Here is a 72089-nt window from a genome sequence, read left to right as displayed (position 1 = left end):
ATTTAATTAATGATAAAATATTAGGATGTTGGGTAGAGATTAAAGATTGAGTTGAGATTTAGTAAGCATATTAAGGGATTTTGGCATGAGTGTTAGTATATAAGGTAGTTAGTAACATTTAGTGGTTACTGGATGGGGGTTAGAGGCTTTATTACTAAGATAAAAGATAATTAGTCTATAGTTTTATAGAGTATAGGAGCATAAGATAGGTTAGGGAATAATTATTAGTTAGTAGAATTTTTTATTTAGTAATAATATAAATTAGATAGTAGACCATCAAAGAAAAAAAGAGGACATGGACTTATCTTTAATCATGTAGTAGTTAGTAACTTATTCACTACAAGGCATTTATAAATAACTAATAATTAAGATTATAAGTCTATCATAGACTTTTTGGTTTACTATTCCCTCAATATCCTTCAATTTCAGATTGTATGCTATAATATGTCACATAGTAGAGATATCAATTTGATCCTTCTCAAAATTATTATACAAATCATAAAACTTGTTCATTTGAACAAAGTTACCTTCAGCTTCCAATTTTTCAAGCTTTGCCTACTGATTTCTTTGATGGAGTCACTTTCTCTACTTTCTTGATCTCTTGTTCTTCTTCTTCATCATCACTGGACTCAACAATTGTTAACAATATTTTCTATCTTTTTCCTGGTCTGGTGGCTTGTTGTTTTACCCTCTTTGTTTTAGTAGTCACTACTTCCACCAATCTTTCAGATAATATTCTGGGTTCACCATGCTAAAAATCTAACAATGTTGCATATGGAATGCTCTATTCTAAGGATGCCTCTATAATAAATACTAAAAAAGGTTGAATGTTCAATATTCCTTGCGTCATATTTTTTCTTACAACCTCAAACTCACTTTCTATCATTCTGGCCTCTGATAGTGCCTTATTCCTAATAGATTCTACTTTCTTGTGTGATGCCTTCTACAAGTTGCTTGATGAGTTGACTATGTGATCTCATCATAAGTACCAAATACATATTCTACTTTGCCTTTATCTAAATTAAAAAATAAATCAATATAACCAACTACTATATCATCATTTAATTCATAACCCAAGGGATCAAGAAATGTTTCCTAAGGTTCCACTACTTGAATATAGGTATAATCTATATCAACCAAAATGAAAATGTCTTTCTTAAATTTGTCCACAATTGCAGGTAGAATTCTAAATTTTTGTTTCATTTCATTCTGAAATGTTCTCATTATTAGGTTTCCACTATGCAATATCTTATTTGTAGGGTACCTTCTGCATACCTCTATGATCTTTTCCATTGTACATTTTTCACTAGTCATTATCTCTATGACTAATAAGTGAGGAAATATTTTAAGTACATGAAAGAATATGTGATTGATCAATGACTAAAATTGAAACACACCATTCTTTGTCCTCTTGATCTTTTGTAGGTATTCTAACAGTTGCATTCTTAGAATTTCACTAAGATTCACTGGTTCTTTCTCTACACATTTCTTATATGCTGCATAGATGAATCCTACTAGAAGTTCATCAATCTTTGAACTTGCATGAATAGAATAGGAAATGATTCTACTCAAGAATCTCACATCATGTTGCTTAATGGTGTTGATCACCATGGCTTTTCCATTATACACTACTTTATTATAACTTTCCACTTTCTTCTTCACCATTTTCTCACCTATAGGTACAATGTCTTGTTTACTAAGACTAGTTACCTCATGGATTAGGTCAGCAAAAATATCAATTACATTATCTTGTATCCATAGTTTTCCCTCATGTATCCTACTCAATATAATCTATGTCCACTCATTTGTTTCTAACTCACAATAGAAATTATATTTAAATAGGTCTAGCTCCCTTAAGTGTTCAAATCCAGACTTTATAGTCATGTCATGATTGAAAACTAATTTCATATCCTTATTCATGAATTCACTACCAATTGACTCAACCTTACAATTCAGATAACTTCCTACATCTTCAAGATATATGACATTGTTTGAAGTGATAGACAACACTGAGTTAGTGTTTTCTTTAGTAGGTTTTATAGAAACAACCTTCAACTTAGGTCTATCCTCATTCTCAATACTATGCACTACCAAAACATCCATGATTCTATCAAACAAGAGCTTTTACCAAACAAATTTGTGAAAAAATGATAAAATACCTCTTTCCAAAAATAGGGTTTTCTTTGAAATCACATCAACAAGTCACTTCTGAGTGCTCTTTTCTTTGGATGAATTTGTAATTATGTGAAAATTTGTAATTATGTGAAAATCAATTATGTACTCTATTTATTCCATCAAATTGAACTTACATTAATTGCATACTTTGTAACAACAAGAAAGCTATCAATTTCATTCGGTACTCAACATTGCTTCACAAAATTCTCTACAAAAACATAGTTTTCATCTTTTACTATAGAATTAACCTTTTATGTAATAACAATAACTCTAAATTCCTTCATAACTTGTTTGGATAAGCTTCAAATTACAAGCGAGCTTAGGTACCATCTAAACATAATTGGATACACCTCTTCCCAAATTTGCTACCTCTAGTGTTGTCTCTAAATGATGTTTTCAAATTCTAATGCTACTGACAAGATTAATTAAACTTAGTTGAATCAAATTTAACAATTGACTTTGATCTTCTTGTCTCATCATCATCTAGCTTTTCTTTTGAGATATTTTGTCCTTTTACAAATGTCTCATTAAGCTCTTCTCAAAGTTCACTAACCACATTTCTTTGTTCCTCATTGTCTTTGTTAGTTTTGGAGTTCCTATCATGGTTCCTTCTATTATTTCTAGTGTTTTTTCCATCATTCCTTTTGTTATCAAAGTTTCTTCCATTTTTTCTTCTATCTCTAAAGCTTCTATTGATTCTACAATGCTTTGTTGTATGTCTAAAGTTGTTGCATAACTGACATGTTGGTGCTTTGCTTCTAGGATTCTTCTAATCATTAGGTACATGAAAATTCTAAGCAATGTGTCCAAAGTTGTTACACTTATAACACATAATTTTTCTTCTATATTTATCAGATCTTCCTTTTCTTGATGTCCTTTCATTAGATCTTCTTCTATCTACAGGGTTAGTATTTCTAGACATTCTACTATTTTTTCTATCATTATCATATTTAAGTTTCCTATAATCAATTTCATTACGACCCATACCATGACAATTATGACAATAAAAGTCCTTAACATGATTAAATGCCTAATCTGTACAATCTCTTTTCATATGACCTATTTCATTACATAAAAATCACTTACCTCTAAATTCATACTTGGTTTTCTTAGGAGATTCCACTTGCTTTGGTTCATCCTAAATTTTAACTTTCTTGTTGTGCTCAACTTCTTTAGATTTATCAGAAGATTGACTAGATTCAATATTATCATCAAAGATCTAATTTAATCTCAGGTTCTTTGTAGACATGTTAATTAGATAACCAAGACTAGTCTTATCATAAGTAGGTCTTTGTATTGATATTGAATCATCAAGCTTTTCTTTGTTAGAATAGAGCTTCTCAAGCTATCGATTGCACTAAGTTACTTTACCTTTCACAATAGTATTGTACTTATGAAGTTCTTCATGATCTTCTTCAATGTTTCAAACTTAGATGTTTTCTTTGCCAGACTTGCTCTCAGATCTATATTTTCAATCTTCAAATCAAACTCAATTTTTCTATGATCATTCCTCAAAGTCAACTTCAGATTTGTAATCTATTGGCTTCTGATTTATCAGTTTTGAAAATGACCAAGAAACTAGACCAATGCATCTAAGGCTAGAAAATTCCTATGATGGATACACTTGACTATAGTCTTGGGCCAACTTTAAAGCATAACTCCTTCTTCTACTTCAAGCCCTGCTAAACCTAGGCAGGTGGACCTGAGATTCAATTGATATCGTGTTGAGATAATGGGTGTTGCACACATTGCATAATATTGTTATTTTATTATTTTATTTTATTATGTGATGTTGTGCCTTGATGGACGTGCAACATGTAAAGATTCCCATGGAATATTCTTAATGAGTTGTATTGTAACATTGTGAAAATATTTAGTGTAATTATTTAATATTGGGGAAAAGAATTAAATGCTCAACATTAAATGTGAGGTCAGTGGGTTAGGTAGCACATGGTTTATGTAATACCACTTAGTGGTTTTGTGGGACTTGCTACTATATAAGCAGCCATAAGGGTAGTTGTTGTATAGAAAAAAAAGAGTGAGAAAGTCAAGAGTCAAGTGGGACAAGGCTTGATAGGTTAGCCAATGGAGCATTTGTGAAGGTTGGAAGCATGGCATGGGATGTGTGGATTCATGCTTATTCACATAGTTTGCTCGGTTGTGGCTATGGCCATGAAGGCTTCCATGGTTGTATGGCAATGGTAATTTTTGTTGAATAATACATGGTGATGGATGCTTTTGGAGGCTGAGTTTTTCCCTCAATGAGGGTTTTTCAGGGTATATCTTGTGTCACAATTTTGTGGGTATGTTGTCTATTCTCTTGCATGTGGATTTTAATTTCATATTTATTTCAGATCTATTATGGGTTATGTGGAAACGGTTATATTCTTTCTTGCCTAGTTTCTTTACAAGTGGTATCAAAGCTATGGTTTTATTATTTGTAACCCTAGATTGAATCCATGGGAATGCATGAGAGGATAAAAGAAAGGGCAAGATATATGAATGATTTATTGCAGGTCTGAGGGTTTTAGATTTGTTGTTATGATGGGATGTTAAAAGATTTGGGCATGTGAAATTGTTGGACAAAAGGATATTTTTGGATGTTTCATTTAAATGAGAGTTTTGGGGGGTAGCTTGCAGAAATGACCTCCTGGGTAAAAACAGACCTCACCATTGGATCCAGGTCAACATTTTCATAAATTTTGATATATAATATGCCTTAGTTTGGCCATGTTCAGAGGAAATGGAAGAGTTTTTTGGTTTCAACCCATGATGGCTATCAAATTTAATTCCGACGGAATTTTCATCACTGAAAAAATTAAAAAATTAAAAATCGTATTGAAAATGGTAAAAAGAATGTCTTAGTAAAATGGCCATAACTTTTTCTTAGAATATAAGATTTCAGAGTTCTTACAGGTGTTGGAAAGCTAATTCAGAGCACTACAACTTGGTGTAGGTTTGGTTCTATGATTTTGAGATTTTGTCAAGTTTTAAGAGCCCTAAAGATAGATGTTATTTATTTTGAGCACAGATTAGGGCATAACTTGGGCATACAGAGTCGGATTTTGGACTTTGAGTAGTCAATGGAAAGCTCTTGGAAAGCTCTACACATTGGTTTAGATTTGGTGTAGGTTTGACATGATTTATTTGGTGATATATTTATCTGAATAGTTTATAGATATATTTTGACTATGGTAACATTGTGAGTTTATGGCATTGGAGATTTAAGATTTGATGTCATTGTATACTCAGTTCATTATTCAGATTGGTCTCATGATGATATGGTTATCAGTGTTTGGTTTGGATATATATGATGACTTATTGGATCTACAAGGTGTGCAGTGTTGTAAGCAGTCTATACTTACAGGTTGCATTTATAGCTTGGTTATGGGTTGTCTTTGCCCATTGATCTTTCATTATTGATGTATATTCAGATTGGTGGCTTGGATTTGGGTTGTCTATGCCCTAAGTCGCATGATTTACTATTTTCTTCATGTAGAAGGGATGAGATGTTGTTACTAGGTATAGTCATGGTAGAGGATTGTGGTTGACTATTTTATGCTGACAGGTTGGACATATTGAGAGCTAGATGCTCAATTCACTGATGTGATCATGGTGTCATAGATTTTGGCATGACATGATTGGTTAAACAGGTACATCCTTGATGTTCTTTAGCTTGGATTTTTTGATTTGGTTATGGTGGTATATCTTTTTTGTTTGAGGATCATGGTTATTTGGTTTCTTTTGAGGAGCTCATGATGTGCATTTTGAGTTCTTTGATGGTTTGATGCCTTGGTTTATTCTCATGGTTTGATGCCTTGGTTTATTCTCATGGTTAGATGATGGTTTTTCATCAGTATGTCATGGATAGCTTGGATACATGGTTTAGTGGGAGCTTGTGACAGTGATGGGGTGATAGTGCAGGATTAGTTCCTAGTTTGGTTTGGATCTTCCAGTAGGAGATGGATTTTATGATGCCATAGGTGACTTGGTACCACAGTTGAGTGGAAGTTTTTTGACATTGATTTATTTATTGAGTGTTTGTAGATGTTGGAGGTTTGTCTTAGATCCTGTTGCTGGAGAAGTGTCTTTGACATTATCATGGTGCACTTGTTATCTTCATGGTGTATGAAGATGGTTAAATCTTGAGGACTCATCGAGTATTTGGTTATCTTCATGGTATGTGGAGATGGTTCTTCCTGGTATGTGGAGATGGTTTTCTTCATAGTGTATGGAGATGGTTGCATCTTGAGGACTCACAGGGTTCTTGGTAAAGGTACAGTTTATGCTTTTATTTGGCATGTTATCCTTGGTGTGAGGATGGTTTCATTATTATGTCATGGTATATTCTTGATACGCATTTAGAGTTGTGACATGTTATGGTGTGTTCATATGGAGCATGTTATCTCTTTTTGTTGAGATGGTTAGATCATGTTGTCATGTTTATGTTCCTGAGGCCATGGTTGGAACCTTGACATTGATCTTGATTTAGTTTCTTGGTATTGAGTACACTAATCATAAGCTAGATACTTCATGATATTGCTATGTTGCATTTGGAGTTGGCATGGATTGATTGGTTACGGGTGCTCATGGATACTTAGAGACAGTGGTGATGCTGATTTCTCTTGGATTAGAGAAGTATTTGTTGGGATGGTTGATGGTTTTAGCAAGTAGTTTGAGGGGCAGTCACCTGATATGGACTTGAGACGAGATTGTTCTTAGATGAGTCTTGGTTGGAGACTTGGGTATCTTGATGAGCATTCTCATTCCCCACTCTTGGTCTACTCGACAGTTTACTACTTGAGAGGTATAGCCCATTATTTTTGTCAGGTGCATTATATTTATGCTTGTCTTTCATGGATATGGATCTTGAACTATGGTACGTGAGTTAGTTCTAGAGGGTTTATTTGAGATATGGTTTAGCATTGGTTATCTCCATTTGCATATGTTGTTATGTTGGTTGAGTTTGGGAGATGGTTTTATATTGGGCATATTCCTTGGATTAGGAATGGTTATTCTTTGGTTTAGGAATGGTTTATGAGTTTGATCTTCTTGTGAGAGGCTTACATCCATGATTAGTTATATGGTATGTTTTGGGTGTTGTTGAGGCTTCTTGTTGGAGTTTTATGGAGGAGATCATACTTTCATAGTTTACATCTAGAGGTGTGTGTAGAAGGACATGATACAAGTTATGATTTGGATGGTTTCTCTCGTCTTGGTTATCTTCTTGGATGTTTAGTTTTGCCTACATCAGATTTGAGATTGGTTGGAGATTGTGATCATTGGTTTGTGCTCATGCATGTCATGTGAGAGATGACATGGTTATTTCTTTCTCTTTCCTCTATTGGTTGTGGAGAATTTGGGAGAGTATTGAAGAATTGTTATGAGAGTTGTTCTTGCAGGATATTAGTTTATGTATTGTGGATGTCCTTGATACTACATGGATTCACTTCTTTGAGATGTTGTGAGTGGATTAGTTATAGATTTGACATTATCTTTTGTAGTGGGAGCTTCTTGGTATATATGTGGCAGGTATTGCTCTTGAAGCTTGTGATTGCAAGTTATAGATTGGATATGTCGATGATATGAGATTCACTTGTTATACCTTTGAGGTATGGATAGTTGGATGGTTTTGGAACTTTGTTGTGGGTGCTATTTCACCTATGAATATTTTGACAACTACGGATACATGTAATTACCTTTGGCTCAAGTTTTTGTGCTTGGAATTTTAGTTGGTACAAGATTTTATGATCTTCTAATGCGACAGGTTGGGTGGCTTTCTCTTTGGATGGCTTCTATGTATGTCTAGAGGTAGTGGCATAATAGGAGGTGAGATCATTCATGTTTGAGATGCTGGATACTTTGATTTTTTTGTGGGTATGAGGATGGAGCACTTGGTATATTTTGATCCATGATGGTGGATGTGCTAGGAGAGATTGTTCCCTTGTTCATTTGTGTGGCTATGGATTGACCCTATGCAATGTATACAAGAAGTGGGAGATTGTTGAGATAATGAGTGTTGCACAAATTGCATAATATTGTTTTTTTATTATTTTATTTTATTATGTGATGTTGTGCCTTGATGGACGTGCAACATGTAAAGATTCCCATAAAATATTCTTGATGAGTTGTATTGTAACATTGTGAAAATATTTCATGTAATTATTTAATATTGGGGAAAAGAATTAAATGCCCAATATTAAATGTGAGGTCAGTGGGTTAGGTAGCACATGGTTTATGTAATACCACTTGGTGGTTTTGTGGGACTTGCTACTATATAAGTAGCCACAAGGGTAGTTGTTGTATAGAAAAAAAAGAGTGAGAAAGTCAAGAGTCAAGCGAGACAAGGCTTGACAGGTTAGCAAAGGGAGCATTTGCAAAGGTTGGAAGCATGACATGGGATGTGTGGATTCATGCTTGTTCACATAGTTTGCTCAGTTGTGGCTATGGCCATGAAGGCTTCCATGGTTGTATGGCAATTGTAATTTTTGCTGAATAATACATGGTGATGGATGCTTTTGGAGGCTAGGTTTTTCCCTCAATGAGGGTTTCCCAGGGTATATCTTGTGTCAAAATTTTGTGGGTATGTTGTCTATTCTCTTGCATGTGGATTTTAATTTCGTATTTATTTCAGATCTATTATGGGTTATGTGGAAATGGTTATATTCTTTCTTGCCTAGTTTCCTTACATACCATACCAGTGCAAAAACATATCCCTGAATCTATTAAGTAATTGAAAACCCCTTATATCTCCTAATAACTCATGAAATGACCCATATCTATAGTAGCTAGATGCAAATCTATGAAATTCACAAGTTGAGTGAGGGTTAATTCCTTTCAGCCGACTACAAAAATATGAAAAATTGAACTGATTTGATTAAAATATTTTGAATTCAATAAAACCCCTAATATGCAATAGCATGAACAAGTGATCCTATAAATGATTAGTGCCTTATCTATTGGGAAATTCCATGAATTAATCACATACATATAGATATCTAAGACATATTTGTATGTTTAGATATACGATCTATCCATTCACCTTGTAAATAGACATCCATGTTCAATTTGAATCTCATTCTTACATGATATCCTTCTCAATAAACTTGCAACCTAGTTGATTTCCTAAAGCATTTACATAACTCCTTGAGTCATGAGCAACATTAAAACAACATACAGCCTTAAGGGACTACAACTATGACCTAAGCTCTTTGTTCAAAGATCATAAAACATTGAAATTCACTGAGACTAGAGACAAGAATCAGAATAAAACTAATGAAATTCTTATGCTCTTCGTATTATTTCCTTGAAATTATACAGTCATATGCATGAAATGAAAAACATGAAACATACTAACAGATCTAAACTATCTATATTAACCTTCTTAATGCTATTCATACAAGAGAAATTTGCTAAAAGAAAATGTGGTATCATAGTATGGGAACACATCAAAATTTGATCCAAAACCTGGTATCATAGCAATGAGTGGTTTTTTCTACAAAAACTAGAACCCCTACAATGAATGAAAGGAAGAAAGATATAGGGGAGAACGAAGATGAATTCTTGGATTTGATTTTATGCCTGACATGTGTCCACTTGGAATTCAATCTTGTTCAGTTGCAAAACCTCTTTCCTCTTTCCACCCAATTCATCTGATTTGGCTTCTTCATTACTTTGTAATTGATTTGCAAATATCTTCTGTTCAATGATGAAAACTCTTTGAGTTACCAAAAATATCTAAAAGCTTCATGAAAATGCTGGTGAAATCCTGATTCAACTAACTTGAAAGTGGTTACATTCAACCTCAAATTGCATTTTCACCACTTTTACCCACATTTAGGTCATTTCTTCACTAGAAATCACAACTGAACTTTGATACCTGAATTTGGTTGCAAGTTGGGAACTTAAGAGAAAATCTTGAATAACTCCAACAAATGGCTTCTTGTGCAAAAATGAACTCCAAAATTAGAAAGTTCATCTTCTCCTGATTCTGATGATATATAGTACTGCTATGTTCTCATACCAGGAACCTCCAGAAAGCCATTTTGAAAAATACTCCCCTATTACAAACCTCAGGTCTGGAACTTTTTAATTCAAAAATTAAAAAAAAGGTCTAAATTTTAAACTTTAGAATAAAAGGCTCCTTTAAATTTAAAATTCTCAATGTGCAAACCCTATTTTGAGAAAATAATTTTAAAATGAGATTTTAAAGTAATTTACTTTTTTCCACCACCTTCAAATTTTGAGTCAACCCAATTTTGATCGGTCCCACATGTCGATCTATGATTGGCCCGTCTGACTACCACATCACCACCCTACTCCTGAGTGCCATGTCACCACATGGGACTCGCTAACACGTGTCAACATCCCGCAATCCTACATTATTTAATGACCTTGCAACTTTGAAATGTGGGATTACATCATTTGTCAGATCATGACATGTGTCACAATCTAAGTGCTTCCAGCCTAAGCTACTCCTGATGCCACCTCACCACACATAGGACCCGTTGCCATGTGGTAGCATCCTATGTTCCTATAATTCTTAACTACACTACAACTTTGTTTTGCAGGTATGCCCCTATCATTCAATCAGACACATAGCGTCATTTGAGCTTCCATTGCCACCTCACCATAGGAGCATCTTCATTTAAAAATTTTCTTTTGGGCTCAAAATTTGAGGTCTATTTGGTTAATTGCAGACCTCATGTCAAATGCTCGCACTTCACAAAAACCATTTTTCTTAAGACATTAAGCTTTTCCTGATGAGTTGTATTTAAAGACAAATAGTACCCCCCATGGCATGCATGTGGCCTAAATTGTCTTGATGCTCTTAATGAAAACTACTCATGTGGGTCCTCTAGTTCACCACAAATCCCTTCTTACACTAAAATCCTCTGAAATCTCACACCTAAAACAAATAATTAATCTTCTTCTGATGTTGAAAAACCTGAAATATCTATTGAAATATCATCAATATTTTTGGATGAAGATTTCGTGTCATCTATAGTTTCATCTACTGAATCCTCAGGGTCTGATACTTCTTCATTAATTCAAACTTCTTGCAAGTCTTATGTAGTCCATTTCTCCAGATCCTTAGGGAAGTTATATTCCTCAAAGCTTGGAGCCAGATTAAATCTTTCATCTAATGAGTTAGAGTCACTGTCCTCTCCTTCTTGTCGTAGGTTCTCATTCTATTCATGTTGCTTTAGAGTTTCCTTTAACTACACGCTTTTTTAACATGTTCACCTTTCATTTCAGCACTACACTCTCCTATCATGAGGCTCCCTTGCGTAAACTTTGTATCCCCTATGTAAGTATTGAGATTGCCGCTGACTGGTAACCCCTATGGCTTCATTCTTGATTCAATGTATCTAACTCCCCACCGCTCTGCATATTATGTATCTACACTAAGTGGGACCTCCTTTTGTCTATTGACATCTTCATTTGCATGGTTTCTCTATCGAGCATCAGAAAACTTCATAATAATCTGGCTTTTGTCTTATGTGCAGTGACTTCTTCACTTTTATAGCTTTAGGCTCCTTGCTTTATGACTGCAGCTTCCACCATTAAAACTACTTGGATGCCCCTTTTATTTGCCGGCTTCTTTCTATTTCTCATTGTGTGGGATGAGTTCTTAGCATGCTGTGGAAAATTTTTTCTGCCCAGCTCCTTTGTTCTACTTGTGGGTTGCCTTTTACACATGGGATCTATCTTCTTAGCCTACGTGGGATTTAGTAGGCTCCCCTACTCTTCAAATCAGAGTTCATCCTTTTATGAATCTTGATAAATGTGAATTACAATATCAATTTTTAGATAACTTCATACAATAGGGCTGCATTCTTTGCATGATTACGAGACCAAATAAAGATGATTAGAAAAACTAGGCTGCAATTTTTTGGTACAACAATATTCACCACAAGGAAACGTGACCACAGTACTTCCAACTTTTCCTCACTGTCCCCTTATCTTTTAAAATGCAACCCATGAACATATCATGTCTAGCCATCAAATATGACTTCTCTCAATACAAATTCTTCCTTTTAAAAACTAGCCGTGGACTTGCTAGTATGGTGGAATTTGTGTTATTATTAATACCATGGTTCCTTTGTTGACAAATACCTAGGAACTTGCAAGTCGGGTGTCTTTTTTTTTCACACCCCACCTTACCTTTTGGGTGGACTCATCCCTCATAAAAATAGGTTACTAGCTTCTACATAAAATCCATTCAATTGATCATTCATTTATGAGAAAAGAGGGACATTTTAATTCTGTAGGCTTTGAGAGAGCTAACTAGGCAATAACAAGTCAAAATGAAGATTGCCACCATGGCCACTTTTGCATTCAGTATCACCTTCATTAGGAGCTCATGCTAATGTCTTAATAGGAACTACATCCGCTATGAAGCAAATTAGAGGCTTTACATCTTGTGAAGACACAACATTTGGGTTGAATTTCCATATAGCAATAGTCCCATCATGGCAGCCAGCTAACAAAAGATCATATGGTGTTTGCAGTTGACCATTCCAAAGTATGAGGAATATTCTGGCAACTCCATCTTTTTTGAAACTTGGAGCATTTAAAAACAAGGTTCAGTTTATATAAATTGAGGATCCAAGCCATCTCTAGCATTAGTCAAAGTGAATGACACATTCACTATATGTGGAATAGAAGTCTCCCAATAGCACAGTTAGAAATCTAGATGATGTTGGTTCTGTAGGTCCTTCTCATTTAATGTTTCCAATTTGACTCCTCATTTTCTTTCACACCAACCATCTGCTCTTTATCAACCAAAACCCCATCATATCTTACCTATTCCAATGATGTGAAATACTATAAAATTTGTGTCTTCTCAACAAAATTTCAATCCATAATGTCTATTCTATATGCAAATATTAGTCGGGCCCAAAGTGGGTCCAGCTAAAAAAAAAATTGTTTCTAAACAATAGATATGTCAAACTAATCCATTGATCATCTCGAACTAATTAGAATCAGGTTTGATCACTAAACTAATAATTAAAGCTCATTTAATCACTTTCTACAAACTATCAAATTTGCATTAGGAGGTCTTTTGACTGGCCTTAAAAACTAATCAGAACACTTGATCGGGCTCTAAAATTTGACACACTGATTCTTTGTTCTGCACACTTGCACACTATCAAATCTCATCTCATGATAACATTAGGGTCAGAAGATATTCACTATCAAAGTTTCCTTCTCAGAATTACTTGCAAGTAAACATGTCAGAAAACAACAAAATGCATTCAGATTTGGCTTTAAAAACTGGGGCATTGGTTCACTGTCACAAGGAGAATATGGATCTGCAATTTGGGTCATGATGAATAATAGGATGCATACAAAGAGTGGTCAAATTGGGCTACTTAGAATTTTGGAGATTGAAAGCGCTGACAAAAAATATTTTTTGCAAATAGAATGGACCTGGAAAAGTGTGCAGACAGATTTGTCAAGATTTGAAATTGGCACACTTAAAGTATTTTTAGAGTACAACATAGTGGTACAATACATTCAATCTCACCTATCATATATTTCAAGTTATAACATCATGAACAAGGGTCCTGACAAATCTGCAAATGCTGACACTAGTAAAAAGATAGAAATTGCATTTGGAATCGCATTTGGAAAATGATCAAACGGATTAGTCATGAGTTGAAACTTGAAACATAACAAGTCTTTGACATCTACATTGAAACACAAAAGAAAATTTAGCATTTTGGTCAATTTGGTCAAAGTTATAACTCGTCAAACATGGCATTCCAAAATTATGTGCAAAGTGCATCAACATGAAAACATTAAATAACCAACTTTGAGAGATTCATAACCTAGCCAAACAGACTTGAAACAACTAAAAATTTGAAACATAGGTTCTTGGGTATGGACACTATATACTCCCAAAGTGGAAAATCATGAAACATTTCTGGGTTTGAGGTATTCACTTGCAAACAAGGCCTCCTATCACTGTTTGACACTTAGGTGAAAATGCAAAAATGACAATTCGGTCAAAATGGGACTTCATAGAATGGCTCGGAATGATAGTGGATGAAGGGTCTTAGAAACATAAAACACCACTTAGGCCTCAGAGGTACATTTAGGTACATATACATTTATGGGGTTTGATTTGACTCAAAATCACAAATGGATGCTCAAAATGAGGATGCAATTTTGAGTGCCAATAGTGGCTCTGTCTAAGGATGCATGCCCCTTGTGGGCATGACAAGATTTTAGATCTCTGGGAGAAACAGACCACACACCTAACTTCAAAAACTCTCTTGATCAGCTTTATTGAAAATAGGGAAACTACTCTACTTATGTACACACAATGGCCCTAGGCCACTGAAAAGTTTTGAAAACTTCTTAACTCTGTCATACACCTAATTTTTATCACCATTCTCTTGAGGAAAACTAAAAATCTCACTCTCCTTTATCTCACCTAGCATATCAACATTTGCAATCAGCTCATTAGGCAAAACAAAACTATCATCATCATCTTCATAGTGCGTATAAAATCAGACATACTTTCTTCATCTTTTCCACTATGGAAAAATGAATTAGCATGATCATAACAACTGATATCAAACTAAAACTGATCACTACTAACTGAATCATGGATTCTTTTAATTGGAAACACAAAGTACTCATATTCAACTTCATTCAACAAGTTACATGGATCAAATTGTAACTCACCTTGTGCATCCATATATGAAGAGTATGTAAACTCTGATTTCTCCTCATTTGCAACATCAGTACACCATACATCAAATTGAATATATGTTTCATTGTCTTCATATTCCAACAAATTATTAGATCCCAAACCACAAGAATTATCATGAAATTGCATTCTAACAATGTGCTGATCTGTATCAAATTCCTTTTCAAATAGCTCACTAGGATAAACCATTTTATTAGTATTAATTTTCTCATCACATGAGCTATCAGCATGTATCTCATCCTTATGAAAACAAGAAAACCATTAACCAACAATAGACCTTATCGCTACATTTTTATTCTCAACATAAAATTCATCATGTGAATTGATGTATTGATTACCATCACATACACCTCCCAAACTTGATAGAGCATATTTTGAAACTACATCTTCTTCAACATCAAATTTAGTGGAACTAACTTCACCATATTAAATTGAAGAATGTTGATAAGCATAAGCATCCTTAGATAGATTAGAATAACTTTCAAAATCATGAGCCAACAAATCAAAAATCTCATCAACACTTAACAAGACTTCATCCATAGTTTCTTCTCCTTAGCTATGATTATTATCTGGATAGCTTGATATAGTTGTAGTGGCAGACTTGTTAGTCATATATTCTAAAAAATTAGAACTTTGATCATCACATAGATCTTCTTCTTTAGAAAATACCTCAACAACTGGCATCATAACACATTTACATTCATCACTAGAAGAAAGACTATTACTACTATTACACATTTCCTCTTCTTGACAATCATTGTCATAAAAAGATAAATCCATATTATGCATGTTATCAAATTGCTGATCTCTATCCTCTGATTCATAAAACTAAGACTCTTCATCCTTGACATCATTTTCAATAAACTCATTGCATTCATTAACATTAGACTCATTAGCCTTCAAAACACTTTCAAAATGGTTTCAAATTACCCTGACAAGAATAAGAGAAATCTAGGGGTAGCTACTTCCCATCTTCAACATACCATTTTAGACACCAAGCCTACTATAAGGCTTGACCCTTCTTCTACTTTAGGCTCTACAAAATCTAGGTGGGTGGACCTATAGATTATTTATATGTTACCAATTGTCAAAGCATACATTGAACCTAAACAAAGTAGATAAAACCATGATTTCTCCTATACTCATTCAATGACAAAGATATGTAGTAGAAAATTACAACTCTATGAAATCCATAAGCTAAGTGAGGGAAATAATTTTTAGCTCTTCAAAATGAAAGTAAAAAACATTTGATTAATGATGTTGATTTCAACAAAACCCAAGATATGCAGTAGTAAGAAAAAATTGATCTTATAGCTGATCAGTGCCTTATCCATTAGATTTTTTCACAAATTAAATACATACATCTATGATACTAGTAACATATTCCATACATCAAGATACTAGATCTATCTTATCACTTCTTGAATAGGACATCAGTATTCATAAAGCTCTCATTCTTATGAAGTATCCTTTCCAAATAACTAGCAACCTTGTCAAACACATTAAGCATTTACTTGGCCCTTTGTTCCAACAGCAAAACATATCAGACATACAACCTTGAGGGGATACAAATGGTCTCAATTATTTGTCCTTAAAACAACATAAGATTATAGATTCAAGAGATATGAGATGAGAATTGGAATGAAACTAAAGAGATTCTTCTCATTTGTATTCATTTCCTTGAAACTATACATTCAGATGCATGAAATTAAAACATAAAAATGCTTAAATAGATCATAAATATCTATATTATCTTCACTATTGTTGTTCATACAAGATAAAATATGCTGAAAAATATGGTGTCACAGTAATGAGAATACATCAAACTGGAACCCTGGTTTCAAAATTTTAAGAAAACTCAAGATTGGAACACACATAGTATCACAACAATGAGTAATTATTTTTAAAAATTTCCAAATAGATAAGTCATTGATCGGCTATAGGATCATTTTTTTCTTATTGCCACATATATTAGGTTTTGTTGAAATCAACATTATTAATCAAATTTTTTTCCCTTTCATGTTGAAGAGCTAAAAAGTGTTGCCCTCACTCAGGTTGTGGATTTCATAGAGTCACAATTTGCTACTACATATCATTGTCATTGCATGAGTATAGGAGAAATAAAAGTTTTTTTTTCCTTTTTTAGATTCATTGTATTTTTTGACAATTGGTACCATATAAAGAATCTATAGGTCCACCCACCTAGCTTTTGTAGAGCCTGAAGTAGAAGAAGGGTCAAGACTTATAGTTGACTCAGTGTCTGAAATGATATGTTGAAGATGGGAAGTAGCTGCCCCTAGATGTATCTTATTCTCATCGAGGTAATTTGAAACTATTTTATTTTTAAAACACCAACAAAATGGTGACTCTACTAGGGAGTCTTTGAAGAAATTCATTTTTAAAAGTACTAGAATCTCTAGTATAAATAGCACTTTCAAAATCTATATGATAGACAAACCTTGAGAATTTGAAAAATATTCAATACAACAGGAAGAATTTTCTATAGCAGTAGGGTTATGAGGTGTTTTCCATTTCTGTACTAAAGATTCATGTCTCCCATTTATGCCTTATTCCTAATAGTAGTAGTTTTTAAAAGATTATAATGATTGTTACATTGAGGTTAGTTAAAAAAATTTCTAAGTTCTTATCAAAATTCAGAGTTAATGTTAAGTTCTTTCACTTCATCAAGAGTGTGAAATTCCCAAGTTGTTGTTTAAAGTTTTTCAAATACCTATTGTAAATTTTGCCTTGTTATGTTTTGCAATTTAGGCATTTCGTTTCTCACTAAGTGAGTGGTGACTCAAAGTTATATCTTTGTACTAGTGCATGGTGAATGTAAAGGAATTTTGAAGGATACAATAGTTGGAAACCAGATTTGAAGAATTCATCTCAAGTTCTTGACAATGGGTGAAAGAGTTATGTGAGATGTGGTGCAGAAGTTACTAAATCTAGATAAGAACTAAATCTACTATTATTTATAGCATTCAAGTAGTTTGCAAGAATCAACATTAAAAGGTATTTTGTTAGAGTTATTTACAATAACTAAGAGGGGGTGAATCAGTTATTCAAGGTCCAATATGTCCAATTCAATTTTTTTCTAAACTATAGTAGGCCCATACATGCTACTATTCATCTAAGCTTTTATCTTTATATTAGCAAATTACTATAAATCAATATGCAATAATGAAACACATAACACAAATATTTATGTGGAAACCCAATTTGGGAAAACCACCAGTAACATGCTACCTTCTTTCCTCACCCTTTTGAAGTGATGCCCTATTAAAGGCTACAACACACTCTTAAATGTGACCCTATCAAAGGATTTCAACACCCTATTAGAAGTGTGCCTTGTTAGAGGACTTAAGAACATTCAACTTGGAATGTCACCCTATTAAAGGATTTACAAAAGGTTGTTAGGCCCACCTAACTCCAAAGGACTTTCAATCACCTTCTCAAAGGCTTCACCACCTAGCTGTTAAGCTAACCTATTAATATAGGATTTCAATATTTATCATAATTGCTAGAAAGTATTAGAAAGCTTTGACTTGATACTATTTGCAACTTAAACCTTGCAGATCTTAGATCATACTTATGCTCTTCAATCTTACTTGGCTTTCCTTCCTTGCAATTTTGACAGTTCAAGATCTGTCTCCTTGAGTCTTCTTCTCAATATTCCAATGCATTCTTCTCCATGTGGTCACTTGATCAAATCAAAGTCTCTGTGTTCTATTCTATGTGTCTTTGCTTTGACACTTCTTACTGGCCTTCTCTTGGCTTCCTCTATTAACCACACTCTTCCCACCTTTTTTGATCTCCAACTTGTAACTCCTTATAAAGAAATTATGTTCTTCATTTCCTACTCAATTCTTACCACTCTTAACTTGAATTGGATTTGAGAGAAAACAATATTACTTTCCCTCCAAATTGTTTCTTCTAGAAGTATCAAGATAAATCCATCTATAATCACCTAGAATTAGTTGGCATGAAACTTTGTGACACCAACTCATCATCGTTATCACCCAACTAGTTCACAAAATTCAATGTAAACATCTTATCATTTTTGATCTAGTGATTCTTTGAATTTTCAAATAATACAACAAATTAGGACTATTGAAATACTAGTGCTCGACACATACTATGTTACTCGGCATCATCTATGTTTTTACTGATGCTCGACACCTGAAAAAATTTTCTCGGCATCCACTATATTTTTTTGATGCTCAAAACTTGAAGAATTTTTACTTGGCACCTGAAGGTTACTTGGAACACACTAGATTTTGCATTTACTCAATTCTAACTAAGAACTTGCTCAACTTGAACTAGCATGCTTGGCACTCACAGATGAACTTAGTTAAGCTTTGCAATTGTCCTTGTTACAACTTATACTTTTAATGTATTTAAGTGTGTCCATCCTCTATGTCTTAGAGTATGCCATCAATACACTATTTCATCAATATCTTAGTTGATCCTTATACATCATTACAACAACATAACTTCAACCTTTTCTCTAGGTGCTCTAGTTACCTCTTATTGATTAACTCCTCCTTGTTAATCAACTAAGTGATAGTACTTGGATCTTTTAAGAAAATGTCACTCTAGAAAATAGTGACTTTGACATCAATGATAAAAAAAATGATTCAAAACATTCTTTACCAATTCTATCATTCTTCTATCAATGATCTTTTCAATCATTTCAAACAATCTCCCTCTTTGGCATTGATAGAAAACCAAATAGATCAATTATTTAAGCTGATCAGCTTAGTTACTGCCAAACTTGCATGCCAAATAGAAAACTTCTTGTTATTTCATATCCATTCCATATCTCCCTCTTTTTTTGATACAAATTGAATCCTCTATCCCTCTTTTTTGTTGTTGGCCAGTTGCTTTATCTCTCCCTTCTAATCTACTATTGATTAGTTTCTCATAAATCACCCTCTTTTGACATTAATTACAAAGATGTAGCATCTTGAATATGCTTGATGTAAAAATTGCATCTCCAATTTTCTGCCTCTGTCACCATTCTTGTGACTAATTTGGAATTTTTGTATCTATTAACATCCTCTGCATCATTCTTCTAATATTTCAATGATCAACCCATTTTGATGCATGGTAACCTTTCTATTGCTCAAATCAGTTGGGTTAGGGATTTTAACCCTAACTTACCTCTAAGATAATCATAAGCATCATTGGGTAATGGTTTAGTGAAGATATCAGCTATCTATTCCTTTGTGTGAATGTATTCCATCTTCACTTGCTTGTCTTCTACTAATTCTCTGACATAGTGATACTTGATTGCAATGTGTTTGGTTTTTGCATGCATTACTGGATTCTTTGATATGTTTATAGCACTTGTTTTATCACAATATAGTATTACTAGCTTGGATATCTCTTCCTTCATTCCCTTAAATATATGCTTGAGCCATACAATGTTTGTGCAATTAATGGTTGCTGCTACATATTCTACTTTTTTCATGGACTGTGCTATTTATGTTTATTTCTTACTAGTCCAAGGAACTAGTTTTTTTCCCAAGAAGAGTGCTCCTCCACTGGTGCTTTTTCTATCATCAATGTTTCCTCCCCAATTGGCATCAGTGTAGGCATTCAACTCAAACTTGTCACTCATCTTGTAGTATAAACCAAAGTCATCTATCCCTTCAAGATATCTCATTATCTTTTCACTTCTGTGAGATGATTTTCTCTAAGGTTAACAAAGAATCTTTCCACTATTCCAACTGCTAATGATATGTTAGGTTTACTATGTACAACATATTGTAACTTTCCAATCATAGACCTGTACGTTGTCTGGTTGACTTTAGCAGATTCATCATTCTTGGATAGCTTGTGTCTAGTTACCATTGGTGTGTTGATAGGTTTGGAATCCTCTAGACCAAATTCCTTGAGTATCTCTTTGATGTACTTTGATTGGGTCACAAATATACCATGTTTTAGTTGATGTACTTGCAATCCAACAAAGAATTTTATTTCTCCAAACATAGACATCTCAAATTGATGTTTCATTTTATCAGCAAAATCTTTGCTTAGTACTTCTTTTCCTCCAAAGATTATATCATCTACAAAGATTTCTTATATAAGGATGTCCTTACCTTCTTTTGATTTGATGTACATATTGATGTTATTATTAGTTCTTTTAAAGTCAATTTGCACTAGATACTTATGAAGTCTCTCATACCAAGCTCTAAGAGCTTGCTTTGACCCATCTAGAGATTTATTTAGTTTGTAGACCTTATCTTTGTTGTTCTCATCAAAAAAGCCTTATGGCTGCTCTATGTAGACTTCCTCTTCTAGTATACCATTTCAAAGTGCAGACTTTACATCCATTTGGTAGACTTTTGAACCTTTATAAGCAGCATATGCAAGTAAGGTCCTTACTCCTTCCATTCTTGTAAGAGGGGCAACAGTTTCTCCATAATCTAGTCCTTCTTCTTGTGCATACCCTTTGTAGACTAATCTTTCCTTGTTCCTTGTGATATCACCATTTTCATTTAGCTTATTCCTAAACACCCACTTGGTTCCAATCACATTCTTATCTTCTAGTCTTGGAACTAAGGTTCATGTCTTGTTTTTCTCAATTTTCTCTATCTCTTCTTTCACTACATTGTACCAATCATCATCTTGTAGAGCTTTGCTCACTATCCTGGGTTCTACTTTGTTGAGTAAAAATGTCTCACTTCTAAGCTTATTCCTTGTCATTGGTCCAGCCTCTTTGTTTCCAATGATCTATTCTACAGGATGGTGTCTTCTCACATATTTTGCTAATCTTGGTTTTGTCCTAGTTTTCATGTTAGTCCTTTCATCATTAGAGTTACTATGCATATCTCTATCAGGTAACTCTTCATCTCTTTCATGTGTGTTGTTCTTAGAATTTGAATGTGTATTTTCTTCATTCTACAACTCAACATTTGAATGTAACTCAGCATTCAGTGTCTAAGACTTGGCAGATACTGAAGTTTGCTGCTGATTTCCATTTTGATTTGCAACTTCACCTTCATTAGGCATATCTTCATAGAAGTATACAAAGGACTTGTATTCTTCTATTTTCTTGGTACTTTCAACATTTTGGACTTCTGCAAGCTCATCAAATTTTACATTTGCACTTTTTACAACTTTGTTAGTGTTAACATTTAAGCATTTGTAAGCTTTGCTTCTAATGGAATAACCAAGAAATATGCCTTCATCACTTTTTACATCAAACTTTCCATTCCTAGACTCTTTAAGTATATAGCAATTGCATCCAAATACTTTGAAATGATTAACATTAGGTGAATGACCATACAATAGCTCAAAAGGTGTTGCATGAGTACCTTTCTTGATTTGAACTCTATTGAGTGTGTAGACTATAGTACTTACAACTTCTCTTCAGTACTTGAGTGCAACATTTTATTCCATCATCAAGGTTCTGGCATAGCAAATCACTGACCTGTTTCTTCATTTTGCTATACCATTTTGTGGCAGAGTCCTAGGTGCTAATGTCCGCCTTTTGATTCCTTTGTCATTGTAGAATTATTTAAATTCTCTTGATGTGAATTCACCTCCTCTATCAGATCTTAGACATTTCAAGCTCTTTTCTGTCTCCTTCTCAACTCTAGCCAAATACCATTTGAACATTTGGAATGCATCAGATTTTTGTTTTAGGAACATCATTGTCATCATTCTTGAGTAGTCATCCACAAATAGAATTATGTATCTATCACCTTTGTAGCTCTACACTTCAATTGGTCCACACAAGTTAGTATGAACTAACTTTAATAATTCATTGGAGGTATAGGTCTTGCTTTTGAAACTGGACTTTGTTATCTTCCCTACTTGACATTGTTTGCACATTGTGTTGTCAAGCTTCTTCAACTTTGGTAATCCTCTAACTTTCTTCATTTTGTTGATGTTGATCAAATTGTCAAAGTTTACATGGCATAGCCTCTTATGCCATAACCATACATCATCAATCTATACCATATGACAAGAAGTATCTTTCATATCTAGATAAAATAGATTACTCCTAGTCTGGTCACCTTTTCCTATTAAGCTTCCATGAGAATCATAGATCTTGGCAGTTCTATTTTCAAATTCTACCTTGCATCCTATGTTTCCTAACTATGATACACTTAGTAGATTATAATTTAGGCCTTCAAAATAGTATGCATCATCACATGATATCTTCTCTATAAGTTTAATGCTACCTTTTCCCTTGATTAGACATGGTGCATTGTTACCAACTCTAAAACTATTACCATCATATTGAGTGAAGCAAATAAACTTACTTTTATCTCCAATCATGTGATGAGAGCATCCACTATTTATGATCCAGTTTTAATTTTTGTTCATGCAAGTTACCAAGGTTGTTGCTTTGTCTTCATCTAATTCATCCTTCATAGCCACATAGACTATTTCATCATCATTCTTATCAGAATCTTCCTCAACAATATAACATCTCTTGCCTTTGTCTTTGTAGTCTTTATTACTATCTTCTTTCTTGTTCTTGTACTTGTTTCCTTCTTTGTAGTTCTTCTTTTGTGTGCACCTTGTTGTAATATGACCAACTTCATTGCAATTGAAACAAATGATAGGCAACTTACCTCTGAATTTGCCTCTTCCTCTATGAAATATTTTAGCTAGTAATGCCTCTAATTGGTCTACATTATCTTCATCAGTGCTGCTATTATTGGATACATGTTTTCCTTTTCCATTCTTCTTCTTTATTTGCACCTCTTCAATGTCCTTAACTATCTTGGCCTTGAAAGAAGATTCAAGATTATCTGGCTTGTAGTTGTCAAAGTTGGATAGCTCAAATGTAGTGAGTCTTTCAATTATTCCTTCAAAGGTCAATGTGCTCCTTTGTATGCACCTTAACTCTTGGATGATTGAAACTCTTATGGCATAGATAAGGAGTAAATTTCTCAAGTATTTGCTACTAACTATTTCTTCTTGTAGTTGACCACCCAAACTTCTTATTGCACTTACCACTTTTTTCATTCTTGCACCATACTAAGCAACATTTTCTTCTTCTTCTATCTACATGTCATCAAACTTTCCTCTGAGACTTTCTCTTTTGGCTCTCTAGACATTCTCATCTCCTCCATAGATGGTTGACAAGGTTGTCCACATTTTGTGTGTAGTATCACATCCTTTGATGTCATCATATTCATCATAACTGAGTGTTGAAGAAATCTCCAATATTTCTTGATTGTGCTCTTTCTTTTTGCTCAAATCATCTATAGTGAGGCATCTTGCAAGGTTTATATGATTAACTATGATTTAGGTCTTTGCATAGTCACCTACTGATCCAAGGTGAAATTTCATCAGACTTTTCCATATAGAAAGGTTGTCTCTATTGAGCTTGGGAACTTCTCTTTTGGACATCTTGATCCTCCTGCTGCAAGTACCTTGAAACAAATCAACAGTGGGCTCTGATACCAATTGTTAGATTTCTTTATACTAATTGAGAGGGGGCTAAATTAGTTATTTAACATCCAATATGTCCAATTCAAACTTTTTCTAAAATATAGTAGGCCCATACATGCTACTATTCATCCAAGCTTTTATCTTTATACTAGCAAGTTACTGTAAATCAATATGCAATAATGAAACACATAGAATCAACACATAACACAAAAATTTACATGAAAACCCAATTTGGGAAAACCACCAGTAACATGCTACCTTCTTTTCTCACCCATCTGAAGTGATGCCATGTTAAAGGCTTCCCTATTAAAGGCTACAACACACTATTAAATGTGACCTTGTCAAAGGATTTCAACACCCTTTTACGAGTGTGCCTTTTTAGAGGACTAAAGAAAATTCAACTTGGAATTTCACCCTGTTAAAGGATTTATAAAAGGCTGTTAGGCCCACCTAACTCCATAGGACTTTCAATCACCTTCTCAAAGGCTTCACCACCTAGCTGTTAAGCTAACCTATTAATATAGGATTTCAATATCTAATACAATTGCTAGAGAGTATTAGAAAGCTTTGACCTGATACTATTTGCATCTTAAACCTTATAGATCTTAGATCAAACTTCAACTCTTTAATCTTGTTTGGCTTTCCTTCTTTGTAGTTCTAATAGCTTGTTCACCCTTCAAGATCTATCTCCTTGAGTCTTTTGCTCATTATGCTAATGCATTCTTCTCCATGTGGTCACTTGATCAAATTAGATTCTTTGTGATCTATTCTCTGTGTCTTTGCTTTGACACTTCTCACTAGCCTTCTCTTGGCTTCCTCTATTAACTACACTCTTCTCACCTTTTTTAATCTCTGACCTATAACTCCTTATAAAGAAGTTATATTCTTCATTTCCTACTCAATTATTCATTCTCTTATCTTGAATTGGCTTTGAGAGTAAACAATATTACTTTCCCTCCAAATTGTTTCTTCTAGAAATATCAAGATAAATCCATTTTTAATCACCTAGAATTAGCTGGCATGAAACTTTATGACACCAGCTCATCATCCTTATCACCCAACTAGTTCACAAAATTCAATGTAACCATCTTATCATTTCTAATCTAGAAATTCTTTGACTTTTCAAATAATGCAGGAACTTGACACTATTGAAATACTAGTGCTCGACACATACTGTGTTACTCGACATCAACTATGTTTTTATTGATGCTCGGCACCTAAACTATTTTTCTCAGCATCTACTATATTTTTATGATACTTAGCACTTGAAGACTTTTTACTCAGGACTTGAAGGTTACTCGATAGACACTAGATTTTGCATTTTCTCGGTTCCAACTAAGAATTTTCTTGGCTTGAACTAGCATGCTCAGCACTCATGGATGAACTTAGTTAAGCTTTGAAATTGTCCTTGTTACAACTTACACTTCTAATGTATCTAAGTGTGTCCATCCTCTATGTCTTAGAGTATGCCATTAATACACTATTTCATCAATGTCTTAGTTGATCATTATACTTCATTACAACAACATAACTTCAACCTTTTCTCTAGGTGCACTAGTTACCTCTTATTGATTAACTCCTCCTTGTTAATGGACTAAGTGATAGTACTTGGATCTTTTAAGAAAATGTCACTCTAGAAAATAGTGAGTTTGACATCAATGAAAAAACAATGATTGAAAACATTATTTACCAATTTTATCATTCTTCTATCAATGATCTTTTCAATCATTTCCAACATATTCTCCACTTTCATGACATTTCTTTTCCATGGAAGTAAGTTCCAAGAATCTGTCAAGTGGTATTTTCAACCCTAGATAGAAGAATGTTTTAATATATCTCAACATACTTTGTGAAAAATTGACTCAGTAAGCATTTTTATATTTTAAAGTATGTTCAAAGTGTGAATTAGTAGAGAATTTTCCAGATCTATTACAAGTGATAAATTCTAAAAGTAATCTTGGTGAATCAGGTGCAAGTTTGTAAGAAATGGAAAATTTCTTTTCACCTAGCATGTAGTCCATGGATAAGAATTCTAGATCTATTTCTGCCAAACAATACATGCCATTATATTTTTATAGAATTCCTAGTTTCCAAAACCCTATGCCATATTATCTTAGAAAATATTTTCCTAAGTTCAGTGGGAACCATGAAAATTTAGCCAATCACCATGTTTAGTTGTTCAGTGATTCAATTAGTGATTTTGAATTTGCTCATGAAGCTGTGCATATGAAATTGTTTTTTCAAACTTTGGAAGATGATGCTAGAGATTGGTTTTCCTTTCTACTAGCATATTCTATTTCATCCTTCATGAATTAGTTCAGGGAAAGAGTATGCATCTCTAATTATTTTGATAAGTTCTTGAAGATCCAAATCAGCAATGATGAGTTAGTTCTTGAATTTAATATTAGATTTGCAAAAGTTTTGAATGAGATTCCTAAAATTTATAAGCCAAATGATCAAGTGTGTTTAGTGTTCTATGTGATGCATTTGACAAGAAGATGATTTATCTATTAAGAGATAAAGATCTTGATAATTTGCATCAGGAATTAGTGACTGCAATAGAGATTGAAAACAATATAAAGTATGGCTTAACTCAGAGTCACTTCTATAGTAATGTTTGCTAGCAATATGAGGTTCAAAGGAAGAATCAATGTCATAAAGAGGGCTTGATTTCATAATAGCAAATAGGTACCCCTACTGTTGTAAATAATCTTGTTGAAAATTCAAAATTAAAAACATCTTTGTTGCAAAGAAGAGATGGTTCCATTCTTTCTTAATTGAATGCTCATGTTTGTAGTATCATAATAGTAGATAACAAAATTAGTTCACTTGATAAGTTAGATATGCAAGAAATAATTTCATTCATTCCTTCTTCTATTGATGGAGTGCATTGTATTGAGAATGTTCCTAATCATGAAGTGGAAAGGCATTCATCTCAATATGATGACAAAGAAGTTGAAAGTTATGTTTTAGGTGATGAAGGTAATTTTTTTGACCTAATATATTATGAAGAAGCATCATTTTAAGACAATGATGAGAGTTGTTACTCAAATTTAGAAGAGGACATTGATAACATGTATTCATCTTCATATGAATCTGATGCAAATTGGGAAGAAGAAAGTAATGATGAAAGTGAGTATTCTCATGCTAGAAAAGGTATGAGTTCTTTTTCTAAATCTAAAAGTGTGGTTCCATTTTAGAATTATATAAATCAGCTTGAAGTTGAAATTTGTGAAGAGTTGTCTACACAATATGAGGACAAAGAGATTCTTTATAATGATGAATTTCTTAGTTGTGTAGATGAATATCTTGAAGATGCATACTATAGTAATCAACAATATGAAAATGATTCTAAGGTTAATGCATCAACACCTATTGATAAAATGAAAGGTTATTTTTTTGAAACACATTTGAGTCACCTTAATGAAGAAAATGCAAGTAACATTGATTTATATTCTACATGTTTTGTTGATGGACTGGACATTGTGCCTTCATATGATGATTCTAATTTCTATTCTTCATATGCTAAAAGTGTTCATGATGGTGATATTAGAAATAGTTTTAAGGTTTTCACTAATCCATTGTATGGTGAAGAATTGGATGTTGATCAGCACATCACTTGTCATAATGTCTACAAAGGAGCTTTGCATGGAGTTATCAGCCCACTTTTTGAAGAGCACATAGAATTTCCACATTTAGTTGAAGATGAGTTTACTAATGATACATTGTCTTACTATTGTAAGAGGTTAGATTGTTCTTCTTCTAAATGTGATAGTGAACATGATGATAATAAGATGTTTGATGAAGTTGTTATTGAAAATAGCATGCACCTTGCAATGAGTTTTATGATGAATACTCTAATATGATGACTAATCCATTTTCTAATTTCAAAGGACCATTTAAGGACTCTAGATTAGTTTTAAATTCTAATAGACATTTGTGAGTACAAATCTGATTTCTCATTCGAATACCATCCAGTTATACATAAAGATACATAATTTCAAGGTATGTGTGATCTTTTTCCCCAAGTTGATTATGAAGCTTTCGTATTCAAGACTGATAACATGCATGATTCATTAAATGAAAGGGAGTTTAAGTTTGAGTCTAATATTTTTGAGCATGCTGATCATTACTTTCATAATGTGCAAGGTGTAGAGAGTGATCATTTTTTTTTTATGCATTATGAAAGTGAAGGTATAAATTTAGTCTTGCCAAGTGAGTTGGTTCATAATGCTAGTCTGATTGGTGAAACTAATAGAAGGAATATTTATAGCTTACTTCATGAAAGTTTAGATGAAGATTAGATATATGATAGAGGTAAAAGATTTTATTGAAGTTTGATGGCCTGACACCATCATTTGTACAATTTAGGAGTAGTTGTTTTTCTTTTAGTAAGTTTTTTGAGAGAAGTTTTTTACTGTCAGGTGTGTGTGGTTTTCTTCTTCTAAAGATTTGAATCCTTGTAATGTCTACAAGGGACATGCATCCCTAGATAGAGCCACTATTAGGACTCAAAATTGAAATCCTAATTTTGAGGACTATCTAAAAAATAAGCCCTTAAGTGTTTTTTAATGCATGTGTACTTGACTATCCATTTGAGGCCTAAAAGGTGTTCCATATTTCTAATAGCTTGCATTCAGTATGTCTATACATTACATAAAGATAAATTGTCATTCTAAGCCATTTTGTGAAGTCCTATTTTGAGCAATGTCCAAATCTGCATTTTTCCCTAAGTGTCAAATAGTGATATGAGGTTGTGTTTGCAATTGAATATCTTGTGCTAGTAATGTTTCATGACTCACCACTTTGAGAGTGTTTATTTTCCATACTAGAGAACCCATGTTTCATATTTTGAGTCATTTCAATATGTGTTGACTAGGTTTTGAATCTCTCAAATTTGGTCATTTATTGTTGTCATGATGATGCAATTTGTTCTAAATTCTGGGAGGCCCTATTTGATTTGTCATAAATTTGATCCAGTTGACTAAAATAAGAAAAATCATTTTGCATTAATTTCTAGAGGTGAAAGACTTGCTAGAACTCAATTTTAAGCTTATGATGAATCTGTTTGATCAATTTTTGAATGCGATTGCAAATGCAATTTGTAACTTTTTTATGGTGTCAAGAAAGGTAGATTTGTTTGTACCCCTATTCGGGATGTCATAACATAGAATCCATGATAGGGAGATAAAATGGATTGTACCATTGTGTTCTCTAAAAATACTTTAAGTGCTCTAATTTTCAAATCTTGACAAATCCATCTGTACATTTTCTCAAGTCCATTCCATTTGCAAAAATTGTTTTTCTATTAGTATTTCCAGTCTACAAATTCTAAGTAGCCCACTTTGAATGCTTGCCATTTTTGTCTTATGATTTTTCATGAGGCCTAATCATAGATCTATACTCTTCTTGTGACAATAAATCAATACCCTGGTTTTTTTTTTCCCAAGTATCAATTTTCCCAAATTTTGAAGCCAAATCCAAAGGCAATTTATTGTTTTCTGACATGTTTGATTATAGGCAGATTTAAAAGGGCAACTTTGATAGTCGATATATTTTGACTAAGTATTTTTCATGAGGTAAGATTCAAAAAGGTACAAGAATGTGGAACAAAGAATCAATGGATTTGATTTTAGAGCCCGACTAGGTGTTTGGGTCAGTTTTTGAGGCTAGTCAAGGGAAACCTTTGCACAAAATTCACAAGTTGCAGAAAAAGGTGAATTAAGTTATAAAATTTGAAAAAATGATGCAGATTGTTTCTAGTCAATATCAGATGGTAAAATGATAAATTTGAAGGATTAGTTGTTCAAAAATGATTTTTTTTACTCAAACCCACTTTAGGGCCTGACTAAATGGTATCAGAATGATAATATTTTTCTATTATGTTTACAACAACTCTTATGTTTGCAAGCTTGGCACAATTAGTGACATTTTAAAATGTAATTTCTTGCTAGTGCATCTATGAAGTTTTGTAAAAAAAAGTGATGGAAATGCATTTTCCTTTGCTTATATGGGTAGGACTACAAAGTTTCATTAAAATAAAATAATCATTTTCATAGGTGGTACATGCCCATTAATATTTTTCTTACTTTTTTGATTGGAGGACTTCTAGGATGAATTGCTATGAAGCTTACAAGAACTCCAAGACATTTAAGTGGTCTTGTTATAGGGAAATGTTTTTCAAGAACCTAGGGAATCTACTTCTCATTATTATTCTTGTACTATGTAAGCAACATAGAAGTCCTTTTAGTGATGTTGATGTTTGCATGCATTATGTAATTTCTTATGCATTGTTTTTGATGGTGATCAATGCCATCTATATTAGGTTTATCACCTATAATATCATGAGGTCAGTGTCAATTACAATGGATGAATAGGAAATTGAGACCAAACTGTGTAAAGAGATCCCACATATAGAATCCCCAAACACTAGATTACAATCTAGTCTTTTACAAGAAATCCATACCAAAGTTCCAAGTTGCACGAAAGTAATCAGGAATAAGAATAGATCCAACACTAAAAGAGGAGGGGTAGCCACAACATGAAAAATGGAGCCACCATTAGACAAATTGCAATGCAAAGGGTTTAGGATGAGAACACTCCAACAAAATTCTCATAGGTAAAGTGGGATTTAGATTTTCAAATTTGAGGGCAATGAAACTAGCAATAGAACAAGGGAGAATCCATGGCAATACTAAAGATGAAGCATTAGTTATCTGTGAGGTAGGTGGCAATAGAAAAAGGAAAATGGAGAATACTTTTCATGCATTGAAGAGGAGTTGAGTTCAATAGCAAAGTTATGGAGAAGGGCACATAATTTGTGTTGGGACCAAGAGGGTTGGTTGATAAACTGGTCAATACAATTTTAAGAGTGTATTCTCATTCTTACTTATCCCCTATTGTAGTCTCCAATCCTACATTTCTTTTTTCATGCTCAATGTCGACTTAGACTCCAAAGACTTTCTCATTGGAAGACTTTTTGATAAAATAGGAGCCACTAAAGACTTGGGTTTTATAAAAGGGGGAACAAATTACTAATGTATCTATAGTGTGTTCATAATTTTTTTGCTTGTATATATTGCTAACAAAGTGTCTTTTCCTTGTCTTGGAGCCCTTTGAAGGTGTAGAATAGAGCCTATGGTGTGATGAATGGAGAAGAGAACAATTTTTTTGTTTAAAATGTTATAATGGAGTGTGTAGAACCATTGAAAGCTTAAATATGAAGCAAGATGCATAAAATAATCTGAAGCATTATCATGCATTGCCCATGCTAGAAACTTTAAATGTATTTAAATACAAGAGCACACTATAACTAAGTGTCTACAAGACAAATGGATTTTGGAAGCATAGACTTGTGGGGGTTGACTTGCCTGACAAGACAAAGACCATTCTTTTGACCAAACATGCCAAACAAGGTGATGATGTCAATGACACATGGATTTCTATGGATGAACCGACTTCTAACAAGTGGCAGAGTAGTGAAAAATTAGAAATTGACACTTGGCATAGATTATAAATAAAGCAGTGATGGGCAGATTCAAGATGGATGCACCAGATGATGACACATGGGCACATCGAATGGTTGGTGCTTCTTGCATTGTGGAGATTTGAAGAAGTCAAGTAAAGTAAGGAAGATCCTGGCCTCTATGTGATAGAAAGTTTGGTCAATGATGATGTGGTAGTCTAGTCAATATGATGAGGTGGTAGTCAACTAGCAGTCCAAGAGTGAATAAGGAGCTGACATGTGGCACTAATGTGTCAACCTATAGGAGGGTGCCATGTGGCACCCAGGTGAATGGTGACAATGCAAAAATTTGACCAATCAGGGAATGACATGTGGCAGAGATGGTCAAATAAGGTTGACCCAAAATTCTTGGTAGGGTAAAAAATAGAAAATTTTAAACATTTTATCAAAAGATGCACGTACACAACTTTTATATTCAAAAAAAGATATATTCTAAAGTTTGAACTTTAGAAATTTTAAATTTTTGAAAAGAGAATTTCAAACCAAAGAGACCATTGCAAGGGGTATATTTTTCAAGACTAGATTTTAAGAGCTTTTGGTAAGATAATATAGTGATATCACATATCACTAGAACCGAGAGAAGACAAACTTTTTGTTTTTGGTGTTCATTTTTGCACAAGAAGCCATCTAGTCAGGTTATACAAAATGTTCTCCTAGATTCCCAATTTGCAACCGCATTCAAGTATCAAAGTTTAGTTTTGATTTCTAGTAGGATGATGAGGTGAATGTGCACAAAAGGTAGTAAAAATGTAGTTATGTGAAAGTTTGGTCACCTTCAAGTTAGTTAAATCTAGTTTTTATCAGCATTTCATGATGCATTTTGGATTTTTAGCAACACAAAGGTTTTCATCATTCATATGATATATTTTCAAGTTGGTTATAGAATAATAGCAAAAAAATATTAGATCTCATGGGTGTTAGAGTAAATAATTATTGTTTATACTTTACTTAAGTTTACTTAGGTTAAATGCATTTGTCACCTAAGAGTTAGCATACCTTTACACGTTGATTTGTTGACAACACAGAAGTTTATGTACATGTTGACAACATCTTGTCATACTTATCCTCTCACCTACTTGGTGGGTAATCCACTTTTTGTGGATAAATGCTTAGTTGTCATACTTACCTCTTAGCACTTTCTAGCTTATTCTAGAAGCTTCCTAGAGGCCTTTATAAATAGGCTCTCCTATTGTATTTTTGTACAACAATTTAAATTTTATCTGAGAATACAATTTTCTTATTTTCAGACCAAAGCCTTGCCTCTCTTTGTCTTTTTCTTCTATATGATAGGTTTTTTACATGCAGGTGATTCAAGGGCTTGAGGATTTGATTTGTGTATTTGTTAAAATCCTACATGGCATCAAAGCTAGATTTGTTGTAGCTTGTTCAATTTTTGGAGAAAAAGGAGAATAAGATTTTGATATAATAGATCTAACATTTTTTGGGCTTTTTCCTTATTTTTTAGAGGTGCGATGGAAATAATTTAGAAAAAATAACTACAGAGGCAATTTTCAAATAGTGATATCTCCCTCATACATAATCCTTTTTCTGAGAATTTTTGTTTTGTTTTGGGGTATGATTTAATGATCTACACATTGGTGCATATTTTTTGAGATCTCTATTCCTAAATTTTTCTACAAATTGCAAATCCCATTTTTTGACACTTCAAATGCTTAGTACGGGCTCATTTGGACTCCAAATCAAGTTGTGTTTTGTTGAGAGTGCATCTTTTTGTCTACTTTCTAGATCTACAATCAGATTATAGGTTTTATAGACAAAAATGCTACTTTTAGAAATAGGCCCTAAATTGGCTATTATAATCACACTAAGTATAGAGTCCCCAAATCATACATTGGGGGGGGGGGGTTGATTGATATCTATATACATTGTGGGGGGTAGGGGGGTATTTTCTTTCTGTAATTTACTTCAGAATCAACCCTTTTCCTTTCATCTTCTCTCAATGTCAGACCCCTTTGTGGCTCAACTCACTCCACATAATTATCACACTAGAAAGCACAAATGACTAGGCTTCTTATTTCACAAGGCTTATGGTCATGTCTGGATAAGAACCAACCTATTCTGCAATGCCCCTTTTAGGTTTTTTCAGCATAGAAACAAAATGGATGAGGCCATGAGATTGCTTACATTGAACATCTCAGATAGTCCCCTATTTCACTTAGATGGTTTGACCACGGGTGAACCCACAATAGTGGGTTACACTTTTTCAGAGGAAGAAATTCCTCCAAACAAGCGCAGATCAAAAAAATTACCCGTATAGTTTTGATAGAAACTCTTTTTCAAAGTTTCGATTGAAACTAGTTACTTTCGATAGAAAGTAACTATCGATCGAAACTAACCCGCGTTCAGAGTTTCGATCGAAACTTAAGTAAAGTTTTGATCGAAACTTTGAATGCGGGTTTCCCCGTAGTTTAAAAGTTTCGATCGAAACTTTACTTAAGTTTTGATCGAAACTATGAAACCCGCTAGCATAAATAGCGACGCGGTCGGATTCTCTCCTCATTATTTTGATCGAAAGTTGGAGAGAGCCTGGCATCCGCTTTATCGACCATCTGAAAAAGGTACGAAACATTTGTTTTTTCCTTTTTTTCTATTGTTTTAGTTAAAATTTATATGTTTTTTCATATATTTTATTGTTTTTTATATATGTTTCTTTGTATATTTTATTTTACTATTCATACTTAAGCCTCTAATGTTATTATGAATCTCTAAATTAGATCTAAGTATATAATATTGTCTTTTAATTTAAAATTTAATTAAAAATTTATTATTTTAGATGTTTTGAAATGTATTTAATTTATGTATTTATTACAATGTTGAATGATTAGATTAGATGTAAATTTATGGTTTAAGTTACATGTAATTTTACAAATAAATATAATTTTGACTTAGAACCATATAACCTTGACCTAGAACCATATAACCTTGACCTAAAACCATATAACCTCGACCTAAATTCATTATTTAAACTATAATCATGACCTAACCATATAGTTGTGTACAATAAAACCCTAAACATATATAAGTAAGTACTTAATCACATAACAACTCGCCAAGGGATCCAAACAAAAAACTTCTAATACTATTTAAAATAATTTTACTTAAATTGTATTATACTTTGTTTCATGGATCGAAAATGAATGATGTAAACTATTTTATAAATGTATATTCTTTCATCCTTTCATACCCTGTGACATGTACAGTGGATGATTGTGCATTCCGAATTAATTTGCCAAGTGGCATTCGAAACAAATGTATATAAATTATTTAAATGGATTCAACTGAAGTCTAGTTAATATTATTTCATGTGGATGTGTTATTTATTTTACTTTTAGTACTTATAATTATTTAAAAACGAAATGTAAATGTGCTCATTAAGGAATTTGCAATCTCTTATGTTTTTTATAATTGTAAATTATTGTATGTATGTTATTGTTTGCTTAGTAAAACTTTTTATTAGTTCTTTGGATCCCTTGGCTAGGCCTCATTTAGAATGAACTATAATGTCAGTTTGTAAATTGAATTTAAAAATAATCTAAGTATATAATTAACTATATTATAATTCAATCACATGTCTTAACTTGGGTCCAGATCCTAAATTAAATACATATATAAGAATGTCAGAGATTAATTTGCATCTAGGTAAGAATATAACATACATATACATACATACTTGAAACATATATAACTTAGAATGTGTATGACCTAAAGAATACATGTTACAACCTTTAATTAATAAAAGTTAATTATAAGAACATAACTTGATTAAATAATATACAAGTTACATAAAAAAATGTACATCATATAATCTAATGTTCATGTAAAGATTAAATATATTTAACTTAAATTTTAAGTCTTAAGTTCCTTAATGCTAAACAATAGCCCTAAATTATACTAAACCTGGTCATAATCCTAACTTCAAAACCCTTTAATCATAAATTATAACCCCTAATCTTAGATGCACACTTGAAACCATAAAACTTTTCTAAATCTCAATTTGAACCGTAGAGGTCTAAATGATAAACCCCAACATTAAATAGTAAATCATATTAATACTTGATCCTAACTTGAATTATATAAATTTATTTAAACTATGTGTTAAAACCATAATCAAATTTTTTATTGCTAATACAAATCCTAACCCTCAGAATCATACTTCTAGTTCAACATGATGTAAACCCATACCCTAACCCTCTAACCATACTTCTAGCAATGATCATGTGCAAACCTATAAGCTATAATTGAATAAATGTTAAACCATGACCCTAAATTATACTAAACCCTAGAATCAAGATGTATGTGTACACTAAGATCCTAAAATTTGTTAAATTTAAATGCTAAACTCTAATTTTAAAAGCTAGCTAGATATAAACTAATTTAAGTACTAAACCATTATTCTAACCCTATTTCATAAATTATAATGGTAAGTTCCCTTGTACTAGATGATAAGCCCCAACCCTTATCCTAAATTATAAGCCCTAATCATAATCCTAGATCCATAAATTTAAACCCTGATGTACAAACCATAACCCTAAAAATAATACTAATACCAATGTCAACCCATATCCTAACCCTATAAATAGTACTAATAGAAATGTAAACCCAATGTACCCTAACCCTAGAATCATAACTATAACCCTAAATCCTAAATGCTAACTTGCCTACTTTACTAACCCTAAATTTTGATCTAGACTATAATTTCTACTCAAGTACTTGGGACCTCCGACCACATGATCCTAACCCTTTAATCACGGTATCAATCCTAAATCATAGCCCTAACCATAATTCTAACTCTAACCAGGTAAACCTAAAACTATAATTTAATTATCCAAACCCTAACCCTAACCTCAAGATCTTAAAATTTAATTTCTATACCCTTATATTATAAATGATAATTTACGGGCTAAATCATAAGATTATATATATATAATCCATGCATATCATATCAAAAGAATCATATAGAAATGTCATTTATGACATGTCCATCATATCAAAATATCAAAAAATGAGTTATATCATAATTTAGCATTATATCTTAATATTTAACACTAAAATAAACTAACCCCTGGGTCTTGACCTTAAACCAAATTGAATATATCAAACTAGATTGAAAGGTAACCCTGGCCCTTAACTAATTAATATTATACTTATAAACCAAATTGAATTAAACCATGATCATAAATAGGTAATTATATATCCCAAGTTAATAGTAGAAACCTTGAATTTAACCTTAAATCCTTTCCCCAACCATTAACAAAATTGAACCGTTACCCTAAGATTGAATTGAAACGTTAATTCAATTTATTAACTCTTTTCCTAATTGAAACCTAAGCATGTAAACCTAATCAAATAGTACAAACCAAATTGAACCCTAATCCTAAAACTAATTAAACATTGATATCAAGGTCTCAAAATGATACATCAATGTTATATATATGTACACAAATAGATCTATATATGCAAATAGATCTGACAAGTTTATGTGCACACATATGTCTAAAACCTTTGAACATTCAATCTAACTTAGATAGATATATTGCTTGCAGACATGTAGTTCTTAAAAGGTCCCTGAGTTACAAAAATTATATATATAACAACATATGTGTTTTAAAATTTAGTTTTCTTTTAAGGTATATGTTCATTTAAGTTTTAGGACTTTTATATATATGTAGACATGTACGTGCATGTTTAATTTTATTAAAATAATTTAGATACAAGTTTTTTAATTTTGTCAAATTGTACATACATATATGTTAATATAAATTTCAAGTTTATTAAATGTCATACATTTTAATTTTAATTTTCAGGTTTACACATTATACACGCACCTACATACATTGACATGGCTGATCAACAACCTTCTATCCCCCCCGAGCAGCCTATCCCCCTCGAGCAGCCTATACCCGGGCCCGAGTAGCCTATCCTAGGCCCTGAGCAGCAGCCTATACTCGGGCCCGAGCAGCCTATCCCAACCCCTGAGCAGCAGCCTGTCCCCCCTGAGTAGCATCATGTCCCCCCGTGATCAGCTACCTATCCCACCTCAGGAGCTCTATGATCACACTAACCAAGAGATTCATAGACTCCAGGAATCCCTGACTAGTGGCACATGCTCCAGTGTTTATAGTGGTACATGCCAGACTATCTTACGCAGCCTGACATTTATTCGAGATGAGATTCATGGCACTGCCCCATATTCTGCACATACTATACAGGTTGTCCTTGACAGTAAGAGATGAGAGGTCTCCTCTGGTCTTTCACTCCAGGAGGTGCAGGGCTTGGTGCCCAAAGATGTCTTGAAGAGGGAATGTTTCCCTCATTATCTTTCACAAAAGTATGTGAAGAGGTATTCTCCCCTTAAGTGTACAGATCCACAGATGGCTGCATTGATATACCCACGCTTCCTTGCTGCCCATGGTCGTTATCCAAATAACAACCAAATTCCACTCTATTTTGCCCGAAAGCTTTATGCAGAGGTTCACTTACGTAGGGCGGTGAACTACACAGATTTACCAGGACATTTAGGATAGGGGCGTGGTAGATTGGCTGATAGGAAACCAGGTCATCCCCCACTAGCACATAGATTGATTATCGGAGAGAGGGCACCTACTATTTCCCCTGTGTTAGGTCCATCAGCTGATGAGCCCATGCGTACCACTCAGTTACGTGGGGTCCTTCAGGGAGTTGGAGAGATTGTAGCAGCTGTCAGATCTATTTTGAGTGATGAGGTTGGTCAGTATTTGATGTCTTGTCGACGTTCCAGATCATCATCCTATGCTTCATCTTCAGGAGACTTGTACAGTGCAGTAGGCATCCCTTCAGTGGCTAGCTTAGAGGGTCTCACTGGAGTGTTGGCACGAGATACTATGATTGGTTTGGCTGAGGATTTATTAGATACATGTAGATTTGTATCAGAGCATCTTGGCATACCCATATCAAATGTTTGAGGTCGTGTCCATGGTAGTACTAGGACACATCCTCAGCCATATTCCTCTCATCGATTAGGTAGTGGTCATGGTGGTAGTGCACATGATGATCCATCTACTGACCACTCTTTTGCTCCATAGAGACATATACATACCACAGACCCTTCAGCCAGTGTTATAGTACAGGCTCAGAGTTCAGATGTGGGCCTTGATGATGTTGATTTGAGCTTGTCGACCACAGGGTGGATGGACTTGTTGACATGTGATGATTCTACTTCTATGCCATCTCATGTACATAGTCCACTTGGCTCATCATTATTAGGACATGTGCCAATCACCAGCCATGGGCCTCACGTAGATGCAGAGATTGAGCTTGATGTGACGCAATGAAATCTGGATGCATTAGTGGACACGATCGATGCTAGGCAGCCCGAGTATTATCAGATGCCACCATCTACACAGGTAAAAAAAATTTCAAGTTCATGTTAAAATTTCAATCATTTCAAACTAATTTAATTTAGACATGTGCATGTGTGCACATGTACATGTATATCATGCACGTAGATTCAAATGTAATCATGTAGAGAAATTTTAATTTGATGTGTTGCCTGTGCACGTGTACAATGTAGGGGGGCGTGCCTATTTTTACTCCAGCTTTGCTGCCAGATCGTGTACATCATCGAGACTCGTTGGATGATGTCAATAGTGGACAGGTAATGTTTATTTATGTTTTGATTAAATACATGTACATGTATTTCAATATCACTTTCTCTTGATTAAATGTATGTATGTATTGATATCACTTTCTCTTGAATTTATATATAGGGGTCAGCACATCCTAGTGAGCACCTTGATACTAGTCAGTCTTCAGAGCGCGTTGTGAGGAGGCGTGGCGATGATAGTCCTGCACATGATGATCTATAGTTTTTTTTATCTAGATGATTTGTTGTATACTTTCATCCAAAGAGACGTTCATATATGTTAGATAGACACTTTATACACACACATGAGCATGTTATATTTATATTTGATTTGATATAGATGTACCTGGATTTACATGTCTACATGTGTGCACACTATATTTATATTTGATATTATGATAGATCTCTAGATAGATACATGTTTTTGTTATTTGTTCTTGAGATGATTGATACATGTTGCATTATGCTGTGGAATCTAATGTACAAAGTTAGATCTAGATCTAGTATATTATAAATTGTTTCTATCTAAGATATGTAAGTAATTTATTTAGATATGTATGTGCATGTTTAATATATTGATTAAATTTAGATATATATATATCTATATATATATATATATATATATATATATATATATATATATATATATATAGTTCATGTAATTTAAATGTTTGGTAATATATTGAACATGTAATAAATGTTAAAGTATCAGGTAATTAGTTGTACATAATTCCTAACTCGAGTAAATCTATAGAACTCATCCCTTTTATTTGTACACATATCCTAGAATTTTATCCCCTTAAGCCCAATGTTGTAAAATTCAAGTCCAACTTAAAACATGTACATGTTCAAAATTTAGTTTAAACAAATTGCGATTTGAACTTGAAAGCTCACATGTCAAGTAATTAGTTAAATTGAAAGCTCACATGTCCTAAAATTGAAAGCACATGTCCTAATTAGTTAAATTGAAAGTGTACATGTGTTCTAAAATTGACAAGTTAAATGAAATAGAAAGTTCAATATAATTTAGAAAGTTAAATGAATTCTTGCATTGAGTTAAAAATGAAAGAGTAAACGTTCAATTTAGAAAATTAGTTATTGGACACCAAATTTCAAATTGTTCAACACAATTTGAAATAGATTGAACCAAATTTCAAATTGTTCTTGAGTTACATTTCAAATTTTAATCATAGTGAAATTTTAATTCAAGTGCACACATGTATCCTAGGATTTTATCCCCTTAAGCCCAATGTTCTAATTCAAGTCCAACTTAAAACATGTACATGTTCAAAATTTAGTTAAACAAATCACAATTTGAACTTGAAAGCTCACATGTCCTAAAATTGAAAGCTCACATGTCAGGTAATTAGTTAAATTGAAAGCTCACATGTCCTGAAATTGAAAGCACATGTCCTAATTAGTTAAATTGAAAGCGTACATGTGTCCAAAAATTGACAAGTTAAGTGAAATAGAAAGTTCAATATAAATAATTTTACAAACTCCTAATTTCATCCTCTTAAGACAAGTGGTGTTCGAATTTCTTTCCCTCAAGGTGCACATGTCAGGTAATTAGTGTACACACATGTACATATAAGTTCATAATTTCTATAATTAGTTACTTTAGAAAATTCAAAATGAAAGAGTAAAAGTTCAATTTAGAAAATTAGTTATTCCACAAAATTTCAAATTGATCAAATGATTGTTCAACCAAATTTCAAATTGTTTGAACCAAATTTCAAATTGTTCTTGAGTTAGATTTCAAATTAGGAGTTGTTTCTATCTCATATCAAGTGGATCAACTCGTTCTTGGATAACATTTAATATTTTCTCATGATCATCAATATGGAGCCTCCACTTATGTATTCCAGGTCCTTTGACTGGATGAAGAGTTAGACCAGTGGTAATAACATGGTTACTATATTGATATACCTTATTGTTAGGTTGATAATTGGTGAAATGAATCCCACTTTTAAGTACTTTTATTTGATTCAAATATGTTCCTTGTACAACAACAAAACCTGCACATGTACACATTTAAAAAATACATCAATCTTGAATTTAAGTCAAAGAATTTGAATTTATTAAAAATATAGATACTTGACATACATATATACATAATTCAACTATATACTAACCTGTGGGAAAAACAATTTCATCACTTATTTCAGTCTTTGTTAGCTTCTCTCTTTCCATGGTGCAACGTAATAAATAATAGCTAGCACCTTCTACATTTTCTGATTCTGCTATGACTGCAAAAACATTTCCTACACAAACTTATATATGTCAAAATTCTGGATACACATCATTTACATAAGTACATATATATAATAAAAATTAACCAAAATTATGAAAAATGTATACATGTACATGATCCAAGTATATATATAGTTCATACATACCAACTCTGATCAATCTTGAAATATGGTTATAATCACTAGAAATCAATGGAATATCATCATAGTTTTCATCCTCAAACTCATTCGTATTAATAACATCTAGTGGCACCAAAGTCCATTCACCCACATATCTACGTTCTTGATTAATGCAACCACCATAGTCTTCATCAATACAATTAGGACAAAAACATGAGTATTCTCTTGTATACAATGACCACACATTACTATTTGTACTCATGACTGAATGCAAAGATCGTGTCTTCTCTACCCTCTTGCATGCATGCATTGATCTTCTATCAACACCTGAATGTGTACACAAGGTCCATAATTTAGTTAGAGATCATCTAAGGTAACATATTAAATATAAATTTAAGATTCAATTTAAAAATATGAACAAATTAATTTATATATACTTGATACCTCCCAAAACACTCTAAATGGTATGACTCAATCCACTTCTGATGATGTGTTATCTATATTTGTTGGCACCGAAAAATGTGTTTTGCACCACTCAACCACATCATGAACATTATTAATGCGATATCCTTTCTAGTCCATTTGATACTTTCTTAAAGCATGTTTGATACAAGCTCCTGCACCATCATGCTCACCCTTTCCATGTCCACTCTCAAAAAAACTCCAAATGTGTGGTATATTAAGGTATCAATGATATCTACATAATGCATAAAATGGTCTAGCTGATTTAAATTGTGCTGCACATCCATCTGACCATACCAAATGTTTTTCTATTTTAATGTTTTTGTTTTTCAAATATTCAAAAAATGTCTTAAAACAATGTTCCACAAAATGTGTGTCATGTTCTTTGTCATCACTAATATAAAAGTGATACTCCTTTTTAATGACTCATGCTTGATTTGTACTTTCCACACCATCTAGATCAATTTGTGCATGTCGATAAGACACTTGAACCATAATAGTAACCTGCTCTGTATAGTAGTATTCTGCTTGAAGTTGTTTTTGAGATACGAAAGAGTAATTCTCTGCAAAGTCAACAATAGATAGAATTGTTCCAAGTGGGAAAGTTTCTCTTAGTGTTTGAAATTGTTCTGCTTGCCACTTAGCAAAAAATGCATGGCGTATATATGGTTGAATCAATTTACAAAAATTTGACATAAATTCTCCAGCTGATATCTCATCCTCTACATATTCTAACCTTGTTGATTCTTTTCCAGCTTTTGTTTCTGACTTTATGTACTTATATCTCTTAAATTTTACCATCCTTGTCGTATTAGTATCTTCTTCTCTCAAAGGAAATTTAGTCAAGTTACCACATGTTTCACAAGTTCCTCTTATGCAATCTATTTCACAGACACAATCATTTGGTTTGTCACATAAGATTGATGTTATGAATTGACTTGGTTGTTTAGGAAAAGTATTTTGAGAAGTTTCACCACTTTCTTCTATCATCTTTCGAAACCCTTCATAGTACAGATCAAATTCAACATGATATCGACAACAACATGTTTCAAAAGATTTATTTATCTTCACAAAATAGGGCTTCAATCTTTCAAACATTGTTTGTCCAATCTTTATGTTAGGATTTAAATTTAAAAATGAGAGATACAATTCATGTTGAGTGACATCCAACCAATGTTTTGTGTGTTGAATATATTCCTTGGGCCCAATCCTCTACTTGATGATATCTCTTCTATTTGGTGAAGGACGAGTATTATCAATCCAAAATTGAATAACTAAGTTCTTAACTATTTCCCCAATCATGTCAGATCGAGGAGCTCTACACATTAGTGCCCAATTGCCTTCTAATGTACTATCATTCAAATTGTTTCTCCTTTATAGATAATGTAGTAATGTCTTACGACTATACCCGAAATGAGATGATAATGAAGAGATCTGTCTATTTTGGGATGTTTTCTTATTTAAAATAGATGTTAGTATCATTCTTCGTGCAATGGATTTATCTGCAGATCTAGTTTTTTCCCCAATGGAATGTAACCCTTCCTTAACACTTTCAACAATATCTTTTTCTAATTTAGAAGTCCTCATCTTTTTTATACTTTTATCTATACCCAATAGTCTCAGTGGCTCTTTTAATTCATCTTTGAGAAGTGAAATTGATAATAGTTGAGTTTTCTCCACTGTTGATAGATTCTCAAATTGTGCAATTATGTCTTTAGACTTTTTATTCAATTTTCTCTTCGTAGTATGTGTAGGTTGATTAGCATATTCTCTCAATTTTTCCACATCCATTTCAATTAAATGATCTATGTTTCTATGATTAATTTTTCTCTTCAATCTTTGAGCTAAATTAACATTCTCATTTGTTGTTTGATCTCGGGTTGCACAAGAAAAAATGAAACAAAGTCTTAAGATACAATCTAGATTTAGGGGACATATATGTATACATATATACATGTTTAACTCAAGAGTGAAATATTATGTAATTGATTAAATTATCTAACCTTTAGATGGTCCTTCTTCAATATCCATTGCTTCATCTTCAATTTCCTCATGTCCAACATTTTCATCATCTACTAGAATTGCACGTGCACGATATAACAAATAAAATCAAGTAAGTTTATAAGGGGAAATATCACTCACTAAATTTAAAAATTAAAGATATAAAGTTTGATAGAGACCTAGAATTCTAGAAAGATCTATATTATTTACTTGCAAGAGATGCACATGTACCTGTTTGAACTTGGGATGAACCTTCTCCAATGTCGATAGGTTGTCCTGGTTGACAACGTCCTAAATAAATTCATTTATTTAATTTTAATCATAATCTAATAAACCTTAATGGACTATAAATTATTAACATAATTGAATAAACAAGGTAATTCCCATGCTAAATAAATTCATAATTTAAATTTATTCATAATGTAATATTCACCCTAAGGACTAATATGGACATAATTGGATAAACCCTAATGGCCTAAATATGAACATAATTTCAAATAAACTCTTAATATTAAGTTAATCTAGTAATGCTAATTTAAGATAAATATGATATTCCTAATTGGATTTAAACCCTAATCCTAACTAAATAAGCTAATTAAATACATTGGAAAAAATATTGTGCATGTGTACCTGATCTAAGATAGTATCTTGCTAGCATTTTTTGACGATTTTCATCTTCTTGTTCCTTAGTTCTTCTTCGTGCATATTTACTTGCTCTTTTATCTTTATTTCCCATGTCATAAATTCTTCCTCCAAAATTTGAAAATAGGTTGAAGTTTGTCAAATATTTCTTTCTACCCAATTCAAAAGCCAATAACTTGATTTCACATAAATGCAAATTGTTAAAAATGAAACTCATATTTATATACAATTTTTTTTTTTTTAAAAACCTGTTTATTAGCCGACTAGAAAAAAATCCTAAGGAGCTGACTAGAAAAACACCCTATGGCCTGCTTCTAAGGGGTTAACCGGCTTTCCTAGTTTCGATCGAAACTAGGTGGATAGTTTTGATCAAAACTAGGAAAGTGGTCTGCTAACCGTGTGGTCAAGCTCCCAATAGTTTCGATAGAAACTAAGAAATTTTGTTTCTATTGAAAGTTTGTAAAATAATTTCGATAGAAACTAAGTTTCTATCGAAACTAGATAGTTAGAAGCCCCCATGAATAGTTTGAAGTTTTTTCAATGATTTCCTTTCTTCGGAGCTGAATTACCAGGTTCAAATGGAGCACTAAAGACCTGAAATTGTACATGATTGAAGTACTCTGAACTAGCTTTCTAATGACTATGAATTTGGTTCTTTTCAAATTTTTTAGGTATATATTTTTTAACATGAATTAAATATAGGTTTATTGTAAAAAATAAACTACGATATTCAACGCTCATGGAAAAATAGTAAATATAAAAATAAATTTTTTGAAAAATAAGTACGGTCTCTATATTTGAGTTACCTTTCAATTAAATTTTACTTTTTAAAAATTGGGTAAATATATAATAAGTTACATGTGTCAAAAGCCACATATGTCTAAATTAGTGTTATGCCAACTTTAAACTACAATAAAATATGAAATACTAATGATAAAGATATAAGACCAACTCTACAGTTTAGGTATGGATGTTAACAAACTAAGTTCAAAAGAATTACATTGATATCTATTGTAGAAAAAAAGTTATGTGTGTCAAAAACAATGTCACTCTTTAAAAATCAGGTTTTTGATATCATACCAATTTTCGTACGAGAAAAAATAATTCAATAAAATAAATTTTTTTTCAAAAAAAAAAAATAGATTTAGAATCTAGACAAAAAATCCTAAAAGACTCTAGTTTACTTCATCTTCAAATTCCTAACCGTTAAACATGAATTTGCATTTGAAAGTGAATGTTTTCCTAAAAATTCAGAGTTCAGTGTCAGTTTAGGCAAAAAAGTGTAACCCACTATTGTGGGTTCACCCAGAGATAGAAAAGATAGCAAAGCCTCCCTTGAATAATGGAGCCCCTAAAGAAAGGATCGAACCAATGAAACTCCAATGTGGAAGAAACACATGAACAAAAGAAGAGAACCCCTAAATGAGAGGGGAACCTAGAAGGACTAGCTGATGCTAAAAGGAGAAAATATGAGGATCCTAAAAGGGAATCCTCAAGGAAAGTGTGATGATATTGTCATGAATATCCACTATAGAATCCACGACAGGTGTATATAGAGGCTCAATGAATGGAGATGGATGATTAGGCTGAGTAGAAGAAGAATTTTATTGAAGAGAAAAAACATTAACTAGATGTGGTGTGGAAGTCAAAATAGAGATCTCAGGAACAATACAAAGGTGTTGGAATATTCAAATGGGAAGAGTACTTCTAGGTGGTGGGGGGAGGTGAATTAGAAGTATCTAGCTTTTAACCTTTTCAAATCCTTTAAAACACATAACTCAAAGTAAACTGCATGCATGCAAACATATAAACAAACATAAAGTAAAAGCATGCATCAACACATAACAATAATAATTTTGGTAATCCAGAAACCCTCTAGGAATAAGAAGGTAAAACTGGGGTGGAGATGATACCCACAAAATCACTGTAGCAATAATTGTTTGACCACTTCTAATGGTCTACCCTATTAAAGGCTTTTCACTGTGTCAATAGTGACCTGGTTAAAGGATTTAAAAAAGGCTATTAAGCCTGCCTAATTCCATAGGACTTTTAATCACCTTGACAAAGATTCTTCCACCTAGCTGTTAAGCTAACCTATTAATATAAGATTTTCAATATCTAATACAATTACTAGAAAGTATTAGAATCATTAACTTGATAGTATACAATCTTCAATTGCTTAATTTAGGCACTTGATTTACTTTCTCTAATTTGATTCTTACTTGATCTAATCTCTATTCATATCCCTTGTACTATTTTGATAAACTAGATGTGTAATTGCTACTCAATTTACTAAGTCCTTGACACCCTTGCTACTTGGTATGGTCTACAATTTTCTATCTACTAAGAAACTTCCTTAACAAATTCTTAAACAACACCTTGGAAACTAAAAATTATGGTGTCTAAGTCTTCTTATAAAGACTTCATTGACTTAGGTTTTGTAATGAAATCATGAACTCAAAATTCCCGCTCAAATTCTTAGATTCAGCCCATTGGTTGCATTTTGTCTCCAATTTTTTTATTGGTAAATCTAAAGATTCAATCTTATCTCCTTATCCTTTCATGAATCATCCAAAAATTATTTTGCATCTAATTTTGTGAAGGCACAAACTTATATGTTGATTTTGTGTTACTCAGCACATACTAGATTGCTGGAGCTCAACACATTTACTATCCTGGTTCATTTGACACCTATTACACACTATCTTGCTTAGCACATGTATGTTTCTAGCTGACTTGGCATCTATTGCATTCTAACTTTCTCGGCATCAACTGTGACTTGGCACCTATATATCACTCGACATCTATTGATCACTCAAAACTTGAAGTCACTCAGCACCTATTGAAATTTTGGCTTGGCACATACTGTAGCTTGACATGTATAGGAAAATTGGTTAAGGGAGTTGAAACTCGAATGTCAAAACCATTCTAAGACCAACAAAAGGTTCAGGTATCCTTAAGGTACGACATGATTCTCCTACAAAAGAGAAGAGCCATACTTCAATAAGGGAGATGGTGAGAAAAACTATGAGAAGGTGTAAAGATAGGTTGAAGAATCTATTTTCCCTATAGCAATAAGGCCTCCTATGGTATGATTCAAAATGAAGACTAAATCTTTAGTGAATTCAACTATCTTTCTTGATCCACTATGTGTAATTTGAGAAATTGAGATAAGGTTTGTAGATAGAGATGGAACATGCAAGACATCATTGAATGTGCCATCCTGAATGCCAACTAAACCTTTCTCACAAACTGGTAGGAGAGTTTTATTCCCCATTATTCCCCATGAGAATATGAGGAATGAGAGAAGCCTCAAGAGTAGACAAGACATCTTAAGAAGATGTCATATGGTGAGAAGCCCCTAAATCCAGTATCCAAGGGAGCTATGAAGTGGATGCAATGGATGTCCATAATGCATGACCCTTTCCATGATCCAGTGTATATGTTCAAGTTTTGGAAGAATATTGAAAGGCATACCCCTCTCATGGGGGGGTTGGTTGTACTTTTTGTTTTAAGAGAGCCTCTTGAGCCATTTCTAGTAGAAGTTGTCCTTGGGAGGTCTTGTTGAGGCCTTCCTTCCTTCATGTTTTGTCAACATGTTTGTACTTACCTCTTTTGGGGGGAGGGCTTTTCCCATGTGGTTTTCCCTCTTTCCTTGTTTTCATAGGTTGTATTTCTTTGCATTTGTTCATGGTTATCTAACAGGACCTTATTGCTGAAACCCATTATGCATCTTATCTTTTCTTTTTTGAGCTTAAGTGCATTCTCCTAAGTTACACTTAAGAGGGGGTGTTAGAGTAAATAATTATTATTTACACTTTACTTAAGTTTACTTAGGTTAAATGCATTTTTCACCTAGGAGTTAGCATACCTTAATGTGTTGACTTACTGACAACATAGAAGCTTGCATACGTGTTGACAACATCTTGTTATATTTATCCTCTCACCTACTTGGATAGTAATCCACATTTGGTGGATGTATGCTTAGTTGTCATACTTATCTGCTAGCACTTTCTTGCTTTTTCTAGAAGCTTCCTAGAGGCCTTTATAAATAGGCTCTCCTATTGTATTTTTGTACAAAAATTTACATTTTATCTAAGAATAGAATTTTCTTATTTTCAAACCATGCCCTTGCCTCTCTTTTCCTTTTTCTTCTCTATGAAAGGTTTTCTACGTGCAGGTGATTCAAGGGCTTGTGGATTTGATTTGCATATTTTCTTAAATCCTACAATGGGAAGAAAGATTAGAGATGTTTTACAATAGCAAAGGATGGAGATTCAAGTGGACACATGTCATCTTCAGATCAAATTTTGGATTCCATTCTTCCTCTATATCTTTCTCTTTCTCATCCATTGGAAGGGTTTGTTCCAATTTTGGGAGAAACAAATTACTCACTATTGTAATACCTTCTATGCTCCAATCTCGAGTTTTCTTAGATTTGTGAAACTAGGGTTCCAATTTTGATGTGTTCTCATTATTGTGACACCATATTCTTCAGCATATTTCTCTTGTATGAACAATAGTAGTGAAAATAATATAGATATTTTTGATCTGTTAGGCATTTCTATGTTTTAATTTCATGCATCTGAATCTATAGTTTCAAGGAAATGAATACAAATGAGCATAATCTCTTTAGTTTCATTCTAATTCTCATCTCCTATCTTTTGAATCTACAACCTTATGTGGTTTAAAGATAAAGAGCTGAGACCCATTTGCATCCCTTATGGTTGTATGTCTAATATTTTTTGTTTTTGGAACAAAGGGCCAAGTAAATTCTTGATGTGTTTGAGAAGGTTGTTGGTTTTTTGAGAAGGATACTTCATAAGAAAGAGGTCTTTATAAACATCGATGTCTAATTCACAAAGTGATATGATAGATCTTGTATCTTGATGTATGGAATAAGTCATTAGTATCATAGATGTATGTATTTAATTTTTGAAATTTCCCAATATATAAGGCACTAATCAGCTATAGGACCAACTTGTTCTTACTACTGCATATCATGAGTTTTGTTGAAATCAACATCATTAATCAAATATTTTTCCCTTGATTTTGAAGAGCTAAAAATTGTTTCCCTCACTCAGCTTGTGGACTTCATAGAGTTGCAATTTTCTACTAGATATCTTTGTCATTGCATGAGTATAGGACAAATAAGGGTTTTATCTACTTTGTTTAGATTCAGTGTATGCTATGACAACTATTACCATATAAAGGATCTATAGGTCCACCCATCTAGGTTTTGCAGAGCCTGAAGTAAAAGAAGGGTCAAGCCCTATAGTTAGCCTAGTGCCTAAAATGGTATGTTGAAGATAGCAAATAGCTACCCCTAGATGTATCTTGTTCTCATCAAGGTAATTTGAAATTTTGTTGTTTCAAAACACCAACAATGTCTTTAATGGTCATACTGAAGGGTAGAAGGTGAATTACATTGATGTGGTTGGTTTGCCTTCTGATAGAGGGCTACAACCAACTTCCACCTTGTCTTTAATGTGCAGATTTGAAGGTACAAGAAAATGTGGTTAGATGCACATATGCAATTGAATATTTTGAGACACATGTGGTTGTTGTTCATTTCAACGATAAATCCTAGTTGTAGAAAATAATGTCATATGAACATAATGTTTGGATATGTAAACTAATGTTTGGACATGAACCAACCATTGCAAGGGTTAATTCTAGTTTTGGGAGAAAAAATTACTCACTATTGTGATACCATGTGTGCTCTAATCTTGATTTTTGTCAAATTTGTGAAACCAGGGTTCCAATTTTAATGTGTACACATCACTATGACACCACATTCTTCAGCATATTTTCTCTTGTGTGAATAGTAGTAGTGAAGATAATATAGATAGTTTTGATCTATTAGGCATTTCTATGTTTTCATTTCATGCATCTGAATCTATAGTTTCAAGGAAATGAATGCAAATAAGAAGAATCTCTTTAGTTTCATTATAATTCTCATCTCCTATATTTTGAATATGAAATCTTATGTGGTTTAAGGCTAAAGAGCTAAGACCCATTTGCATCCCCTTAAGGTTGTATGCCTGATATGTTTTGTTGTTGGAACAAATGACCAAGTAAATGCTTGATGTGTTTGATAGGGTTGTTGGTTATTTGAGAAGGATACTTCATCAGAAAGAGGTCTTTATGAATGTCGATGTCTAATTCACAAAGTGATAAGATAGGTTTGGTATCTTGATGTATGGAATATGTCATTGGTATCATAGATGTATGTATTTAATTTGTGAAATTTCTCAATAGATAAGGCACTAATCAACTATAGGATCAACTTGTTCTTACTATTGCATATCTTGAGTTTTTTTGAAATCAACATCATTAATCAAATATTTTTCCCTTTGATGTTGAAGAGATAAAAAGTGTTACCCTCACTCAGCTTGTGGATTTCATAGAGTTGAAATTTTCTACTAGATATCTTTTTCATTGCATGTGTATAGGATAAATAAGGGTTTTATCTACTTTGTCTAGATTTAGTATATGCTTTGACAACTAGTACCATATAAAGAATCTATAGGTCCACCCACCTAGGTTTTGCAAACCTTGAAGTAGAAGAAGGGTAAAGCCCTATGGTTAGCCCAATGTTTGAAATGGTATGTTGAAGATGTGAAGTAGCTACCCCTAGATGTATGTTGTTCTCATTGAAGTAATTTAAAATTATTTTGTTTCAAAACACCAACAATGCCTTCAATGGTCATAGTGAAGGGTGGAAGGTGAAGTACATTGATGTGGCTGGTTTGCCTTCTAATAGAGGGCTACAACCAACTTCCACCTCATCTTCAATGCATAGATTTGAAGGTGCAAAAAATTTTGGTCAAATGCACATATGCAATTGAATATTTTGAGCCACATATGGTTGTTGTTCATTTCAATGACATATCCTAGTTGTCAAAAATAATGTCATATGAACCTAATGTTTGGATATATAAACTAATTTCTTCTCAAAAAAAGGAGACTATTGGCACTTACATTTGACAATATGGTTCATTGATAATTAATAATTGAAATATATTTTATACATTGCTAATGTTTATAAATCATTACAAATCCACTTTACACATCAATATGTTGATGGAATGCCATTTTTATATACATATTGCTACTCTTATTTTGCAAGGACTAAGTGCAAGAAAGTCATGGATGGATTGATTTTTTTTTCTTATTAGGTAAATCTTTCATATCAGATGACTTTCAATTGTAATTTCATATGATCTAAAATTTATTAAACTAAGCTGCATTGCTACTCATTTCATTTCAAACACTACATAATGCAAGAAATTTGATGAATGGATGTAAGAAATCACAAATGAAGTATTTATTTTTTATGAAATTGGTATGTGTTTGCTATGAAATTGGTATGTGTTACTTTTTTTTCTATGGTTGGTTGAATGTAGATTTTATTTTCCTTTTTTTTAATGCTTGATGGTTTTGAGGCTACAAGAAACTAATAATATTGACATGAAATGGAATATGGCTTCAACAATAGTGAACAATTACAATTCAATTTATTTCAATTAGATGTTATCAACATACAATAAAGGAAAGTATTGCTTTTTGGAGAGAAACCATATTAGGATTGATTCAATATACCTTTCAAAGAAACTATTGAAACTGAGCAATTGATCCTTGCTAATAAAAAGAAAGTATATCAAATTCATAAGTAGACTTTTGATTTGTAAATGCATTTTCTATACACAACTTCTATATACATGGTTGACAGCAAGATGCATTCTCTTTTTGTAGCTCTAATAATAGAAAATACATAATGTCAACAATCTCTACATACATCACAAAAAGTATCACTACTTCTCTTTCAATCTATTGAGAATTTAGATACATTACATAGGGGTTTGGCATATGTAATACCCCAAAATTGGCTCATTTCCATGATCACCAATTCTGGTCTATTATGACCAATCCTAAGACCTATTCTAATAGGCAATTCTTGTTCTGATTGTCACTAATTGACTTAATTGTCAAATGCAAAAGACCCTAATCTGCATTCATCATATTTAATCCCTATAGTACTCACTCATATTAGTCACATTAAACCTATTTGATTTAAATTTAATTTAATCTAAAGTATTCATACTTTATTAAATTAAATTATCTCCTAAGGTTAATGTACTACGGGGTTAAATTTATTTAATTTGATAAATATGCTTATTTTATTTAATTAAACAAAATTATTTGATTAAATAGGAAGTTATTCCTGATTAATTAAATAAAATTATTTAATTAAATAGAAAAGGTATTTATGAGAGCTTATCTAATTTTATTAAATTAATATTCTTCCTAAATCTCCTCTTTAGTTCTAAATGGAAACTCTAAGTGAACTATCTCTCAAATTAGAATCAATCCAGTTAACTTGTTCTCTCACTCATGGCAAGTTCAATTGACTACTCATCACACTCAGATTAAAAATAGTTCACTTCACCTACACAAGGAAGTTTCCATCTTAACTAAACCTTTTGTCTAATCCTGACCGTCAATCTAAGTTGATCTCAATCGTTGATTCACTCTTGGATTCTATTTAAGGAACTCATAATTCCTCATTACAGGGGTTGAATCTTGTTGCTATCAAATTTTTGTTGAATTTCATACTCACTTTTGGTCACACATTTTCATACATTCATACTTTTAGCTTAATCTCATCTAGTTCTTAAAATGCATATGGTTAATCTAGTTTGATTTACATGTTCTTAGATTAATTGCATCTTTCATATAGAGTAATTACATATCACATAGATTAATTGCATTTCTTTAAATCCTTTATTCTTAGAGGGTCTGGTTTCTTACAACTCGAATCTAAGGATATATAATAAGCAAAATCCCTTTAGATAGAAGGTAACGGGTTAGCTTGCAAGGCTAATCTTGGGTGAACAATATCATGTTCATTCTAGGATGAATCTGCAAATAAGGATCATGTTGAAGTGTCTATGAGGTTCAGAGGCCCACATTTCACAGGTACATTTCTGGTGCCCACTGTGGGGCTGAGAAAATTAATTTCTTAGGCCTTCTCTGCATTTTTTATTAGTTTTCAAGCTCTCTATCTATACAATTTTGTACAAATTTAGGAATCTTCACATGAAGATTCTTTTTGGTTCACGTGAGAAAGCATATGAATCTTCATGTGGCACCTTATTTCTTTGCATGAGCCATAAAAAGATTTCACATAGCTCTACTAGAGATCTCGCACAAGATCTCTAAACATCAGCCTTTGTTTCAAGCATTTTTACTTTGCAATTTACTCAATTTCCTTAACATACTTTTATTGGAATATGTGTTGCTCTATTCCCCTATTTTTTTGCAGCTTAATTATTATCTACAAGACAATTTTTTGAAGATTTCTTATACAACCCACTCAAACATGGACTAACAGTTTTCCTGTAGGACGATTGCCAAAGATATGTTTGATGAAGACCAATTTTAAAACCCACAAAACAACATGTCTTATTTATTGCTTTCACAAAATAGATTAATTAGGGGCTTGTGAACTTCCTAGGGTGCAAGATAGAAGAATAGGGGATTATGCTCTTCACCACTTGGAAGTCACGACCAAGGGTGAATTAGAAACGTAGACACTTCTAAAAGATGACATTCCAAAGAAGGCAAGTAGCTTAGTGGTTCTCTAGTATGAGTCATTTTCTATGAAGAGATGATGATTTCCTTTTAAGGAATCAAGATCCTAAGAAAAGACAAGTCTGGATTGATTAAGCTAAGTCATTAAATCAACTTGTTTTGCATGTTTGGGCAAGAAAGTAAGGTAGAGGAGTATGCTCTTTACCCTTGAGGGAAATCAAAAAATTTGACCCTTGTGATCAAACCACCAGTCTAAGTCAATCCTTTAGAGGGCTTGCCAGAGTGATCCAACCTCTGAGAATGACCCAAGTGAGCACACTCCTTTCACCAAAGATTCCAACTCACTATATTCAATTTTCTTTGTAGAGCAAAAGACTCCAAAGCCGGATTAATTTTTTCCCCTTGATTCTTGATATCACACATCAAGGGGAAGCTCTATCTGTGCACTGGTTAGTGCTAGCCCCTAGCTTACTAAGCAAGTAGTGTGCACTTTCAGATGTTGGTGTAGGCTACTGGTCTCAACTCTACTTGTGGAGCCACCAGAAATAAATACAAATGAAAGCCAAGTAAAAACCTTCAGTTAGAACCGATTCACCTCCAAAAGGAGGCATAATCTTTATGCAAGGAGGGGGAAGAATCTCTCCTATAGAACTCACCATAGGTATGCTACTTGATGTTTGAAGGTGGTATACATGCTCCTCCCCTATCACAAGGGTGCTTGTTTAGCATGTACTATTGAGTCCTTTGAATATACCAAAAACACAGGCCCCCTCTAGGGGGTGACATGGCTGTGTGAGGTACACGCATGTGCATAAGATGTGGGACAAAATTTTTTCCTTCTCTACCAATTTTTGTTTTTAAGGATAAAAGTGTATTTTTTCTTGAGTCATAAAAAAGTCCAAAACTATCTACAATAAACAAAGGTCAAGGCTCCCCTATCCTGTTGAGTTGATTTGCCCTCGGCAGGACTGTTTTTTACTATTGCTTGCTTCCCACTGCCTTGTTCAAACACATTGCCTTGATTGAATCCTAAAAAATTGTCTAAATGTCTTGCTAACTTAACCTCGCTATTTTTCCAATCAAAGTTTTTTGACAAATTTGTCCAATCTGTCTGAATAGTCTAAAAATATCTTCGAAATCCAATGCTATTGTTAATCTAGTCCTGATTTTTAGGTAGACTTGCAATTTCTCACACAAGAATTTATTTTTTCGTGCAAGCCAGTTCAGGTCTTTGTGCAAGATCTTGCATCTATCTTACGTATCCTATCATTTCTTGACGTGACATAGAAAAAGTCATCACACAAAGTTAAACTACTATCATGACTCTTCCCGAAATCTGGTGAACTTCCTTGTGTGACTTCCAGAGAATCTTCACAAGAAATCATCCTCTAAAACTATCAAATCTGTTAGTTTGACCAATCTGTGATCTTTGTGTAGTCAGCTTCCTACACTGAGTTATCCTTTTTTGTCCATGTATAGACTTGAATAGTGACATTTAGCTAAACCAACGATTTGTGATCCACATTTTGACTAGCCTTATCTTTTACTTCTCTGGATTGTTGTTTCTTAATGCATCTTATCTTTTACTTATCTGAATTCTTGTTTCTTAATGCTTGTCATACTCTGTGTTATGATAGTCATAACCTTTGGTTATTCTAGCCTTTAAATTAGACTACTTGTGCCTTAGTATATGACATTCTTGTCTTACCCTATTGAGACTTAGTCTTAGTGGAGTCCTTTTCTAGGTTCTTGCTTCTTGTCCTTGTCTATGACAATTGCAACCAGGAGAGGCAACATGTTTTATCCTCTTAGACTTAGGTGAGGTCATGTTAGGGGTCATAATGATGGTAGAGGTTTCTTACCTTTCATTACAAAATCTATATCTAGTTCAGCTAGTGAGGTATCTTCATGATCCCCCTCACCTGTCAAGACACCTCGAATTCAATGAACATTTTCCATAAACTTGCAAAAAATTAGGAATCCTTTTTATCAAGAAGATATTGAGATAGGTAGAGGTCTTGCATCACCAAACATGATGTCTAACTCCTTTTTCAAAGGACCTTTCAAAACACAACACACTAAAATTGAACACATTCCTACAATGACTAATTGTGAACTTGAACATGGTAGTCATAGTAGACATCAAGAACCACTTGGGAATGAAAAAGAGAAACAGAAATACCATGACACTAATGAGGAATAGGAAGATGTGGAAATACTCCCTGAAAAAATAGCAAAATGTCAACCAGAAAAAAACTTTCAGAAGGTCACGGGAATCCTACTCAATGAAGAGAAAGAAAAGTATTTTCTCAAACTTGCCCAAGAGATAGCAAAGTTTCCCTCTCATTTCAATGTACAAAATATTATCATGCCTAAAGAAGAAACTGAGACTTCTAAAATCCAAAAGAAATTGAAACTTATGCAAGACCAATTGGCTCAAACGATGCATGAGAAAGAGAAACCCACTAAAACATACACATTGAATGCTCTTTGCCCATTCCCATTTGACAAAAGCATTAACATGTCACCTTTCCCATGAGGTGTAGAGCTACCCAAGTATGAAAAGTACTTTGGCACCACTAATCCCCAAGATCACTTGCAGGAATTTGGTGCTTTTTCTATGGAGTTTATACATGATCAAACATACCTCATGTGTTTATTCCTTAGAAGCCTAGGTGGTTAGGCTTTAGAGTAGTTTTCACATTTACCTACCGGTATTAAGACATTTGATGAAATTTCCAACTTATTTGTTCAGTAGTATTCTCATTACATTCAACATCTTGTCAACATTCGAGATTTATGCAACCTTAAACAGAAAGTTGGAGAACCTTTTCTCACATTCCTCCAACGGTGGAGAAAATTGTACACTAAGTATTCCTTCAAAATTCTAGACATGGAGAAGCTTGAAATTTTCACTGATAACCTTCTACCTAATTTTGGATATAGATTCCAACTTCAAGGTCCACGTACCTTTGAAGACATGATCACACATGCTATCTGTATCAAGGAATTTATGATCAAGAAAGGTGAACTCACTCTTCAGAGGGACATAAAACAAGGTTCCATTTCTAATAGGGATAAAACCAAACATGTCAATAAGAATTGAGAAATTGTACATGATGGAGTCATTGAAAATGTCACCTCCAAACCTACTAAAGTGGCATTTAATCTCACAAATGACCTCAAAGCAGCCAAAAATGCTAAGAAACCTCCTCCTAACAACAAGACATCTGGGAACAAACCAAGAAACTCATGGGAAACATGCCCTAACTGAGAGTATACACCCTTGGGAGAACATTTGAACGTGGTTTACAAAATATTACTACAACATAAGCTTATTTCACCAATGGATAATCCTCATCCCTATGATCCACAACCATGTCCACCATGGTGGAATGAAACCTCATTCTATGAGTATCACCAAACTAAGGGACACAAAACTAGCAATTGCATAAACTTGCACCATAAAGTCCAAGACATGATTGATGCTGGTGATCTTGTGGTAGATGGACATAGCAAAAACTTAGATCACAAGGCATTCAAAGAACCTTTCCTAGCTTATGAAAAAGGAGAGACTTCGAAACCACAACCCTACAACAAGGTCAACTATTCATATTCCAATGATGACAATGTCATTCACATGGTTGAACCTATGGATTCTAAATACTACAGTGTTAGTACTATTAAGGGCAAACAAGATAACAACAAAACTAAGACACCATTTGTCTTGAGGGGCTCCATTCCCAATGCAATGGATAATACACCCTGCAACACTGTGCTAACATTGTCACTCACTCTCATGCCAAATTGGTGCTCAAAGTCCCTGCGCCTCCTACTTTTGATCTTGAACAACATAAAGACAAAGCCCTTTCTGGTCGATCTGGTAAAGGTGCAAAGCCCACAATGAACTCAATAGAAACCATTTATCATGTTCTTGATCAGTTGAAATGAACTAATTTTTAGATTTCCATCTTTGAGCTACTTAAAATCTTACTTGCTCACAAGTAGATTCTGGACAAAGCCCTCACTGAGGAAAATGTTCCTCAAGATCTTGATCTTGAGTGATTTCAATCCATGGTAGGTCACCTAACCTTGCCTTATCTTATGACCTTCTCTGAGGAGGATGATAACTCATTGAGTCACCCACACAATCAACTGCTACACATCAAGGTTATGATTGATCAGGCACATGTTCATTGGGTACTCATTGATAATAGCACTAGCATAAATATTGTCTTTTCTATTCTCCTTAGAAAATTGAATTATTCTAAGGAATCTATTGATCCTCGACATAAGATCACTATCAAAGCATATGATGAAGTGGAATGAAAGTCTCTAGGTCTTGTGGTTTTACCCATTTGCGTTGGTCCTGTAGAAAGGGATGTCACTTGCTAGGTGCTTGACATTCCCTTGGCTTACAACATTCTATTAAGATGACCATGGATACATGAGATGTGCGATGTACCATCCACATACCACCAATGCATCAAGTTCCCATTTCATGGCTCTAAAGTTACTATTCCTACCACTACTAGCTATACCTGCAATATGCTCAAGGCTATTGAAACTTTTATCCTTGCTAACTGTGAATCCATTGATTATCATGATAATAAGCTAAAAAAATTGAGTATTTATTTAAACTAAAAGAAACTAGCATGGGAGAGCATAATATTGAACCAGTGTTGTCATTGACATCTCTTCCAAAATCTCCTCATCATTATGGGAGACCCTCAGACATGAAGAAGTCATTCATACTGACACCTCAAACTAAGTATAATGGCACTTTTGTTGAGGCTATAGTGCCCTTAGAGGATGAAAGTGAAAATAGAGCCATTGCAACATGGCTTTATAGAGAAGAGGCTCCAGCAGACCTAATAGAGAAAGCTCAAGAAATCACTCTTGAGAAATATGGGCCTAGTTTTAGGCTTATGAAATTTTTTGGTTACAAGGAACTGGCCCTATTGGGTGCAATAACAATGGCCTAATTGATCCTATCAAAATGATAGCTCGAAGCAACAGTGATACAACTGGCCTAGGATTTAAGAAGTTTCCTTTCCATTTGGGACCAAATAAATTCTTACCAACACCTAAGAGTTCATCTGAAAATGAGCCACAAGCTGAGTCAAATACTCAAGAGGAAGAATCCAATGATGAGGATTCCTATCCTCATCCTATTCCTTATGATCTCACTAAATTCTTTTCTAAACTAGATGAATTTGTGCTACGTGTTAGCACTATGGATGATACTAGTGACTCTTCTAAGGACAATTTTGAGCAACTCAAATATCATTAAGAAAAGGGAGAATCTAGTTAGTCATTCCATATTGAGTATTCGTGTAAGAACCCAGAGGATGAAGGTGAGTATGTCCCTATCACTATTGGGGATTTATATAGTCTCTCACCATGTAGCACTAATTCTAAGGAATATAAGTTTGACTCTCTTTCAGAAGTGACTACTAATAAAGAAATTGACCAAGTACATGTCTATGAAAACAAAATTGAAGTGGGTGAAATGTCTAGGGTTTGGTCACATGAGTCTGATCCAACAGTGTCCTAGAGTCATCAATTACTGATGTTCATACTCTGAGGTGTTTGAAGACACCTATGCATGAGGTCACCATTGTTCAGATAATGGGTGTTGCACACATTGCATAATATTGTTATTTTATTAGTTTATTTTATTATGTAATGTTGTACCTAGATGGACGTGCAACATGTAAAGATTCCCATGGAATATTCTTGATTATTTGTATTGTAACATTGTGATAATATTTGATGTAATTATTTAATATTGGGGAAAAGAATTAAATGCCCAATATTAAATGTGGGGTCAGTGGGTTAGGTAGCACATGGTTTATGTAATACCACTTAGTGGTTTTGTGGGACTTGCTACTATATAAGCAGCCACAAGGGTAGTTGTTGTAGAAGAGAGAGTAAGAGAGTGACAAGAAGAAGAAAAAAAGGCAAGAGTCGAGCGGGACAAGGCTTGACATGTTAGCCAAGGGAGCATTTGTGAAGGTTGAAAGCATGGCATGGGATGTGTGGATTCATGCTTGTTCACATAGTTTGCTCGGTTGTGGCTATGGCCATGAAGGCTTCCATGGTTGTATGGCAATGGTATTTTTTGCTGAATAATACATGATGATGGATGCTTTTGGAGGCTGAGTTTTTCCCTCAATGAGGGTTTCCCAGGGTATATCTTGTGTCACATTTTGTGGGTATGTCATCTATTCTCCTGCATGTGGATTTTTAATTTTGTATTTATTTCAGATCTATTATGGGTTATGTGGAAACGGTTATATTCTTTGTTGCCAAGTTTCCTTACAACCATAGGTCTTGAATTTCTTGTCCAAGCACTTAATGACTATACTATGAATGCAATTGATCCAGCCACTACTCTCTCACTCACACATCCCTATCTTATAGAGTGGAGCCCTAATGCATCTAGCAAAGTCCCCACATTCCAGAATGATTATTCTCTCGCCTGTTACCCAAATGCTATCGAACCTATAACATCTTCTACCAATGAGTAGAGTGTCAAAATGACTGACATTGACATCAAATATCTTAGTCATACAATTAAAAAGAAACAATGCAAAAGGTTCGACAGCGAAAACCACATTGTGGCAATGTCGAAACCCAAAAAAGTTAAAAAAAAGGACTTATCTAAGGGTGAAAACCTCTCTAAGGCACCAATGGGTGAGATATTTGATGTGCTTCCTAGTTACTTTTAGGAGATATCATTAGTGTTAATAGAGCCAACATAGCCAATTAACCTGGGCATAGAAGAACATCCTCATATGATACATCTGGCACAATTGCTATCACCTAAAGAGAAGGAAGAATTCATTGTCTTTTTTAAAGAAAAGAAAATAATTTTTTCTTGGACATAATCTAACATGCCAGGACTGGATCCCAGTATTATCATGCATCACTTGTCCATAGCACTAGGTATCAAACTAGTTAAACAGAAGCTTCAAAAAATGCATCCTCATGTTGCATTGCTCATCACAACAGAACTAGAGAAAGTTCTAAAAGCTAGTTTCATCCATGCCATTGATTATGATGAATGGATATCCAATATTGTTCTAGTTTCCAAGCATGATAAATCTATCAGGGTTTGTATAGACTTTTGTGATCTTAACTTGGCATGTCCTAAAGATGACTTTCTTCTCCCTAATATTGATATGATCATGGAAATGATAGCTAGCTATGAGATGTACTCATGGATGGTTTTTCTAGATACAATTAGATAAAATTGCACCAGAAGACATGGAGTAAATGGCTTTCACATGTGCATGGGGAACCTTTTTTTGGAATGTGATGCCATTTGGTTTGAAGAATGCTGGTGCTATGTATCAGTAGACTGTTACTATAATTTTCCATGACATGATGCATAGAACCATGGAGGACTACATTGATGATACCTTGGTCAAAGTGCTAAATGCAATACTCATCTACAAGATTTGGGGGCCATCCTAGATTGCATGGAACAATTCAGTCTTCGACTCAATCCTAAGAAATGTGCATTTGGTGTAACATCAAGGAAGTTGTTGGGATACATCATTTCTGCAAAAGGAATTGAGGTAGATCCAAAGAAAGTACAAGCAATAATGGACATGCCAGCACCTCAGAACATTAGTCAGATGAGAGGATTATAGGGAAGGCTCCAATCTATTCATAGGTTTATTACACAATTGGCGAATAGATAACAACCCTTCACAAATACCTTATATAAGGGTGTGAAATTCAATTGGAGCTAGGATTGTGAGCAAAGCTTAACACAGATCAAGCAATATCTTTTCAATCTACCAATCTTGATGCCTCCCATCCATGGGAAGCCTTTTGTTTTATACATCTCAGTAACTGAAATGTCTCTGGGAATCCTATTGGCTCAGGAAGATAATGACAATAAAGAACAGGCTATTTATTACTTGAGTTGAACATTGATCTCTTATGAGAAAAACTATAGCATTATTGAGAAAGCTTGCTTGGCAGTTGTCTTTGCTTCCCAGAAGTTGAGACACTACATGCTTTCCCACACTACGAGGCTCATGGCTGAAATAAACCCACTAAAGTACTTGCTCAGTAAGGCAGCTCTCACAAGAAGATTGGCTAAATGGGTTATGATACTCAGTGAGTTTGACATCCAATACATTGAATGCAAGGCTATCAAGGGACAGGCAATTGTAGATTAGCTAGTTGATGCACCCATATAGAGTCTTCTACCAATGAACATTGATTTCCCAAATGAGTCAATTCTAAAACTCATGCACTAAACATGGGTTATGTTCTTTGATAGGTCCTTCACACAACAAGGATCAAGTGCTGGATTACTCTTTATTACACTACAGAGATACTCATTGCCCAAAATGTACAAGATTTTGTTTCCTTGTACAAACAACATTTCTGAATATGAAGCTTTGATCAATGGCATGAAGATTGTGCCTGAATGGAGAGTGGATCAGTTAGACATCTTTGGTGACTCTAAGCTTGTCATCAACCAGGTTAATGATGTGTACCAAACAAAGGCTAAGAAACTAAATTCTTACAAGCACATGGTTGATGACTTAAAGAAGTACTTTGCACATATAAGCTTTGAACAAGTTCCACAATCAGATAATAAAATAGTTGATGCTATGGCTACTTTGGCCTCCTTGCTACAAAGGCTTGAAAATGATCTCTGACATGAATTCTTGGTGGAAACATTACACTACCCAGCCTATGACAGCCTTGATTCTAGGATGATTTGTTCTATTGTTGGACAAGAATCATCTCACTACCATCACATTTATTCCTACCTCCACAATCAAACCATTATGAAAGGTCTAACCTGGAATGAGAAATGTTACCTATTCTATAATGCTTCGTATTATGTGATTATTGCTAACAATCTATATAGGAGAGGTCTCAATGGAACACTCCTTAGGTGTTTAGAACCTAAAGAGTCCAAACATGCACTAATTGACATTCATGAGGGCATTTGTGGTCTCACTCCAATGGCCTAACACTAGCTCACAAACTCCTTAGAGATAGTAACTATTAGCCTAAAATGGAGCAAGAAGCTATCAAGTATGCTCGATCTTGCTAGTAGTGTCAGTTACATGGGAATTGGATCCATGCTCTAGCTAGAGAGTTGATTTCCTCTACTACAACATGGCCATTTCAACAATTGGTCTTTGAATTGGTGGGACAGATCCACTCAACCTCCTCTAATGGACATAAGTTTACTTCACAAAGTGGGTAGAAGTAGTACCTCTCATAGTTGTCGATGGAAAAATTGTAGCACTTTTTATCAAAATCTACATCATTTGTAGATATCATGTATCATCCTCAATCATTACTGACAATGGAGGACAATTCAAGAATAAAAACCTCAAGGAACTATGCAAGAAATTTAAAATCACACAACATTGGTCTTCCATTTATTACCCCTAGGGTAATGGCCATGTTGAGGCATCCAATAAGGTGATCCTCAAAATTCTTCATCGCACAGTCAACAAATTAGGGAGAGACTGGCATCTCCAAATCAATCCAGCCCTGTGGGCATATAGGACAAGCATCAAAACTCCAATAGCCACAACTCCCTTTGCTTTGGTGTATGGAGTAAATGTTGTGCTTCCAATAGAGGTTGAGATTCCTACCTTGAGAATCTCTATGAAGGGCCTTATTACTGATGATGACTACAGGATAGCTCAGCTTAAAGAGCTTGTGTTAGTGGATAAATGTCGACAAGTGGCATGTGATCATCTGCGAGCATATCAACAACGAATGGCAAGAAGCTACAATCGAAGGGTCAAGCCACGTGACTTCTAGCTAAGTGATCTCATCTTGAGAGAGAACCCTAAGAATCAATAGCAATGAGTCCAAAAAGGGAAGTTTGCACCAAACTGGCTTGGTCCCTACATCATTACTATAGTATATGGATTTGGCACCTATCAATTTTCCACAACTAAGGGAGAAGTGCTAAAGGAACCTAGCAACACTCTCCACCTAAAGTGGTTTTACAGTTGATTTGATAGCAGTACCTCTTTGTACATATCTATATGTCCTAAAAGAAATCCTAAAAAATTGAAAAAGTCATAAAAAAAATTGTTACCCTAGTGAAAACCTAGCAATAGGTGCCTTGGTATCACCAAAAAAAGTGAAAAAAATCAAAAATACAAAAAAAAAATTCAAAAAGAGAAAAATACAAAAAAATTGAAAAAACAAGAAAAGTGCCATTGGTGAAAACCTGGAAACAGGCATCATGGTAGCAAAAAAATTAAAATCCTGCCAAGAAGGTGAAAACCTGGTAAACAGGTGCCTCTTGTTCCCAATGCTCCATCTTGCAGCACATCTTCTGGCTATTCTGTACAGTCACTTTCATACTTCTACTTTCCTATTTTTTCTTGCTTTCTACTCATGTATCCATGGATTGAGTCTTGTTATAGCTTGAGGGCATTCCCCTTTAGTGTCACTATTTTTGAGATTCTCCTCATAGAATCTCCTTCATGATAGTCACTAGTGGTCCTCACTACGTCTGCCCATTGTTGATAGTGTCACTATTTTTGAGATTCTTCTCATAGAATCTCCTTCATGATAGTCACCAATGGTCCTCACTGTGTCTGCCTACTATCACCACTGTACCTCATTTTCAAGATTCTCCTCATAGAATCTCTTTCACAATAGTCACCAGTGGTCCTCATTGCATCTGCCTACTATTGACACTGTACATCATTTTCAAGATTCTCTTCATAGAATCTCTCTCAAAATAGTCACTAGTTGTTTTAGTTGTGTCTGCCTACTATTGCTTGGGTCACATCTCCAGATTCCTTTATGGAAGATCTCTCTTGCATCAGTCACCATTCATTCTAGCTGTGTCTATCTACTATCGCTTAGTCCTTCAAACATATTAGGTTTCTCCATGGCTACACAAGCATTTGCTTCATTGATTCATGTTCCTCAATGGAATACCTATCACTGTCAAGCAAAACACATAACACTACATGAGATGTTAGTCCATTTCCATATGCATTGCATCCATATACTCATAATATCTACTCTACATGCTCATAATCACATCATATCAAAGTACAACATACATCTCATAGTCATCATATTAACATCTCATGTACATCAAAGTGAAGTAGACACAGACAATGACATGTACACACTGATACTCAACTCAAAAATCTCGTATATGTATATATATCTATCAAAAAATGGATCAGTACAAAAATGGGCACTACTCAAGTGCTATCGATAAAAATGATACAAAATGGTGCTAGCACACTAATCAATACATAGCCAGAGATCAAAATCAAGAGCAAAGCACATAGCATCTAACTCTATCCTATACTCTCATCTCTAGGAAGAGTAGGAGCAGGAGTAGTAGGTGGAGGAGGAGGTGGTGGCATGTTTGGCCTTGTAGGAGGTTGTGTACCTCTAGACTCTCATGCATACTGAGAAAATTGCTGCACCTACAAAGCCTCATCAAGAACCACTATTGAATATGTAGCAAAATAGTATGTTTCCTGGGTTGACTATAAGAAGACCTCATCCTACAATGTCTTAGCTCTCCACTCAGTAGCCTTAGCATGCTCTCTCCATCGATCGATCTCTCACTGCCGCTCCACTAGCTATGCATCATGGACAACTACCTATATCTGCAACTCCCCAATTGTCAAGAGGCCTGGCGAATCCTCTCTCAATAGCATCACACTATGTCCTATGACCTAGTAGTTGGCTGATCAGGCATATCCTCATCCAACATTTGAGGAGCCTATTGCTATGGTAGTGCCTGCTACTATGGTGGTTCCTACTGCTATGACGATACCTCCTATGGTGGTGCTTGCTCCTCTATCCTTGGCCTCTATTGCTAACCATGCTCTACCCCACTACCTCCAGCCCCTGGGTCTGATCTCATCTATCATGCAAGGATCTCTACTTGCCTCACCTTATGATACACCTCTAGTACTGGATCCTATGGTCCCAGTGGTAGGGGAGCTTGTTGCTGCTACGCTGGTACCTTCTGTGGAACTGGCACTGGCCTCCCCAAAGGATCTATGAATCATGAGAATGGATGACTAATTAAATATGCTTGGTATGTAGGCATCATCCCTACATCAACAATCTCAGGGAGAAGTCCCATTGAGTCACAAGCAAGTTGCACACATCTATCATGGATTGGCCTGGGTCCAATTGTGGAGGCCACCCTCACCCTACATCCTTCACCAGTTTGGTGTAGGCGTAGTACTCCTATGAAATTTCCTATGGTCAGCCATACTGCCACCACACCCATGAAATCACAAACTACTCTATGATCTATGATGTCCGGCCCAATAGTGGTTGTGAACAAAAAATCTAGCCCAAGTCCCTCAAAGCATCATCCCAATCCTCCATCTCTCACCAAGGCCACCATACGACGGAGACCAGGTCATTGAGACAAATTTGCTAGTGCTCTATCTTACCCAAGTGCACCTAGGTAATGTGACCCTGATACCTGCAGATATATGGCTCCATAGGCTCTCAGGCATCCTCATGAATGGGCCTACATATGGGAAGATGCTCCCATGCCCAAATCTATAAAACATAGACTCCTACTACCATAGTCTTCTTCTCATGGAAGACTATCTCATGCATCTCATGGAACATATGGGCTAGCATGCATTGACCCCACCCAAATATCTTAGGGGCCTCTACCATCCATCGAAGCATGACCCCCCAACCACACTCTAAGTCATGCTACCCCCTGTCTAGTGCTAAAAAGTAGCTCAAAAATATTGCCAGCACTAATGTCAATCTATGTGTCCACCCATAGGTGTGCACAAGCTCATCCCAATTGATGGCTCGACCCCTCCATAGCTCTCTCTCAAATACAATAGATAGTGCCTCTATACCTGCTCAGGGCACTACATCATATAACACATGGGCTCCATGGAATGGGATCCTCAGTATCCTCCATATGTCCTCTAGGGTGATGGTCATCTCTCTAATTGGTAGGTGAAAGGTGTTCATCTTTGGATGGAAATGCTCCACCAAGGCTGTGAGTAGGTTGTGATTCACTAGCACTACTAGGATCTGACATAGAGAAGATAAGCCTAATCGAGTGACATGTGCCTGATCAACATCATCAAGACTCCACAATAAATCACCATATGGTAGATAATGTGATCTAAATGCGACATTGTCGAAGACCTCCTACACACACACAAACAAAAATGACAAGCAAATGATCAGTACCAAGTTGAAACAACCAAACAATGCAAACAAAAATGCAAATTTCATGCACGAAAATGAAAATTTTAACTCTGTTGTCACAAATTTTTGTAGGAAGATCTCATGATCTCATTCAAAGTTATCAAGATCTTGGGAAAAGATATCAAGATCTTGCATGAAGTTCTCTTTCTTCATGTGAGAAATCTCTTCATCGCGTGAAGGATAAAAGTCTTTCGCACGAAGATCAAGTAAAATTTCTTGTTCTTCGCACGAGACGTGGGTATTTGCCATGCAATAAAACCCACCATCATGCACGAAGAAATAGGGGGATTTTATTTCTTCATGGGAGAAAGGATAGTCTCATGCAAAGAGCCATTGACTAAGTCCTAAAACATGCTAAAAATGCAATAAATGACAGCGTAATGCATGCAAATGAAAGTACAAAGCTGGGAGATTGATGACTCACTGGAGGTCCATAGTCTACCGATCGACTATGTCATTTGAAGAGCTCAAAATGATGATCACACATGTTCACTATCATCTTCATCTCAAAGCTACTATTAACAAAAGACAAAATGCACAAACAATTTGAAAATGACCCCTTGGGCCCTTATATAGCTGTTGACCTAATTTCTCAAAGTGCTTTGATTTGCGCTAAAATCACCCCCTGGCTAATTTGACTATTCTGAATCCATTTTTTGGGATCAAATTTAAAATCTGACACACCTAAGTTCCTCAAAAACACATTTTAAAATTTTGTGGACTAACGTGATCAAACACTCGTGCAATCCTAATTTTTTTGATACTTTGCGATTCTTGAAATTCTTTCAACTCCAGCTTCATCATATTTTCAGAATCCATTTTTGAAATATAAACTTAGGTCAATCATGGCCAATTCTAGTTTTGGTCAAACTTGGTCTTCTAGACCCAAAAACCATGCCGAATTAACTCTGATTCTCCTTCTAATTTCTTCTACATTCTGTTGAATCTCAAATTTCTTCTACTGCTTTATGTTCCATTTCTGGTGTGTCATCTTTCAATTTTGCTCCCGAGGGGGCAGGATGATTACATCATTGAATACTTATTGGTCAAGGCATCTTGTTTCCATCTTATTTCCTCATCATTCGAGGCATCTCACCACTAGGGGCATGTTGTTTCCCCCTTTTTGGCATCTTTTTCATCTATTTCATCTAGTCATCAATTGGTTATGGGTATCGGGACAATCAAAACCTCGACTCCTAAGGATCAAGCCTTGTTTTAGGGATGATTCTATGTCTCATAATTCAATTTTATTATCTACTATTGCTCTTAGGTATCAAGGTGTTCTATCTGGAACCTTAAAGGTTAAGCTCCATTCTGGAGATGATCTTTTAAATACTTATCAATCTTAGGTATCTAGGTGTTCTATTTGGATCCTTAAAGGTTAAGCTCCATTCTAGAGATGATCTTTTAAATGCTTATCAATTTTAGGTATCTAGGTGTTCTATCTGGATCCTTAAAGGTTAAGCTTTTTTTTGGAGATGATCTTTTAAATTCTATCAATTTTAGGTATTTAGGTGTTCTATCTAGATCCTTAAAGGTTAAGCTCCATTCTAGAGATGATCTTTTAAATGCTATCAATTTCAGGTATCTAGACATTCTGTCTAGATCCTTAAAGGTTAGGCTCCATTCTGGAGATGATTTTTTAAATTCTTATCACTCTCAGGTATCTAGGTGTTCTATTTGGATCCTTAAAGGTTAAGCTCCATTCTGGAGATGATCTTTTAAATGCTATCAATCTTGGGTATCTAGATGTTCTATTTGGATCCTTAAAGGTTAAACTTTTTTCTAAAGGAAACCTTTAAAATGCTTATCAATTTTGGGTATCTAGGTATTTTGCTTGGATTCCTTGGGATTAAGTTTTGTTTTAGAGATGGTCCTTAAAAGCTTATCAATCAGTCTCTATATCATCATCTTTGGAACCAATCTCATTTCTTGATCCTCACATCATGCTTTCTAATTTTCCTTGAATCGAACGTGCTACTTGCACATTCATTCAAAGAGGGGCAAAATGTAATACCCCAAAATTGGCTCATTGCCATGATCAGCAATTTTGGTCTATTATGACCAATCCTAAGACCTATTCTAATAGGCACTTCTCATTCTGATTGTCTCTAATTGACTTAATTGTCAAATGTAAAAAACCCTAATCTGCATTCATCATATTTAATCTCTATAGTACTCACTCATACTAGTCACATTAAACCTATTTTATTTAAATTTAATTTAATCTAAAGTATTCATACTTTATTAAATTAAATTATCTCCTAAGGCTAATGTACTATGGGGTTAAATTTATTTAATTTAATAAATATGCTTATTTTATATAATTAAACAAAATTATTTGATTAAATAGGAAGTTATTCCTGATTAATTAAATGAAATTATTTAATTAAATAGAAAAGGTATTTATGAGAGCATATCTCATTTTGTTAAATTAATATTCTTCCTAAATCTCCTCTTCATTTCTAAATGGAAACTCTGAGTGAACTATCTCTCAAATTAGAATCAATCCAGTTAACTTGGTCTCTCACTCATGGCAAGTTCAGTTGACTACTCATCACACTTAGATCAGAAACAGTTCACTTCACCTACACAAGGAAGTTTCCATCTTAACTGAATCTTTCATCTAATCCTGACTGTCAATCTGAGTTGATCTCAACCGTTGATTCACTCCTAGATTCTATTTAAGGAACTCATAATTATTCATTATAGGGGTTGAATCTTTTTGCTATTGAATTGCTATTGAGTTTCATACTCACTTTTGGTCACACATTTTCATATACTTTTAGCTTAATCTCATCTAGTTCTTAAATTGCATATGGTTAATCTAGTTTGATTTACATGTTCTTAGATTAATTGCATCATTCATATAGAGTAATTACATATCACATAGATTAATTACATTTCTTTAAATCCTTTCTTTTTAGAGGGTCTAGTTTCGTACACCTCAAGTTTGAGGATATATAATAAGAAAAATCCCTTTAGATAGAAGGCAATAGGTTAGCTTGTAGGGATAATCTTGGGTGAACAATCTCATGTTCATTCTAGGATGAATCTACAAATAAGGCCTTTGTTGAAGTGTCTTTGAGGTTCAGAGGCCCACATTTCACAAGTGCAACATAGTCATCATCCTTGTAAATGTACACATATTTTGTTGACACTTCCATTAAAAATTCATGTCAGGCCATTCTGACTATTATTATTGACATATGATCAACCATGTCATCTGTGATCTTCAATTCCAAGAGACCAGCTAAGAAACTGTCAGGAAATAATGATCTCCATTTCTATAGTGGCATTAGCAAACTATCTTTGAGGATGTTGGAAAAAACATCACACTTGATTTTCATCATATCAAAGCATAAATTTTGAGTTTAGAGGATCATTTATCTTCAAGTATTCTTTAATGCTGACCTTTAACCTCTCATTCTCTTGTATAGCTTCAAAAGTACCTAAGTAAAGGAAGAAATACTTGTCCACCATCTTCATTACCTTGTGACATCTATTTTCAAAAATTTTAATTGCCAATTCATCCAATTGATCACGTCTTTTCATAAGTATGTTATCCAAATTTTGTGCTTTATTGCACTAGAAACTTACATCATCCATATCTATTTGTCCCTAATCATGGTCTGCATTTTCAAAATTAAAGCCTTTGCATTTCCCTCCCTCCAAAATAATAGCTTTTTGTTTCTATTCTTCCTTTTCAATATCTAAATTTTCAAAAAATGATATGTAATTGTTCATCATTTTGAACAACTCATCTACCTAAGCCTAGTTTTTCATTTCAGTAGTGACATTCAGTGATGCCATGTGTCGTGGGTCTGTTATGCTTAGTTTATGTTTTTTTATTTGACATAAAGCTTCATTACTATCCATCACAATTGGTCTTTCATCTGTGTCATCCAATACTTGAAGTAATAAAGCTTTCTCATATGGATCCTTCATTGATGTATTACCAAGATTTATAGAATCCTCTGGTTCACAACCTTTTACTCCATCTTTGTGTTTTTCATAACATTCATGCATTGTTGTAGAACACCAACATTGTTAACTCAAGTTCCATTTGCACTTATCATATAACATTTCTTCATCATTTCATTGTCCAACTTATTTTAAGTTTAGCTTAACTACCTTTGTCTATATTGAAATAATAAATATCTAAACTCATTGGAATATATGAAATCATCATTACATATGAATTGGTTATGTTCAATTTCCTTAATATCAAGTGATTGTACTATATAGAAGGGTTCCAAGCTCAGTTCTCTAATGAAAAAATCCCCT

This window comes from Cupressus sempervirens, chromosome 7 (assembly GCF_028749045.1).
Source record: "Cupressus sempervirens isolate cs-2001-9-10 chromosome 7, ASM2874904v1, whole genome shotgun sequence".
NCBI classification, from domain to species: domain Eukaryota; kingdom Viridiplantae; phylum Streptophyta; class Pinopsida; order Cupressales; family Cupressaceae; genus Cupressus; species Cupressus sempervirens.
This window is presented reverse-complemented; position numbering follows the sequence as displayed.